This window comes from Manis javanica, chromosome 4, assembly GCF_040802235.1.
Source record: "Manis javanica isolate MJ-LG chromosome 4, MJ_LKY, whole genome shotgun sequence".
Classification (NCBI taxonomy): Eukaryota; Metazoa; Chordata; class Mammalia; order Pholidota; family Manidae; genus Manis; species Manis javanica.
In genome coordinates, this window is record NC_133159.1 from 74443257 (window position 1) to 74515345 (window position 72089).

The following is a 72089-nucleotide window of genomic DNA, read 5'->3' on the forward strand; positions in this document are numbered from 1 at the left end:
AGTGTGCTTATGGTGATCCTATTTTACTTCCCAAGTAGCATCATAATACCATAGCAGAAAATCCAGAGGTTACTGTATTTCAGATTGTCTTTGTGACTGATTTGGCATTAAGGTCAATTGTCATTCTCAACAATCTTCAGATACAACTCAAGTTTCCCAACCTCATCAATGGTTCAAATTCCGAACCTGCCATGTCTTGGAACATTCCCAAACCTATCACACTTTCACGAGTGATTTATCCTACTGATAAGTTCTCCCTGGCTAGAACAATCCACAATGGAGTAATTTGGGAACAAGCTGCTTGTTCTAATTATTTGAAATACGTTTTTGCTTCATAGCAATGGAGCAGGAACAGTGGAGGTTCCTGTGACTAACCTAAACTCAGAATCATGCGTGGATACTCCCACCCCCAGCCCTGGCACAACTGGAACACAGCCCAGCAACTCCCGAAACAAGCTCTTTCAGAGACACAATATACATTTTGATTTTGTTTTTCAGCGCATGTTCGCAATTTTCACTTTCAATAGGAATATTTTTAGAGATCATTGAAAGCAAAATGTCTTCAAAATGTCTTCAAAATTTCTCTGAGTTTCTTTCCAAATGTCATGATTTTTGGAAAAGACCACACCAAGTGGTAAAGAGATGGACAAGACTGCAAACACTTCTAAAATCTCTTTGGAGATATTCCATGTACCACATTATATATGAACTGAGAAATGAAACATCTGTGACTAATACGAAATTGAGTCTGTCTTAAATTATAATTAACAGCAATGAGAAAATGTTGCCTGTTCACTTCTTCAGAGAATCAAGTCATCTTTTTACCATTAAAAAGATTGAGCCAATGATTACTATTTGTATAATTGCTTTGCCCAATGCTTTTCCAAATTGCAGCTCAATACTCACAACAGAATAAGAACAATGAGGGCTCTTACACAGTTTAATAAGGCCTTCAAAACTTAGTTTTCAGCTCTCCATAATATTGAATCTGTAAGACCTCTTTTTGGCCCCATATCAAATATTCATACTGTCTTTTTCTTTGTACCAAACACAAATTGATAGAACTTAAGCTTCTAGCTTTAGAAAATATATGGTACTAATTTTTCTCCTGATAAAATAACCAGGAGAATGTAACAAAGGAGAAGACAATAAATTAAATTTCTTTGGGGACCCATGCTGAGGGCTCTAGGCTTTGCTCATGGAGGAGGAAATGAGCCCCTAGTGCATCAGTGTTTTATCACAGACATGGGCACCTGAGTCCCAAGGCTTCCCCAGCCTCTTCCCATTCCCATTGCTCTGATACAGACCCTTTACTTGAAACAGTATAGTCTACATCTACCCTGCTAGCATTCCTCACAGCTCGGGACCCATCACCCCTCCTTGCTAATTTTCTAGTTGCAATGCATTTGTCAAGCTAACTCCAGTCTCACTTTCCATTCTGAAGTTTTTTTGGCAATAGACAATCATGCTTTACAGCAAACTCTCTGTCCTCTGAATTCCTACTGTAGCCCCACTGAAGTGTGTGGGTGCCATATCTCAACAATGCAAGAAAAGGCTACTCGAAGGTAATGTGTTACCCTATTCTTCATTAATAAGAAGCAGCAGTTCCTTGCACCTGTGAAAACACTTTGGAAAATCATAAAAACTACTTTTCAAATTTCCATCCCTTTACATGTTCCTTTCCATCTGAGTTTTATGATAATTCTTTGAGATAAACCAGGACAGTCTCTTAATATTCACAGTTTACAGATATGTAAAGTGAGACTTAGATAAACTCAGTGCCAAGCCAATGGCATCCTAGCTGAGACTATGAACTAGGTCTAGTGTTCTTTGCTACCAGCAGTTCCAAGTTTTACACATAAGAATGCCATGAAAATATCTAAAAACTCATGGACCCCAAAACGACTATATTTGCACTTAACTGATTGTCTATCTGACCTCTGGTGTTTACCTTCCAACTCTTTGGGCCCCTCTGACACCCAGTCAAGCCTGCCATGCCTCGAACAACCTCCATTCCCCTACTCTTCCCAGCTGTGGTCCCCCTGACTAGCCTTCTCCCCCTGCCACCTGGGACCCCTATAACATAAATCTTAGTTTCACTCAAAGAAACCACCCTCTTTAGTCTTATCAACACTCTACTACATCTTGGAATTTCAGACTATTGAGTTGCTTATCCCTGCAAAGTTAGATTCCTCTATACAGTCTCAAAAATCTAATCCTTTGTATATTGAGCATCAAAATACAGCAATATATTATAAACTGGGGTCCTCAAATAGTTTAATATTTCCAAAGAACACAGATAACCATGAGAAAACTTTAGTTCAAGTTGTTATTAAGATACATATAAGAAATTAATGCTTTGACATATCTGTCTGCTCTCTGACAGCCATGTGTAGTTCTCTTTCTTTTATCTTATTGTCTCTGCTTTCATTAAGATCTCATTTGATCTGAGCTTTGAAATATGGGAAGGATATTCATAGGTGTAAAATGGGGCAAGAACATTCCATGTTTTACATGTATCAAGGCAGATAAACATGGACAGAAAGGTGCTCTAGTTTAAGAATTAGGGTCTGGAGTCAGGGAGATTGGGTTCTAATTCTAATTCTAACACTGACTAGTTGTGTGACCTTAAGCAAGCTGGTTAATGTCTCTGAATCCAAGTTTCTACTCTATGTAATAGACATAATGCAGTCAACTATTTTATTATTTTGAATATTAAGTGAGATGAACATCTAAAGGATTTAGCACAATACCTAGTACATTTTTAATACCTAAAATATGTTGAACAGTGAGTAGAGAGATGTGACCAGAGTATAGGTAAACAGCATCAACTGAAGGAGTGGGGTACTGTACTCAGTGCCTTACATAGACCATCTCACTTGAATCTAAGGCTCAGAGAGGTTAGGTATCATGATCAATGTCACACATCTAAGTTGCAAAGCATTTCAGCCTCCTGAACCTACACCCTTAATAATGCTTCCCTGCTACTCTCCATAGCTATTACTGATCGGGAAAACTTTGAAAACCAGACCAAGAAATCCCTACTTCATTCTCTAAGCATTAGAGCCCACTGCATGACTTTTGGTGGGAAACAATGTCTAAGTCTCCCAGAAAGGCGTCTGGCATTCACATGAATGATTGGGTGAGGAAGACAGTCAGGAAGCTATTGCACCAGCCTGAGCAAGAAGTGGGGAAGTCCTGGCTAAAGCAGTAGGAGCTGAGTGTGGAAAGAAACACAGGGGATATGACTGAGGAAGCCCTGAGTGACATGCAGCTTCCTCATGATGGTGCAACACAGCATGAGAAAGATACAGAAAAAGTGGGGAACTGATTTATTTGTCCAGAACAGCACCTCACCTTCTTCTTTCAGAAGCTCTTTTAAATCCTACCTTTACAAGGGGTCTCTGCAAACTGTTGAGATGGACACTACTGAAGTAAGTAGAATAAGGAAAAGACCTCTGTCTCTAATAAATGAGCATGCTTGAAGTTTTTACCAGTTGGTGTAGCACCAGAAAGTAAAATTCCTTAAAAGTTAGTACTGGAGCTCATTAGTCCTACCCACTACTCACGAATGCTTAAAAGCAGAGTAAGAGTGAAATGGTCTGCCCTCCTTGCCCTTCAAGCATGCAATAATGTGTGTAACAGTGCTTTGAATATGAGAAGATGCTATAACATGACGGCCAGTGATGTGACATTTCTGACGCACATAAGATGGCAAAACAGAGCCCTGTGCCAGTCTCTGTGGTCCAACTAATGGGCCAGCTGATTATTATCCAAATCAGGTTTACCTGATTTCAACTCTTTTCCCATTACTGCTCCCCTAAGATATTTATTCTTTCCAATATATTAGATTTAAAATATCAACTCTGGTGCCAAGTATTAAGATATTCACATTAAAATCACTGGCTTAAAGTTTAATTGTATTGATCTGATTTTCAGAGGCAGCACTCACAAAAAAATTAGCTACGCTATGCTGCAATGCAACATTGATTCAAATTGGTATTGAACATAAAACCTACCCTGCGATACCACATCCGTAAACGCACAGAGGCAAAGACAAGCATAATCCAGGCTGAGTCTCACCTCCTCCCTGCTGATTCTGTCTCTCTTCCAAAATCTCCGCATTAGTCCCTTAAGGGGCCCTGACACAATGTGTGTGTGTAGGGGGTGCAGGGGGGCTGGAGGAGGGTGTTCATAGACTGAGAAACTAAGGAATCATTCTGGACAGGAAAGCACCATTGACTTCTCACAGATTGTCAGAGACAGGCAGAAATAACAGGAAGTTTGCAAGCCTAAGACATAAAACAAACATGTATATGCATATATATTCAGGTTCAGTTGGTGGCATTAGCTTAGCTGACTAACAAGCATGTTACTTATCTGTATCTCAAAATTTAATGACCAAAAAATCAGATAATAATCTGACCCACCCTCATCTGCAAAATGGACAAAACTAAGTTTGGGAGCCACAAACAGCAGTATTCAAACCCCAGGATCCCTCTATGACTGACTGTAAAAGGCTGGACAAATCACACTCTGAGCCCATATTTCTTCCTGAAATCGAGAGAAGTAATTCTTACCTCATCAGAGTTTTAGCAAGGATTAAATGAGATAATGTGGCAAGCATAATTTGTACAGAAGATATTCGATAAGTGTTCTTTTCCTTCCTTCCTGTTTTAAAGGGTTGTTATGGGAATCCAATTATAGTAAGAATGAATATACTTGAACAAATTTTAAAGATCTATGCAAGTGTAAAGCATTATTATTATGATTACGATCCTTCAATTCAATTTTCTCCTCTTATCCAGACACTGATGTTCTTTAAAAAAAAAAAAAAAAGATGTTTTGTGGATAAAAAACAAGCTGAACAAGCTGAGAGGAACAGAGTTTAAAAATGAATGCAGAGAGTGGAAAGCTAATGTGTCTTCATTCATTTCCAGCTTTGTGGTACTTGGTAAGTCAGCAAATAAAACCAATCAGTTCCAATTAGCTTTCCTGGAAGTGAGGAGCCAAAAATAAAAGAGCAAGTTATATATGTATTTTTTTAAACCTTCTCAGTGCTGAAACAGCCACTGAAGTCTATATATTAAAAAAATAATATGCAATGGCACTGCTAACCAAATGCTAATTGCTACCTGAAACAACACTCGTAAGACACTCCACGGACTGGGAAAGAGCAAGATCTCAGGGTTTCTGTGGATATAGCTCACAGTTTACTCATCCAATTGCTATTTCCAAGGAGTGCTGCCTAGTAGTAACAAAAAGTAGTGGACTTCCAAGGGATGTACACTAAACTCGGCAATAATGGAACCTCCAAAAATAGCAATAAAAAGCAGAGACTTCAATCTACTACTTCAATCTAATGGTGTGAAGCTGTCAGTCAGTTAGCGTGGCTGACACAGCAGCAGCTACCAGAAAAAGCCTCAATAATGCCACTGGTGGAATGACTGGTGGAATGACTATTCTTATAAAGACACACACGTAAAGGGAATACCCACAACTGGACATGACCCTGGGAATTTAGCAAGGTGAACTGGAGGTCAGGACACTCTCCATTTGACTTCAGAAGAGACATTTCAAGACTCAAGTTGCAAGACACAATTAGTCCATTCCTTGTTTTTAAAAAAAATACTATGTTACTCTTCCTCCATATGCCTTTAAAAATAGAATTTTTCAGGATGGTCCTCACAGAAGCTTATTTATACAGGCAGAGCCTTCAGACTGCTGCTCACTCTTGTGGACTCCATTCTTCCTTTGGAACATGAAAGGAACTAACATGTGCCTAGCTTTAAGAAGAAAAAAATGTAAAATGGTCATTTTCCACTTAAAACACAAACATTTCTCCTGTTTACCAGCTTCCTTCCCCAATTTCTTCTCTTTATCCACAAATGCTATTTTATTCACTGAGGGTCCTGTGTGTTAAAATCAAAACATATGGAATAGGTTGCTTTCTTAAATGTCTTCACTTGTCGGATAGGAAATACCTTGCATATATTATTCAACGTGACAATCCCTCATCTAAATGTTATAGCTCTGTTGATTTGGGACTATTAATGTTATAACCAATAAATGAGACAATATCAGCAGAAAGGGGAACAAAACAGCATTGGTGAGCTCTACTCCAGTACTGTACATTAAAATTCTCTTCACCATGGAGCTTTTTCATCTTTTGAAATTTGGGAAAGGGTAAGATACATGCTAATTTTTTTTAAGTTCACACCATCTAGCAAAACCATCCAAACCATTTTGGTGTGCAGAGATTTTATTTCTAATCTTTCTGTGCAAAATGCTTTGTTAACTCCTGATGACAACTTTTATGCATAATGCATAAAATAAACTTTGCCAAAATCTAAGACACTTTTAAAAGCATGTAAACCCCTTTAAAAGCAAAATGACACATTACAGGGCATGTCGTTGCAATACACTGGGAAGAGCACACAGCACGGTTGACGGGAAGCATGCTCCATATCGTTAACTTCCAAATGTCTAATATGTGTAGTTACCTTGCTTTACTTGCATTCAAAATTACATGCTATTTCTTATGAGATTCTTCATATATTGATGCCCTAGTTTAAGTACTACATAAATTCAGCTATGTCTTCAACACTTCCGGGAATCTTCACACTTTAAAAAGATCAGATACTTATTTCATGTAACCAAGAAAATCTTGTCACTGACCAAAAAACAATTTTAAAATGTTTGTGTATGTGTGTGTGTATGTGTGAATTAGTATGTCTACACATGTATCTATCATTTGACAAATCAGATAGGTAACCCCAGTTCAAATATTCTGGCTGATTTTGCTTATTTAAAACCAGAAAAATAGAGACCAGGAAGGAATAAGACTTAGCATTCAAAAATAGGTACTATAAACCCTGTCATGCAAGGGGTAAATAAAATAAATAAATAAAAATCAGAATAATAACAATGTGTCATTAGCCAGTGTCACTAAAATGATTTGTTTTATTCCTCTAATCTTCACCATATCTACACTAACTATAATAAATGAATAATTGCTCTGAAAACAGAGCAATTCATTGAAAACTGCACCAAGTATAAAACCAAGAAATCATAACACAAAATACAAGGTTTCATCACTGTTTAGGAACTTGTCTCTGTCAATATTTTTAAGATTCAGTGTAAATGATACTGTTTACTATCACATAATAGACCATCATGAATTATGTTAGATGTTCTATGAATATTAATGGCCTTAAGTTACAGGACATGTCATCAACACACATCCAGTTGTAAAATTCCGATGGAGTTTGGCTTCTTCCTGAAAGAAAATGGTTGGATCTAAATGAACTTTATCTTGAAAGCCAAGTTCCAACGGACAGGCCCTATTCAAAAGGCACGTGCCAATTTAACAAAGAGTGGGCATCCCCCTGAATGTGGAAGGCGTGGCATCTAGCTCCTAGGCAGATTGTTTTTCAAAGTTCCCCTCTGGACATTCATTTACCATTGTGTGTACAAAACAATTCAAATCCTAAGAGGGGAGTGGATATTAGAATGCACAAGCAAACATTGCATTGTTGATGTCAAACAGTGTTGTCCTGGGAGAGCACACATTTATGTGGGCATCCCACAATAGACAAAATAATTTTAAGAATTGGTTGAATGAAAGCAAGGACACAAAGATGAGCTGTTAATTATTTGGGCTGGTAAAAAATGCCCTTTCTGGAAAATCCTTGAAAACCTGTAACACCTGCATTTGCATGAAACTTGTATTATATGAATATTGTTTTATTGAAAATAAAGCACTTCAGGCTCAGTTCAATAATAACAGCTTACAGGAGAGTAATTGAAGTTATCCAATTCTCTTCCAGTTGAAAATGACCTACAGTATATACACACAGAGACACACACACAAAAAATCTGTCATGCAATTTTACTGAGACTGAAGTAAAAAGGAACTGGGATTAGGCAGTGTGTGAGCATTTAGAGCACACTAAATGATGATATGGTCTGGGAAAATTATCCCTTTTTCTTCACATTCTTTTTCCAAATTCTCATCTTGTTCCACCCCCTGCTGAGCTCCTATTGACTTCAAAGAGAGGTCCATAGGGGTCCAAAGCAAGATGAGAATTTGGCCCCACATGCTTAATTTTTGTGCTCTCTTATTCATAACATACACAATAAGCACTGGATTTGAAAAGGTTCTAACAGAGGCTCATAATGGCTCCCGAACAATCACGTATCTTCTTGGTATACTAAATGCTATCACCAGTTGTGCCAGTGGAAACACTGAAAACTCTGAAGAAAAGACCATGCCAAGTCTTCGTTATTATCCTCATTTGTTATTATTACTCTAACTAATAATAACAATATTTATGTAGTATTAGAATCACAATCTCATCACTGTAACTTTTATAAGACCACAGGCAGATATGAATCTTTGTAATAAAGAAGATGTACAGCAAACTGTGAAATCTTCTCCCAGGAAATCTCACCATCTCAAGGTAGCAGACATCATGTGGACCAGCACACCACAGCACTAACACAAAATTTCTGTGGACAATGATGAAGAAATAATAGGGGGGATAAAGTCACTCTTTAGACTGCTGGTAAGGAAGACAATTTACTGTCTTCCAGGACTGCAAATGACATGGAAGGTATCAAAAGAGAAGTTGAGAAGAGAAAAAGCTTTGGTGGGGTTGGGGAATGTACCAGGAAACCCCTCCAGCTTTGTGAAAAGAATAATATATCGGGGTCAATATGGAGGTAACGATGTCAGCAAATGACCTGATGGAATCTGACCATTTTGGGAAGCAAGAGAAATGCTGCACCATAATACTACTTTCTTGTTCACAAATGAAAACATTTAGTCACATATAGACAAATAAGAAGCAGGAAAATATAAATCAATCTCCCTAGTACACATTTTGGTCTATCATTATTTCACTATCTGAAATTTTACCTAACTGTTCAGTTAATCTAATACTGCCTCTTATTTTTCACTGTCCTATCCTTAAAGGATAATTTACCTTCTCAAACACTGATGCCTTACTATCTATACTAAAGATGAACAAAAGCATGGAATTGCTGAACAGCTCACTGACAACTATAATTTTTAGATATTAATAATTTCAATATTTCTTGATATCCAGGATCCTTAGACCAGCGAATATCTCACCCCAAGGGAAGTGCATTTATAACTTGAATGGGCAGCAAAAGTGCTCTCCCCCCTTTGTAAGTAAGGACTGCAGTTTACAGGAGGCAGTTGACAAAATTTAAACATCGCAAGTTTGTAAAGTCCTTTGTGATTTGTTTACAAAGCAGTTCCACATATTTCATTTCGTTTGTCCCTCGCAACAATACCACAAGTCAGCTGAAGAGAAGAAAGTGGACTCCTGATTACCAGGGCAGCCTCTAGCAGACCTTTCTGCCCGAGCAGTTAGGGCACTTAACTGAGAATTAGACATATTGCTTCTTTGGCCTCTGAATTTACTTTCCTAGGTATGTTGCATTATCCCCAGCACGTGACCTTTTTCTCAGCTTTTAGCATGCTATTATCACATATATATATGCAAAATGGAAAAAATAATAGTAACTCAGAGACACTATATAACAGGTGTTGGGGTAGTAGTGTATATACCCGGCTTTCACTTTTTTGAGATGAGCGTTATGTCAACACAATGTTATCGGTTGCTCTAGCTATGAGGCTCAATAATGCATGGCTCTGAGGACTGAACAGAGAAAGCAAGACTTGCTTGATACCCTCCTGTTTCTCCTTCCTTGATTCACTGTTTAAAATCAAATCCATGGACTTGTTCTGTGGGTCCCCAGGGCCTTACTAAATAAACAGTGCAGAGTAAGTAATCGATTAATAATTCTAAAATGAATGACTCTATCAATGCATGCATTGTATGCAGAAACACACTTTTAGAATAATTTTTTGAGCATTTGCCTTTAAGAGGTTACTCTTAACCTGGAGCCAACTTAAATTTAAAATTTTTGGCTCCATGATTAGTTTTTCTGATTGGCCCAATACTGTACACATTGAAAGGTGGGCCCAACAAGGAGAATTTAAGGCCTAGGCATAGAATTATAACCCAGGCTTTTTCCTAGTCTACTAGGAAAGAAGTCATATCCTAGAAAGGCCTTCCTATTTGTCTTTCTGTGTTTGAAATATCCACAGCACAACACAACACAGGCAAAAATCACACATAAATGGTTGAAGCCCATGGCATGCAACTGTCTCACATTCTCAGAGACTTACGTAGTGGAAGATGATTCTTTTAACGAAGATAATTTTATTTTTCACTAGATATCTATCAAAGGAAAGATTACAACACAGCAGCTGGAACGCTGGAACCTACATAATGTATTGCACAATTTAATCATGTTGGATAAAATACTCTTTCTATGGATATCAATTATACTAATGACTCTTATATAATATTCTCATGTGCCTACGGGATATGTATTGTCACCTCTCTTTTGTCATAAAAATAGTAGCTCTGGATCCACACTGAAGTAGTTGCTTTCATTTTTATATAATGAATGAGTAACGCTGTAAAAAAAGACATTTTATCCCATATTAGTTTAACAGAGTGAAGAGATTTCATGTATGACAGTGCTAAATATACTCTTAAGCTGCTAATAAAGCCAAAGCCTGCAGGGAAAAATTCTAATGATGAGCAATGCCAGAAGTTTATATTTCTGAAACTAAAGCAAAAATGTTCCACTTAGGTATAATTTCTAAATTTCTTAAAAAGGAACAAGGATTTCTAATAATTTCATTTCCAATAAATCTCCCTAGTCAATTTGGAATCATTTTATTTGCAATAAATCTCCTCAGTCAGCCTAAAAGATAAGCACACATTTTTTTTTCTTTGTCTCATATTGCAATGTTATGGAGAAAGCTTCTTTGAATGTGTCTTTAAAATTAATAATGACAACAGAAGGTATGATTCATAGCCACACTAAAGGGGATTCCTTTTTGTCAACAGAACATAAATTTCTGCTAGAATGGTTGAAGATTATTCACCTAAAATAAATAAATGAACGCTTGACCAAATTCCTCAGGTTGTGTTCCAGAAATGTCTCAGCTGAGGGTCTATCAGTGTTCCCATTCTTCAGAGTACCTGCTAGCAATGCTAGAGTTAAGGCTCTTTGAGAATTTCCATTATAAACTTATAGTTTCCAGATTTAACAAATCAGTCATAAAAATGTGCTCAAAGCTGAAACTTGGCAAAGCAATTTAAAGAAAAGAGAGAACTTCTGCCCGGTCATTTTTAAGTTACACAATCATAAAAAGATATGGCTAGGAAGGGGTCTCAGATGCATTCCTCCTACAAATAGTTTCGAAGGCATGTGATTTTAATTATATAGAAAATTGGTCAAGTGATTGATTCACAGTACAGTCTGAATATTTGGGGTGATTTGAAGAAAAAGGTAAAATAATGAAGTTATTTAAATTCCACCTAGAAGCTTTTAGATGTGCATTTTGAATGTCATATTCTCATCAGTTCACCAGAATTGTTGAAAAAAAGCACTGGATCATCACTTGTTTCTCCTTTTGTTCAACTAAATGTGGTATCCATCAGAAAAGATCTTGGAAAATTCTAATTTACTTACTGACATTCGCAAGGTATGTGTACATTTAATTGCTCTGTAACAAAATGGAGTTACCAGTATTAATAAACATTTTCTGGTTTCTCCAATTTCCAATTTATCTTTACAAAAATTGCTCCTAAATTTTGTGAGCTTAACTAATTTAAATATGTCCTTAGATCCATTTGAACACTACACATTGAATACATACTGAGTGTTTCTCAGACTCTATTAATACAACCGAATAGAATATTTGTTAGTTGGCACTGTCCCTCTCCAAGTGTGATGGTCCTTGAAGGCACTGGCCATTTTGCCTCAGCAGTCCAAACTGTGATACACATGGGACTAAGAATTTTGTTAGGTAAGAGTCTTTGTAACTTAATTTCTTCCCTTTCCCCAAAACTGGAGATATTAATTCCTTGGCATTTACACATTTAATTTTTGGCTATTCAAGACTTATTCTGAAGGTACATAAAGTAGCTTTTTTTAAAGTTTTGCTCACATCCATTGTGAGATTGTTACGTTGGAAGGTTAACTTAGCTAGTGAGGGAGCCTCACCTGCTGCTCAGAAGCTTTATCCTTAGTTTTCTTTTTTCATCACTTTTATGTACCCAATAATAATATCTTTCATTGTGAAAAAATCCCTTAAAATAAAGGAAACTGGTTTTGAAAGTGACATAAACAAAAAAATAATAATTATTAGTCATAAAATCAGGCAGTATAACATAGCATCTTTGTAATGATACTGCCTAGATTCAAATCCCAGATTGACTCATTTTCTATTTGTGTGACTCTGGGTACACTATTTATTTCTTCTAAAGCTCAATTTTCTGATTTGAGAAAAGGGTTGAAAATAATAATAATGCTTCCTCATAAGGTTTCTTTGAGAATTAAGTGAATTTCAGCACTTACCAAAGTGTCCGATATAAGCACCCAATAAACTATTAATATTATTGTTACCATCACCACCTTCATCGTATCATGATTATGATCATCTTCATCATCAAGGAGAAATCATAAAATTTTGAAAAGTTTGAGAAGTTCTAGAAATTTGATATCAACACTACATTGCAGCCTTCTATATTCCAGTCATGCCTCACTCCCCGGGCTGCTGGAGAAAGCTGCATGAAGTCATGCCCTTGCTTCTCTTTAGCACTGTTCAGTCCCAGAAACCCTTTCTTTCCCTCTCCTGAAGAAGAATTCATTCTTTAGGAATCACTTCTTCTGCAAAGGTTTTTCTGGTTTCATCTTCCAGAGAAAAGTTAAACATCCTCCCAAACCCATATGCTTTCATTGCATTTTTCCCATTATTTTCTTTAGTATTTATGGAATTCTATTACATTTCATTACGCCCTTTTCTTGTCTGCAGAAGTGACATATAATGATATATTCAGTCATTAATAAATGACTAAATTTTAAATAAAGGATAAAGTTGAACTAAATGAGATTTAACATCCTTTCATAGTTAATATTTTACATATCTTTAATGATGCTGTTATTTTTAAATTGGAAACTATTTTGGTAGCCCATGGCAAATCTCTTAATTTTGATCCATGCTTACTGATTAAAAGCAGTTATCTTTAAAGAAATATTTGTAGTACTAAAAGCAGGGAGGGGATCCAGATAAAGAAATTCTTGAGCTCTTTAATGCTTATTCTTATTCCATGATTACATTTTTTGCTTAAATTAAAAATCTCATACATTTCTCGTAGGAACTTAAATTGGCAAGTTTGCAATATATATCAAAGGTTCTCTAAGTGCTTATGGTCTATGACCCAGCATTTAACATCGAAAAATAATAAACAAGGAAAAATGAAGGTATAAAAACAATTATATCATTAATGTATTATACTAATGTATTATATAATGTATAATGTAATGTACTATATATTATTTTATTTTTATACTATAATAGCCAAATAAAATTGAAAACTAAAGCTCAATGATAAGAAAATGAAAACTAGTTAAATAAACTAGAGCACCTCCATACAATTAGGTTACATTTTTGAATAATTAAGGGCATGAAAAACTAATCCTAACTATTAGTGGGAAGAAGTATCAAAAATTTATTATATTTACATATAATCCCAAATGCATACATACATATATATATACACATACATAAATACACATATAAATACATATATACCTCCATACATGTGAGAGTAAAAGAGAGAACATTAACATAATCTCCAAATAATGAAAAGTAGGTACAATTATGATTTTCCTGTTTGAGTATTATTTATTTATTTTTCTTCTTTCTATATTTTCCAACTCAAAAAAAAATGAATATATATTCCTTATGCATCATATTTTTTAGACGCAGTTTGATTGGCACCAGCACAATCTAAACTACCTTCACCTATCAGAATCCTCTCTCTATTGAAGCCTAGTTGTATTGCTAGCAAACCGTGCACTATAAACTTTGTTTCAAATAAAGGCATGCTTCACACAAAGCACATAAGTTATGCAGCATAACTTATAAAAGTTCTTATGAAAAATTAACAAGCTTTAACCAAATAGCTCAGTAAAAAAAGTCATGTAAAGAAGGGGGTAAATCTAAGAAACAAAAAGTACACTTTTGGATAAAGTTGATACATGAAAGTGATGAACAGTTAACAGAATGTGCCAATGAGAGGGGGACGTGTGTGGGAGAGATGCCCTAATATATCATATGCACATATTCATATCTAAGTAGAAAATGCAAAATATATCCCATCTGTTTTCACCCTCTTTTCACCCTTTTCAGTTCTTCAAACAGCTGGTTGCGCAGCAGTGTATTTGCTCGGCAAGCTCTCGTTATAGGAGGAGAATGGCTTCCTTCATTGCCACGAAGGACCAGCAATGGCTAACGGGGCCATCCAAGATGACAGCCACTGTCACAGCATAATGAGTGGTCCTGGCTTGTTAATGCAGTCTTCAGTTTATCGTTCCTGCCAGGCACATTTTGTCTATCTGTATCATAAAATATTAAAGTGCCAAGACACTTGTGACAAATTCCTGTCTTGAACAAGGTGGTAGAAAGCAAGTGACTTGCACAGACTGACCTCATTGCTGTCATAACTACATACACGCTAGGTGAGTAGTTTGATGTTATTTGGTTATCATCACCCAACTGCATGATTGAACAGCAAATAGAGATTTTGAATATTTTTATTTCATTTATATAAATAATGTCTTCTTTCTGATTCAAATTAGAAAGCCTGTATCTCAATGATCCTAGGATGTTCTGGGCTTATGGCCTTAGTGTTCATGGATCAGTGGAATATTCCTCCCACAAGCAATATTCAAGGATAATATCTTGCAATAGGCAGAACACTATAAGATAATAAGACCTAAATTTGGATGTCCCCTTTGCTTCTTCATTTGTGAGGTCCTGGACAAGTCATTGATCCAACTCACCATCAAATTTAGTATCTACATAAACTAAAAAGAAGAACACTAGAAATTCATGCTTCCAAACAAGCCGTTCTTAACAAGATACAATTTGCCACAACCCCACTCCACCCACCCACCAGGGCACATTTGGCAATGTCTGGAGACACTTTTGGTTATGACAACCAAAATTGGCTGGGAGAAGGAGCTATTAGCATCTAGTGGGTAGAAGCCAGGGATGCTGTTAAATATCACATAATGTCTAGGACAGCCCCCATGACAAAGAATTATCTGGCCCCAAATTCAACAGTACAACTTTGAAAAATCCAGCTCTACCCTCTAATTGCACCATATCACAAGAGAGAAATTTCAAATGACTGATAGATCATAATTTTAAACATTTACTTTTTTAGGCTGTTGAAGTTTGAACATTTATAGCTGAATTCTAGACCTGTTCAGGTGATCATTGGTGGAATTCATCTTCTAAAAGATGGAAAATATTTAGAAAAGTCTAGAACATCATCTCTAATTTCAACTGTCACAATTGCTCAATGTGAGATTATTCATGTAAAATTAGCCTTCTATACTTTAGGCTGCAGTCACATTTTCTGTTATCTCAGTAGGGCAGTTAAAAAATCTGTTTTCACACTACAAAATGTCTCAGCATCATGAATATGATACAGCTTGGAAATTAATGTGGACTTATCTATAGTTCAGTCAATTTACACAGTTAACCATTTAATTGGTAGTTTTCCCAAACTCTGAGCTTGTTGTTTCCTGTTATTTTTTTTTTCTATCACTAAGTTTGTCAATGGCCTCATATTATTGCAGTAATATGAGGATTTGATAATAACATTCTTGTTGGAATTTCATCCCAATATAAAATGATCATTAATTAAATTCAAAGACTAGAGAAAGTTCACAGTTAAGAGCCTTCTTTAAAAATCAACTTAAAGCCAGAATTTTATGAGATTAAAGAGAGCCACATATAAAATATTATGGTTGTTAATTTGTTTTCCTTTCTTTAACAGGAGAGCAATGGAAAAAATCTGTTAGTTGCTTGCCTACAGTGTAGTTCGATATGTTCTTTGAAAAAGAGATGGAAAGAAAAATCTGCCTTACCTTTTTTCTTTAAAATCACAACAATTTTGAAATAATTCTTGTCACATGGATCCTCGAGAAGTATGGATTCATGATGGGAGTTTTTACCACTCACCTTGAAGATTTCAGCAGACACACTGTTGATATTAAAGACCTTGTTTTCCGTTGGTTTCCGGTGTTGCCACACCCTATCACTGTGGTAACAGGAGGGTAAGTTTGCCTCACATTGGAAGTTCTAAGATGAGTTGCAAACACCTGCCTCAAAAAGAGACTTAGCTAAATAGGTCATCTGAAATTCCTTCAATAAGCAAAAAATGATTTTCCCATTTTTTAGTTCAGTGGGTCCCCATAGAAGGCTGTGGAAGAACCCAATGAACTTGAATATCATAAGAATCAGAGAATTGTTGGATGAATGTACACATATTTGACCATCCTGCCATTTGTTCTTTTTGTCACAGGCATTCCTTTGAAACTGCATAGATACTTCCATTTCTTTCACTTACAGTTGATGCAATTTTAGCAAGCTCTAAAAGCCTTCACTAACAGTCAATCAACTCTTAAAGTGCCTCCTCGTCATTCTTGTCAAATCAGCCTTAATGTTTCTTGGCAGAAAACCCAATTGTTTCAGTATTGGTGGACTTAAAGACACCCGAACTTAATGCTGAAGAAGATTCTCCATTTTCCAAAAGAAAGACTAGCATGTATGCTTTAACTTGATTTGAGTGCTCAACCTTTAGTCTTTTGACAATATAAATTTTGCAATGACAGCCTGATAGCATAGACAGAGAACACTGGCCTTGAGGATCAAAAGATCTGCCTTAGAATCACAGCTCCACCATTTAACGGTAGTAAGTGTTCGAGTGTATTACTTGACATCACTGAGTCTCAGTTACCCTTATGGGATAACAACACCTAACCTGTAGCACTATTGTTGGCATAAATAGAAAAAAGTGTCATGAAAGTACTTTGTATGTTGCCAACCACTATGCAATTGTCAGTTATAATTTCTGCCTTTGAGAATACATCAAATGAATACACTGAGCAAACTAATCTAAGGGTAGATCTGGTAGAACTCACATTATTGTGATCCTATGGATTAACATCATAACAGTACAACCTTTCCCCAGATTTCTAACAACCCATTTACATAAACTGTGGAGGTTACAAGAATAGTTCCTACTACCCAAGGTTATTGCTTATTTTTCCCTTAATATAAAATGTATAGGAAGAGAAATAACTTCATGAGTTCCTGTTTTTATGCATGTGTAGAAGAGAAAAGAGTTTATAAACTATGGGTCCATAGTTTATAAATAAGTTCATACATAGTTTACAACTATGAAGGAACCCTTACCAAGAGAGACATCAATGCGAGGAAAGTGATTCCCAGTATTCATAAGTAGAGCTCAGATACATATTCTTGTAGGAACAGTGTTAGGTGTTATAGATGTTATACTTCTGGTTTCTAAATATGTTCACAAGAAGCCTTCATACATAGACAGCCTCTGAACCCAACCATTACATATGGTATTCTTTCTATAGGAAGATGTGTTTAAATACAAACAAATAGATTTAAATAAATAGTTAAGAGTTTACCCGGCTGAAAGGGATTGCTTGTATAATCAATTAAATAAAATCATATTGCAATTTTCCAAGGATAGATCGGGGACTTGCCTGCTAGTGAACTGGTAACAGTGAACTGCCGCTCCAAGTGCTCTATTGAGAATCCTGGTAGAGTGGTCTTGGTTGGCTTTGGCATATATTGTCTTTATTGGGTGTTTTTCTATTACCTTACATTGTGTTTATATAATAAGATAGTGTTTTGATACAATGCTCCACTTGTTTGAATAAAAGAAGGAGGCCAATGAAATTGGCCTTTTCCTCCTTCATTGCCAAAGACTCCACTCAAACCTTAATGCTCTTTACAACCTGACATAAATATTACTAAAGAAATAACTTAAAAGTTACTAATAAATTAATGGCTATGGTCCAGATCTTACCATCTCAGCTATTCCACCAATGCCAATCAATAGCTGTCACTGAATCAGTTGTATACAGATAAGCAATAACTCTGAGTACCAATATTAATTGTGTTGTGGAAGGGTCTGCTTATCTTAGCTCTGTAGACCCAACCTAATTCTGTTTTTCCAAAAATCACAAATGCTGCCATAACTTCTAGTGTATATTTTGAAGCTTCCTAAATATACTATGTAGTTTGCTAAATATGCAATGATGCCTTTGCACCTTCTGTTCATTCTGCCTGGGACCTTCCCCCTTTGCCTCTCGGGGGAAATCACTGTTTTCTTCTGAGGATGTGTTCAATTCAAGTTAATGTACATGGTCTCCCCGACTTCCTGCTTTCCTCTCCCAGCCCACACACAATCTACTTGCTCCATGTGCTGCTCTTCCATAGCACTTTGCACTTACCACCTTATACATGCTTGTTTACTGACTGTTTTCTGAGAGCAGGAAGTAGATTATTCATCTATACTAACTACAGAGTAAACTGTGAATCAAGTAAATACTCAATAATTCTTTTCTGATGTAAGTGGCATTGAGAGCCAAACATTTTGCTTGTGATAGTTTAGCCTCCTGACAGTTTAAGAAGTTTCACAGGGTATTCATTAATCTGATCTATTTGAGAAGGAGTGGTGATTTCTGTGTAGCCATTGTGTAGACAGGAGACTATGGACCCTACAATATTCATATCATTCTGCCATCTTTGGAAAGTGATACCTTGAGTCTTTCATTGGAATCATTAAACCACAATTCTACTCTCATATTCTAGATGCTTACCTGAGAGTCATATGGAAGTCTGGTTCCCCAAGAATAGGTCAGCAGCAGACTTGAGTTTGGTTGGACTGTCAGTAGTTCTACTCACTATCTGTGTAAATCTGAGAAAGTTACTTAACCTCTCAAGACCTCGGGTTTCACATCAGTAACCTGTTTCAAAGGCACTTTGTAAGTAAGACAGTAGTTTTAGAACCCCCTAGAGGGTGCTTACTTATAATGGGAATCATTAAATGTTAGTTCTATCTGCCTACTTTCCCTCTCAGCTCCTATGCTCCTTCAATAGCTGAATTTGATGTGACCATGTTGGTAGGAATCTTAATGGCCACTATTCCACCAGGGAAGAAAAGGTAAATATAAAAGTGAAGATTTCTAAAAACGTTGATCAAGTCGCCAGCATTCAAAAAGGATTTATAATTCCAAATACCTTATTCATCCATTTATTCATTCAGGAACACTCACTGAATACCTGACATGCACCAGGACTTTTCTAGGCTCTAAGTCTGTAGCAGTTAATAAGATTGAGCAGTTAAGATTTCTTACCTTTATAGGGTTTTCAGCCTAGCAGTCTTCAACTAGTGGCCTTCAACTACGAAGAAATCAAATGCTTGAAGTTATGTAGAAAGCTGGGGAAACAGTTTGTATTTTCTAAACATGAAACTTTTTATAGTTTCTTAACAAAAAGAATGTTTATGTTGGGTTGCTCCCCAATAACATATTTTTTAAGGTTATCACAGTGTCTTGCACAGGGTGGCTGCTCAAGAAACATTTATTGAAATAATGAAGTTTTAAAAGACCTTTAATTAGTTTAGTTTTAAAATACCAATCAAGACATAACAAACCCAAAAAGGCCTTAGAAATAGTCATTGAATGTTGACTGAGGAGCAAAGAATGTGAGTTCTATGCTTCATGCCAGCTCTCCCACCTCCACTGGGAAAAACAAGCAGGTTGGCTATCTAAATAAATAAAAATTTTTCACAGCTGATGATTTTTGGTATTTAATTACAAGATGAGAAGGAAATGCTTTTCTTACCAGGGAGGAAAATGAATTGGTCTCACCCACTGGAATGATTTAGAAAACATATTATACTGAGAATAAGTTACACAAGAAAAAAGGGAAAAACATCCACCCACTGGTACATGAGCACGCTGAACATTCATTCCATTGAGTTTGCTGTCAACTTCCTCCTTTTACTACTCTGGAGAGACCTGGGTGCCTTCCATTTTGTTCTGTTGTAGCTAGGGTGGCCAGTGGTATTTCACTGAGTCCCTCCACACTTAGGATGTATCTATTTCTACAGGGAGTAAGGTTCCCACTGCATCAGATGTTGAGGTATACCCTTGCTCCCGTACCCACATGGCATTGTTCATACTCACTGAGGCAAGACTAACTTCATGCTCTGCACTGGAACAATGGTAAAACTGGGGAGTTAGATGTGTACTTAGGATTTCTTAGTTGTTTGATCACATCAATGAAAGGATATGCAATCAATCTCCCCCTAAGACAGTGAGTGGTATTGGCCATAACTCATTACTCCGTCAAGGATTTGGCATTTCAATCGATGGGAAATGATGTGTGATCATTCTAATTTATTATACATCATTTCCCATCAATCGACGAGTTGAAGCCTTGACATAATAAGTACTTACAGACACTGTCAATCATCCCTGGTCCAAATACCTACCATTGCTGCCTTTTGGGATATTCTCAAATAGTCATGAAAATGGAATGTGCCCCCAAATCACAAATGCAATGATTTCAGTCAGCAGAAGACTTTAAGAGGACCTCTTTCTGGGGGATTCCATCAACAATTGCTTAGACACTGGACCATCCACCAAGCTGAAGGGGATGAAATTGATGAATATTCTGCTTACCCAAGATTTTCCTCCCAACTTGCCCAAGTGAGATTCAAAGGATGATGGTGTTGCTAGAATCATACAGGTACATATCTGTGTTTGAAAAATGTTGATCTTCTATCTCATCTCAAAACAATGTAGTATTTCCTGAGTGCTTTTTGGAATTATGTCAAAGCACATTGATTTTCCTACCTTTTGTCACTGTGGGGAATAACATCACAGGAGAGCAGATAGCCAAATAGTTCAAGATAGCAGAGTTCATGAATTACCAGTATTTTTAAATAAGGTCCCTCAGCTGTTATTACTGCCTATACCAAAGTGATGGACGAGAACTGTCTAGTTTGATTAGCTCTATTTGTTTGAAGTTTGATTCCCATGAAAATAAAGTAAGAAAAAATTCTCAAGTGCTTGTACTAAATCAACAGTGTGCAAAGTCATATTTTGGACATCATACAATATATGTGGTTTTCATGATTACTCCAAAAACTGCCTACTGCTTCACATGAGCATTTTTGGAAATTTAGAAAATATGTCAATGACATTTTCAATTTCTACTTGGCAATATTTTTCAAGGACAAAACTATATTCCCCTGAGAATTTGCATATATAGCAGGAGAACTTTTATTTTCACCAGCAACAAAAGGAGCATTTTCTGAAGAAAAGAGGGTGATGTACTCTATAACTGACATACATATCAACATTTTTATGAGGACAGAGGAAAAATGCCACATTTTGGCTGGAAAAAGTTACTTTCTTTGCGTGTGAGTATCTCCTTTTTAAATATCTGGGAAAATAGCAAGTGAAGTCAAGCTGCAGAGGACTTTTCATTCTTAATGAACTTAAAAAAAAAGAAAGAAAAGAATAAATTCTACATGATTTTTTTCACCACAACATTTGTGGCATCAGCTTTTTTTAAATCCAGCTGTGGACGTCTGATCGTTGTGGAGGAAGCCGAGCACAGTGCTTTGCATGCAGTGTGTGAGTCTGATCTGGAAGTCAATTCAGGGACTCTGTAAATCATCTCCAAGAAAGTTTGCTCCTAACCTGTTCAAGGGCACAATACCCAAGAGATTAGAAATGACAAACTAATATAACGAATTTTAATAGACTCTTTCTCAATGGATTTCAAAGCATTCATCACTCATTCAATCCTTACAATTTGCTTGAGCTGATTGATAACTTTCTAAACTTTGGGGGGAACGTCCTCCTTACTCCTGCCAGCACCAGCATCTCCTCTTTGCTTCCTCATCAGCAATCAGTGGGTCGTGGCAGAACCAGGGCTTACTGGGGAGCCAGCGGCTCCTTTAGCTCTACATATGCCCTGGGGCTTATCCAGGCTAATGGAGTATCACTGCTCTTAATGCACTTTCTGCCTCTACCCCCTGTGACGGAGCTCCAGTAAATACCAAGTTTGGGGCAGGAGTCTTCATTGTCATTGAAGCTGCCACAAGGAGCTGCCAACATCCTAGGGAGGAGCTAAGAGATACAATATTTGTATGAAAATGTGCCCTGACCACAGAAGGCTAGAAGACAATCCAAGGATGCAGGAGAATGCGTGTCAGCTACTCATTCTATCTTACTCTACATCAGTAGGGTAAGCTCTCACTATGCTAAGGCCTTTACACATATGAGCTTATTTAGATCTTTAAACGACCCTAAGAAATTAGTACTATTATTGTTCCTATTTTTAAATGAGTAAACAGAAGTGGGGGAGTACATAGACAAATAATTTGCCTCTAATCACATGCATGGAAAAGAGCTGACATTTTAACCTGAGTCTTATTAATAAGCCTGTCATCCTACCTGCTATCCTGTGCAGCCTTTAAGAATGGAAGGTTGTTATTCAACTCAAAGACAAAGAGGAAAGCAGGTTAAGGAGGACTTTATTATGTGAGGAAAGCAGAACAGGAAAGAACTAATATGAGGAGGGAATATGACAAGCATCAAGATAAGCTTCCAAATACGGTACAGGTGCATGAAAGTATAAACCACAAAATCATAAGGGTATCCTTATGATAACTAGGACATCTCTTTTTTAATAAATATTTATTTCTGGAGAAGAAAGGATGTAAGTACTCAAAAACTCATTTTCAGAGAAAAAAATAATATAAAAAAAGAGACAGTTTTTTAAAAAATCTGATGGAAAATCAATCATAGTCCATACCATTCTGTAAGCAATGAGGCCCTTGCTTCAGAACCTTCACTAACAAAAGAAACAATGCCTAGAGTGAGTGATCACATGTGAGGGTTGAGTTTGATACGATTTGAAAAGCTTGAGTAATAAACTCCTGGAAAATGGGGTTTGGTAATGAGCAAGCCTTTAACTATATAGACATGTTGCCAGGTACCACTTTAATAAACTACTACAAATGATCGATGCAAAGGTGTTTCCAACAGCTGTTTATGCAATGTGGCTGGAAGAATTCTTCCATAAAGAAGCTGTTAGTGGGAAAATTGGCTATGCATGGTTGTGATGTCAAATCCATCCATAACAAACTTTTTCCTGTCAATCAACAATCTTGCCATAAATTAATCCATTTATAACAAGCTTTTTTTTGAATTGACAGCTTCAATGTGAATAATAAAAGGACTCTTTAAGGAAAGTGAACTCAGAATGGCTTTTGCAACTCTTTAACATATGCAGAGAAGTGGCAAAGCCTTGTGACTTTTAATTTATATTGAAAAAAGTTAGTAGCTGCTCCCAACAGCAAGTTGCTTTCTGAAGGAAGCTGAATACAGCAAAGCTAGGGAGCCCTCTTAGGTCTGGCTGAGACCTGCTCATATCCAATGACGGAAATGAAGGCTGGCACACTTCCCTTTGCTGTCCTGGACACAGAAGGATCACATGCAGAGGTAACTGTAGTTGTTATGTAAACACACTCTTCTTTGCTTTCTACCCACTGGGGTGTTGCCACACTGGACCCTCTGCAGTGAGTGTGTCTCTATGATGGCTAGCAGCACACAAGTACATCAGGCAGACCCTTAGATCCTGCTGTCATGTTCTGTCTAACCTTCTACCCATGTTGTTCTCAAGCTAAATTACTCTGGTTTCTGACGTTGTTTCCCAACAAGTTCAATTCACAGAAGTCACACTGTTATGAAGGATGCCTACCTGACATCAGGTGGGTGCTTCTTGTGTCTGCGATGAAACAATACATAAGACACAAGTTGTGTTCTTAAAGATGATTAGAGATAAAATGCCATAATGCCTTAAAGAATCCCTAATCCAAAATTTCTGCCAATTTTTTTTTTACCTTCATTTAGTACAAAGGCCCCAACTATCATCACTAGAGGCAGAGAAGTTGGCTATTTTTTATGGCTAAATTCAATACGCTGTTTCTTCTGGCTAAATACCATCTATTTCCAGAACCACCAGTCCCTTTCTCCAAAACCCTTTTAGAACATATAATATTCCTGCTGCCTTCATTCCTCTCTTTACCTTTCTACTTAGTCAATCTGATCAAACAGTAGATATGAATAAATTACTATAAGCAGGAATGAAAGCTAAAATTTATTTAACACACCAATAAGATTCTTGCAATGTATTAGGAGTGTTTGTTTGCTTTTGATTTTGTTTTCCTGCACTGGATGAGAACCCCACTCTAAATTCTCTACAATTTATCTCATTAAGTTTGCCCTTGAACACAGAAGTCCCATCCTGGACTCTAAATAATGCACTCTTCTTTAGAGATGCCCTGCTCCTCTTCTTTAGGGAAAGTTATTCTGAAATTCCTCTCTCCTCCCTCTGCCCCACTGGCATGCTTGTTGAACTGCACACTTGCTTTCCTGCCAATTGTGCCCCTATGCCCGGTGTACCAGCCAGATCCACACACAGCCACAGATAACCAGAGCCAGGTCTACTGTGACCCTGGTGCCCTACCTTTTCCACTGGTTTTGGCTTCTTCATTTACCCCACGCCTTCCTTTTGTCCACATTTGCAGGTGGAACTCTAAATATGCTCTCCAAACTCAAGTTCATTCAAGTGGACCTCACATGCCTCTGTAGAGTGAGTTCTCAATTCCACCATTAGGGTCATTGATGAAAATAACTAAGCCTGATCATAGCATAGAATCTAATATATATCAGGGATTTTCAAGATACAGAGTATAAAATATTGCATTTTAAAAGACAGTGTAACTCATTCTGGATGCGTTTATTTTCTCCTTTGGTCTATCACAATGTGTTTTTTAGTTTTTGATACATTTTTTTCATTGAAGTATAGTGGATATACATTGTTTGGTTTCAAGTATACAACATAGTGATCCAACAGTTATACATTATTAAATGTTCACCCCAACTAGTGCAGTTACTTTCTGTCACCATAGAAATATGTTACAGAACTAGTGACTATATTCTCTCTGCTGTACTTTCATCCCTATGACTAATTTATATTATGATTGAGACTTTCTACCTCTTTTATCCCCTTCACCTAGTTCACTGACCCCAACTCCTCACCCATGGTAAAACACCAGCCACTTCTTAGTGTCTATGAGTCTACTGCTATTTTGTCCATTTTCTTTTGTTTTATTTTTAGATTCCACATATAAGTGATATCATATGGTATTTGCCTTTCTGCAACAGGCTTATTTCATTTAGCATAATACCTTCTAGGTCCATCCATGTTGTCATAAATGGCAGAATTTCTTTATTATTGCTGAATAATATCCATTGCATATATGTACCACATCATCTATATACATTCATCTATTGATGGACCCTTTGGTTGTTTCCATCTCTTGGCTATTGTAAATAATACAGCAATAAACAGAGGTGCATATATCTTTTCAAATCACAGATTTTGTTTTCTTTGGGTAATTCCTAGAAATAGAATTACTGGGTCATATGTTATTTCTATCTAATTTTTTTGCAGAACCTCCATACTGCCGTCCATAGCGGCTATACCAATTTATATTCCCACCAACAGTATAGAAGGGTCTCCTTTTCTCCACATCCTCAGCAGCACTTGTTATTTCTTGTCTTTTGGATAGTGACCATTCTGACTGGTGTGAGGTGATCTCTTATCACAATGTGTTTTATATAGAGCAGATGCTCATGTATTTGTTCAGTGAGTGTATGAATGGATAAAGAAATAAATAATAACTGCAGTGGAAACAAGTTCTTGATGGCAGGAAATCATTCCTATACCTCATCACGTGTACATTTAAGTTTAAATTTACTCAGATTAAGTTTCAGCATAATGTAGACAAATATTTCCATTTAAATATCTCTATCTACCTGAAAAAATTCTTCTAAGGTTCTTCTTCAATATTCTCTTCTTTTGCAACTCTAGCCCCACAGTGATACCAATGGCCATAATCCTCCTATCTCCAAAGAGACAGTTACAGCCCTCCCATTCAAAGCAGATATAGCAAAGCTGTATTTATCTTTAATTACTGCATTTGTCAAAAATGCAGGGAGTATGCTACATACTTAGTGTTGAAAATTTAATAACATGCTCATCCTCGGTATCTGTTACTTTTCTGAGGTTATCACCTAAACAAGTGGATTGGTGTCAACCTGCTTGAGATTAAATGTAACCTTCCTCCCTTTCTTCCTTCTTTCCTTCAATATTCACTGAGCTCTTATCATGTGTAGGCACAAGGAGGCCATATTATCCTGCTTAAAGCCTGGTGTTCTAGCTACAATATTCCAGTTAGACCCTAACAGCAGGATACATGTGAGATAGCAAATTACTAGCAAGATTTGTTTTGCATTTCTTTACAGTTATTTATTCAGGGCCAGGCTTATACCTGTTAGGGTTTAATCAGTGCAAAAATACCTAAAAACAGACAAAATCCTACCATCATAGGGGCAGATAGATGCAAGCAACCCCTCCAAATTCTTCATTTTATTTTACTGAGTATGAACTGATTCAGACAGTAGAAAAGAAAAAGAAAAGGGCAAAACTAGCATGACTGAAAGAGAAATGAAGGCCAGGAAGTCAGGGAGATGGGCTATGTTGAAGTCAGAGGTTTCTTCAGAGCCTCCTACTTTCTGTCTTCTTTGCCATCTTTTATTTTGGATGCTTCATTGCCACCCATCTACTTCTCTACAGGAAGCCTAAGAAACTAAGTTTACCATTTGTAGGTATTATTAAAAGGGAGACAGCAGGCATGAAATGGAGTCACTTGTGCTAAACCCCACATCACCAAACCAAGATTTAATACCTAACCTAACTGCAGTTTTAAAACCCCAGGAATGTGAACTTTAACCATTCAACATGGAACTACCTGGTCAGCACTAGAGAGATAATTTGATCCCTTCCATTCCCCTTAGGAAGGCAACCTTGTCTAAAACAATACATTCTTTGCTAATAATTCCCTTTTTCTGCCTCCCATCTGCCTTTAAAAACCCTTCCTTTTCAATACCTTGGAGGAGTTCCTTTCTACTTGCTGGGATGCTGCCTGATTGATGAGTTGCTGAATAAAGTCAATTAGATCTTCAAATTTACTCAGTTGAATTTCTATTCTTTAACAATATCTAAGACTTCCCTCCAAATCCCTAAAAAATGGAAAGCTTGTTGCCTAGATGGATAAATCAATTGTTATCCTTAAAAACCCATGTATAATGAAGAATAACAGCTGTAATCCTGGGTAATTATGCAGCTCCACTGCTCTCAAGGTTCACTTCAGCATTGTCACCAGTCCCTCAGCAGGAGCCAGTGTCTCCTTCTGCCTGACTGAATTGTTTCTTCACTTAACATATCCTATTCAATCAAACAAGGATGGGCTAGCAAAATCTGACACCAAATTTCCTGAATTTATTATTTGGAGAACAATGCTTTTCTTTCTTAAAAGAGACATCTAGAGAAAACTGATAAGAGCCAAAAGCTTAGGTGAACATTTTTGCTTTGGCTCCCTATTTTTAAATTAGGAGCATCGCAAATGGAGATCTTAGGATAAAGTTACTGTAAATAAGATCTTTGTCTCTAAATGAGACTAGTTCCTCAAAACTCCTTTTTCTTTTTGACTTGAACTGTTCAGCCCCACTTTCAGTGAAATTCAATCATATTCATTAGCATTTCTAAAGATGTAAGCTACTCAAAACAGCTGCATTGTCTTTCCTTTCAAACGAAAATGCAGCTTTTCCTTCCAAAGGGAGAAATCTCCCTTTAGTTACAGATTCTTTCTGCTCAGCACCCATAATTTTCAGTGTTGGAGCCAACCCCTGTGAAACAGGAAGTGCAATCCCATTTGATCTCACTTGAAAGAAAATGTAAATACTTGGTAAGGACAGAAACAGTGGCTCAAAGAAAAATACAAAGAAAAAAAAAAAAACAACTGTGGAAGCAGAAAAAAAAATTGCAAGTGAGACAAAGTAATAATCATTTAAATGGACTAACTCTTTGTCCCTGGAACTAACATTCTCATTATCCGGGTATTTAATGCACTCCCTATGGAAAGCAGGCCACTGTCTCCATCAGTCTTCCTTCTTTTTCACTGGCTATTTCAGCAATAGAGAGGGAAGCATATCTTCTTTTTAAGATCTTTGGTCTATATAAACATTCTATATGCTACAAATCACAAAACTACCTCCTTTTTTTTTTTAACGTGAGTATTGACAGCAATATCATTGCATGAAAGAGCCCAGGATTTACAAGTTAATCTTTTCTCACTCACTTAGAAAACCATCGTTGTGGTGCCCAGTTAAAAATTCTGCCTGTACTTTCATTTGTAAACTCAATTTTATGAAGTGATAGCCTAGAGAATATGCTGTTATTCACAAAGGAAATGATGTACTAACCCATCTTGAGAAGGGCAAGCCCTGGATCTGTTTTTCAGAAAAGAGTTGTCCAGCTGTCTCCCTTGTGATAGTGCCATCAGGCCAGACTAGAAGGCTTTGTGGGACCATGGGTTGGAGGAACCACTGGTTTCAAGTCTTAACACAGGGAACTAAGGAGGCACAAAGACCAGGCATGTGATGTGGGAATGCTAGAAATATGGAAATTAGTCATTTATAATCACAACTGAGTGAAAGACAATGCAAAACCGAAATCAATTTTCTGTTTCCAGAAGATATCAAATTGAATTAAAACATTCTAAATCATCAAAAGCTGGCCATAAGAACTTCTGAAAGTGAAGCACCTCATTGGTGGACTCTACTAACAGCAGCTGGGTCTGGTTCTGTGGCAGGTAGGGATCCAGTCAGTCAGGGCACTTGCTACTAATGGTTGCTTTTTTTAAAAAAGTGTTTCACATGTGACCTGCTCAAATTACTGCACCTGTGAAATTAGTAAATCCCTAAACAGGTGTGTCAGGACCACTTTCTATGTTTAAATCTGGCACACCAATTCCCTTATAGAAACCACTGCTGACCTGGGCTGAATAAGCCTTTAACAAGAAAGAAAAGCTGAATCTGGGACTAAAAATGATAATCAGACCTATTCTAAAATTTTGTGAAACATAAATCCTTCCTAAAGGAAATTCTAAATTCAGGCTTTGGGCACAGTAAGTCAGAAATGTCAAACTACAAGTGACAAGTACTTACAGAAGTGCTTCTTCAGAGGCTCTGTCAGTTCCTGCAAAAACAGGTTGGTTAACTCTCTAGCATTCTTGAGATGAACCTGAAAATTGTGCCTAGTTACCCATGTGTTACAGGGTAACATTTATAAAGAAATGCATAGGATCCACAAGAGGAATTCTGGCAAATGCATGATGTCTATTGTTCTGTGAGGCACTCTCCCAGCTGGAGGAAAACGACAGTGTTTGTCAGCCCAAAGACAGCAAATAGCTGACACTGATATTCTCAGGGGTGCATGTAGACTCCTGGCGGAAACTAGTCCAGCCAAACCTTCCTGCGCACTGGGCACAGTGGATGTAGAGAGCCAAGCTGAAAATGCATGGCCCTAGAAGGTTCCATCCCATTCTGTACTGAGCTGTCCAAGTGTGGGGTAAATGGAAGTTTTCACCCAGAGTTTCCAGAATTTCCCACCTGACCTTAGTCTATTTACATACCAATGGATGCTTCAGAGCCTCCAGTAGATTGGGGTAAGCGGTGGAGAGAAAACAGATATTCTCTCTTCCCCTCCATTCCTGGTACAAATGGCCTGGCGTTGGCCAGTCACCCGGGATCCGCCCATGGAGTTCCTCCCAGAAGGGGCAGGCAGGAGAAGAAGGTGCACAGGTGGCGGCCGGAGGGGACGGACTGTGTGGAGCCTGGCTAGTGAGCCCAAGCAAGCAGTGAGGATCAACACCCCTTAACCCTGCCTGTCCTTCCCCTTGTCTCACTTTGGTTTCACCAGATTCATAGGGAAATTGTCCCAGGAGGGGAACCCCCTTAATCCTGGAGCTACACCAAGATTCTCCAGTTTTGCTCTCTTGACATATCTACCTAGTATGTGTGAACCTTTCTTTAGAGTTGGCTTTTTTTTTAAGACAGTAGGGTTCAAGAGCACTGATGGAAGGGAAGAACAGATGTGTGGGTCTGTGTCTTCACCCTGAAAATAAATATAACAACAATAATAATACTAGCTGTCATTTACTGTCATAAAGCTCTCACTTTATGCCAGGGACAATCTTTATATATATCAACCCTATAGTATACTACAACCCTAAGTACTTCATCTTTATATATATCCATCTCTTTAAATTCTACAACCCTATGAGAGGATAATAACCCCACTTATAGGTAAGAAAATTGAGAGGCAGAGAAGCAAAGTAGATGGAATCTTGCTCTTGGCATATATCTGTCAATGGTATAGCAGGACAAGTACTCAAGTCTGTCCATCACCAATCCCACCCGCTAAACTAGGATACTAAACTCTCCTTCATAATGGTTAAAATATCTTCTGGTCCTAGTTGAGCATGTGTTCTGTGTGTTTTTGTAGTACGGTAGAGAGAATTATCCAATCACTTGCCCATTTCTGCATGACCTTATGACTTACATTACTCAGTTTCCACCAATAGGATAGCACAAGTCACCAGAACTTTCAGCAATGAAAAAGATGTTCTAAAAAGCTGCACTGCCTAATATGGTAGCCACCAGGCACATATAGCTACAGAGCACTTGAAATGTGGCCAATGTAACTGAAAAACTGAATTTTTAACTTCACCTAATTATAATTAACTTAAATAACCACATATGGCCAGTAACTATCATATTACACAGCTCATCTTTAGAGTGAAAAACATGATGCTCATTGAACTGAAACTATTTAATTTACTGCTTCAACCAATATTTTTTTGAGAGCCTGCTATACACCAGACTTAGTAACAAGACATTATACAGAATATGGCAAACAAAATAGACACCAGTTTCTGACCAAAAGGGAGAAGAAGATAAAAAGTAAAAAGCAAAAAAACAGGTTGGAGAAAAGCAGGAGAGAGAGTGATATCAGAGAAACTCATAGAAGAGAAAAGCAGGAGAGAGAGGGGTATCAGAGAAACTCATAGAAGAGAAAGCTTCTCGAAAGGGGCTGGGTCCCTGCCCTACTGTGCAGGCTGCTGCTAAGACAAGATAAAAACAGAAAAACATGAGTTGGATCTGTCATTACCAAGAATTTTTATTAACTAACAAGAGTAATGTCAGTGAATGAAAGAGATCAGAAGCCATTCTGGAATGGCTAGAGTAAATAGGAAGTCAGACAATGAAATAAAGATAACCTGTGCAGACAGCACTCTTAACAAACATTGCTAAAAAGGGGAGTACAGAAAAGGGGTAGTCAGAAGGGACCTGCACAACCTACATTCCTTGTAAACTGCCTGTTTGTAGGCCAAGGAGAATATCCTAATAGAGAAGGACCAACTGACACAGCAAGAAAGGGTGGTGGGAACTGATAATGTTCCTGAGAAGTCAGGAAGGGAATAAGATCCAGATGCCAGGGAGGAGACTCATCTGGGCTGGAAGGACACGTCCCCAGCGGAGAGGAGGGGAAGGAAGAGGGGCACAAGTTAGAGAAGGCCTGCTGATTCTCTCACTTGACCCGGCTGGGCCAAGCTGCCCTGGAGCTTAGATAAGCAAGGAGTCCCATTCAAAGAAATGTCAGTCCAGTACTCAAACATGATTGGAAAGCAGTTAAACATTTTATTTCAATCTCTCGAGAAATCCCCAAAAGACAGTGCATTAGGGACACACAGTCAGAACAAAACTTCCTAAAACGTTTTCACTCCTCTATTCTCCATCACTGTCTCTCTCTGTCCCTCCTGTTCCCACTTCTATGTTTTCCTGCCATTCCATAGTCTCAAGAAAATTTCTTACTAAAAATATAAATGTAGTGAGGTGAAATGATGTCTAGTTCTAGCTCTAAAATTTTACGATTCTATAAATGATAAACCTGATAGTTAAACTCCACCTTTTCACTTGTGAGAGGCTGGGCAAGCTTGGAGGAATTCTGAAGGTTACTAAAGGTTTTTTATGAAGTTACTAAGATGCCATAGCACACTAATGTGGAAAAGTCCAAAATTGCAAGGGAGGTCGTACCGGGAAAAAGAGATTTCAGAGAAAGCAGAAGGAGGAGGACCACAGAGAAACAAGAGAATCAGGGCCAGTACTGCCAAGCCCTGAGGAGAAATGAGAGATGTACGGAGAGGCCTGACATCTGTTCTTCTGTTCCAAGCAGCTTTTGTTTCCAAATTCACCTCCTATCCCTTCCTTGCCTCAGCCAGGCCCTATTTCCCTTTTCTCTGAAATGATGTATATAGCAAAAAAAACCTCACCCAACAGTGGAAACACTCTTACACCATACCCCAAATAAGATTGTGCATTTGGACACATAGGATGATAATACAACCAGGGCTTATTAGTCTTTTTTGGTTTTTGGTTTTTGTTTTTCATTCCAGAGGAAGCAAGGGAGGAGATAGAGTAACTTACCTCTGAAGCTGTTTGTTTGAAAATAATATGCAGAAAGGGAAAAACAATCCTCAACTAACAACTGTCTTCCTTGCCATCTGCTTAATCTAAACATTAGCATATCACGTATCTGGGTGAACTCAAATCGCCCTGGAAATGGAGCACTCTGTTCCACTTTTTCAGACCCTTAATGGAGGAGTCAAGTGAGAATTCTCTATGGGATTATATGAGCTTTATGGGCTTCCAGCATATGCATTTAGGGCCACATTTTCAGTCCAGCCTGAACTCATCACACTAGGACTGGAGGCAAAATTGTGCCTGGCTTAATTAGCACAAGTACTAATCAAGTACTAATGAAATTTGCCCACAAGCCATTCTTCAGACTAGGGCACAAGTAGTGCACAAAATTTCTGTATATATCACTTAGCACGTCAGCACAAAAGAGGGGGAAGAAATGAACAATTCCTCCCTAAAATTTGCTCCAGGCTAACCACAGGCAAACATCAACTCTACCCAGAAGGAATACCCTGGTTTCATCAGTGTAAACTCCGTAAATCCTAAATCTGCAAACTGCATCCCAATTTGCCACATTAGGTTGCAAATTTATAAAAATATAGAGAATGTTATCAATGAGGACACTTCATTCTCACAGATTTATGAGTATTTAAGACCTGAATTTAGAAATGAATGTGATCTGTAACGTACCTTAAAATATATAGGCAGTCTTCCAAGCTAAAACATCAGTTCTTAAGAGGTGGCAATAATGTTGGAAAACAGACCTATTTGTTTAAACTCAGAATAATGACAAAAAGGAGGCCCAATTTTATCTCTTCTATCAGTGATGCACCCTTAGTCTTCTTACTGTGTTTTAAATCTGCTATTAAGATCTGTCCAAGCATAAGAGCTTATTTACAACACAAATATTAATTACACTGAGGAAGATGCCTTCAATCTATCAATTAAATCATACTAATCGGAGATGCAGTAAGCACATTGAAGTAAGTATTTACATAATCAAGCTTTGCAGATAGGAAACATTTTTGCTCTGGGTATCTCAAAGTATTTTGCCAAAAATAAAATTCTGGGTCATCCCATTTTGGGGGACACAGGAGAAACAGTGATTAATTCTCAGAGCAAAGTCCCATTAAAAGCCAGGCAAAACAATTACGAAGGGGCTCCAGGAGGCCTAAATGCTGCTATCTCTTCTGCCCTGTAAACTACACTCCTCCTCAAAGGGCTGTTACATTTCTTGTGGGGAAAGGATCTCACCTTTAAGAAGCTAAAACTTACCACTTGAACAGGTGCAAGGGCCAGATGACTAGTTGTTCGCTTTATGGACTATCGACAAACATCACTTAAAAAAATAATGATCATTGGTGAGTGCTAAAAGCAACCAATTCACACAATGCCTTCATAAAATGAAATTCAGGAAAGAGGGAAGAAAATGATCCAGAATTGAGGTAGCTCAGGTGCAACTTGTCTGTCACCTGTGGTCCCTTGCCTTGAAACACTCCCATGCAGCTTCCTGACTTAAGGACAACAGATTAATTTTGGCATTGACTTCTGCCCTTTCAACAATGCTGCTGTCTGGAATATTATGTCATACTCGCTTCTCCATTCGTAAACAGAGCTAACGTATCTCTATAACCGTGGATGGGGAAAACAGAAATTTCTTGTCATTAGTAAGTTTTATTTTTCTTAATTAAATAAAGGTTTGTGAACTACAAAGACTGTGCCGATTTAACATGCTGTAAAACAACAAGAAAAATTCATGCAGACCCACAGACATTAAACAAAATTCAAGCCTGACATTCTTCAAAGGAAACAAGGGCCCCATCTGCTGATGTTTAAATGTACTACAGTAGCAAACAGATTAAAAGGAGCATGTGAAAAAAGCTTTTCTTGAACTAAAACTCAACTAAAGAGGCTGAAGTTGCAGAATCTGAGAAGTCACCTTTAGAAGTTGAAACACCTGCCCCTCTTACCCTCTTCTGTATTGGAGCATATCTGTTTGAAGTCATCCTGAGCAGATATATCATTATTTATTTTTATTTTTATTTTTGTTTTTGTTTTTATTTTTAATTTAATTTTAATTTTTATTTTTAATCCTCAGGAAAGGAACCCCAACATACAGCCTTCCCCCTGGCTTCAACCCCTCTACTGAAAGACCTTTTGTTGGAGCAAGTTCTTGTTCTTCCTCCAGCTGGAAGTTCTTGTTTTGCTGTAACTTTGAACAGGTGAGAGTCTTAACAATGGGTTTTGGAGCTGCCCCTGTTGATGATAAAGTAACTTCATAGTCACTTCGTACCTTATTTCTAACCTGAGATAATTCTGGGTTCTTTCTCTGAAGTTTATTTTGTTTAATGACCATTGCAGCAACTAAGTGAGTAGTAAAGCCTGAGGGAAAGATTGCAGATGGACTAGAATAGTGCAATTTGGAGTTTAGTTGCAGGTGTATCAAATATTTCCTATCTGACCTTTTTCTACCTAGTTTTCCTCATCTTAAAAATAGGGTGTAAGATTGCATAAATTTTAAGTTCCTCTCCCCCTAGCTCTAAAATTCATCGTATTATCCAGAAAGGTAGAGGGGCTGTCATATAAATCTTTATGTCAACATAGCATATTGCATATATTAGGTGCTCCATAAAAATTTGTTGCATAGACACATTTTCTGCCAAAAAGTGCTTGTCCTGTAATTATCTTCTTTACTTAATTCTCTCACTCTAAGTTTGTTATGCCCCATGTATCATTGGAATTTAAGAATTCTTAAAGCATAAGAATGCTGCAGCCCAGTTTGAAAAAGACATATGCACCCCTATGTTTATCGCAGCACTATTTACAATAGCCAAGAAATGGAAGCAACCTAAGTGTCCATCAGTAGATGAATGAATAAAGAAGCCATGGTACATATACACAATGGAATATTATTCAGCCATGAGAAGAAAGCAAATCCTTCCATTTGCAGCAACATGGATGGAGCTAGTGGGTATTATGCTCAGTGAAAGAAGCCAGGCAGAGAAAGACAAGTATCAAATTATTTCACTCATCTGTGGAGTGTAAGAACAAAGGAAAAACTGAAGGAACAAAACAGCAGTAGAATCACAGAGCCCAAGAATGGACTAACAGTTACCAAAGGGAAAGGAACTGGGGAGGATGGGTGGGAAGGGAGGGATAAGGGTGGGGAAAAGCAAGGGAGCCTTATGATTAGCATGTATAATGTGGGGGGGGTGGGGCATGGGGAGAGCTGTACAACACAGAGAAGACAAGTAGTGACTCTATAGCATCTTACTACGTAGATGGACAGTGACTGTAATGGGGTATGTGGGGGGGACTTGATAACAGGGAGAGTCTAGTAATCATAATGTTGTTCAAATAATTGTAAATTAACAATATCAAAATATAAAATAAAAATAAAAATAAAAATAATTCTTAAAGCAGATAATTATTAGGGGCAAGCCAGGTTCCTTTCCCCCTTTGTTTAGGAAATTACCTCAATAATTAAGAACAATCCTCTCTCCTCCAGCATGATCAGCTCTGATGGAACCATAAATCAAGATTGTCTGACCTCCCTTAGCTGAGCTGTGAGCACATGAACCAAAGTTGGTCAGCTCTCAAAAGTGACCTTGGCTGTCAGGCAGAATAAAACAAGCAAGTAAAAATAACGGGGTTGCTTCATTCGGGCAGCATGCTCCAAAATAACTGTCAACTGGTCCCTGATGTGAAGCATGAAAACTTAGCTGTATCAGTGTCAGGATCTAGCTTCCCATCACAAGAGCAAGAGGGACCAGTCTTGATGCCAGTACTGTGAAAACTATAATGAAAAGAAAGGAAGAAACCACATCCTTGAAGATATTGTAAGAGGCCTGGAACCTGACGTTTCAGTTATATACGGCAGTATATTCTCTTTCTTGTTTAAGTCATTCTGATTTGGATTTTCTGCTACAACTAAAATCATCCACAAAAATGTCCAGAGTCTGTTTCTGTTGGTAAGAAACAAAGAACATTAACACATACAACAAATACAATTTTAATTAGGAATCTGACTTCCCAGGAAGATGAATCACTGCTTGTTCTTATATGCTGTATTTCTGTTTAGATATTGCAATATTATGCTTGATTTAGATATTTCTATATCATATTTGCTTTTTTAAATTATTGAATAGTGTTCAATCTGTACTCCACCATGATCCATCTTTTTCTGCTTTCTCATCTAAATTAAATCAGTCATTTATTCTATTCAATTGGTACTTTGTCTTTGTTTTTCCTTTGTTTACTAAACTCAGTGCTTCCCACTTACCTTGTTTTTCCTAAGTAATTCTCCAATTTGTCAAAGTCATTTGCAGATAGTAAGCAAATTTTGCCTTGTAAATTATTAACTAGAATATTTTACATAGTAGGTATTTGTTCAAAGAATGAGTGAAGTATTTTATGTCCCAAACTACACTTCCCTGTTAGTTTAATGAATACTTTCCTACTATGACATCAGGGCCAAAAGCAATGAATTTGACTCGAGTCCCATCAGGATCTTTGGTTGGGAGCATGTGATTAAAGGGACACCAGGTGGTGTGGTCATCTGTGATTGGATGACTGAATCTACATCCCTTTTTGAATGAACCCTTGGTTTTCCTTTCACATTCCCCTCCCTATTCAACTTTCAACTATACTTTCAGTCGTATGAAGAAAAGGTAGATGGACCACCTCCTTGATTAAAATACCATTTATCTCCCTTTTATTCTGAGTCATTTACTTCATCTGCACTAGTTCCCAGGCACCCACAATAGAACAGCTCCTCTGTCAGCGCAGCTCTCTCCCAGTACCCATCTCCAGAGCTGGTCACCTTTGTTTCTTTCCCATCTCAGATAGGGCCCCACTATCCACCAGCTTGGTCAAACTGAAACAAGGACGTTTCCCTCTCCCACACCTATCCTACCGTAATGAGTTACCAAGTATAGTTGATTCTATGCAAGTAATATGTCCTGAATATTACTTTCCAGTCTTACCTGCATTTTCCAGTTGAAATTCTTCTAATCTCTTACCTGAACTCTACTCCTACCTTGTATCCATGCTCCAGTCCTGCCATGTTCACCTGCATCTCCCATTTGCTCCCAGGATCATGTATCAGAAGTGTGAAGGTGGCCTTGTCATTGCTCTGCATAAGACAACAGTTTCCCGTTAGCTGGGATGGATCTAGCAAATAGAAAGGAGCTCCAAAGAGCTGTACAGGGTGGAAGGCTTTTATAGATAAAGACTGTATTGTTTCAGGCTTAGTCACCTGCCTTTGGGGAAAGCACAGTGTTCTTTCACAGAGATCACCTCAGTACATACCTTCACTATGCATTCTAACCTGGATGCTCGTGCTTCTTACCTCCCACCACTCTTGTGCTTAAATATTCAAGTTCCAGGAAGATTAAACCATAGGTGGTTTTTCCCTGAAACACACTTCTTTCTGCCCCTATTCCTTACTTTCTCTGCCTAATACAGCTTCCCATTCCTTCTTCACCTAGCTAACTGTGCCTAACTCTTATAAACACTGCTTAGATCGTTAATCATATTCCTTAAGGAGTATGCTCTAACTAGCCCCAGACTTGGCCAAGTGGTCCAAATCTATAACCCTCAAGAATTCTATGCACTATCACATCCTAGCACTTACAAGGCTAAATTTAAAGGAGACACTATCAACACAGCATCTGTTTGATGCCTACTTCTGTAGTTTTGATGGACGGTCCTCAGACCTGTTTTTACCATATGACCTTACCCTCTTGTCACAATCAATTGAATTAGGGGGAGACATAGAATGTCAAAGGGCAGCCATGGTTGCTTGGGAAAACAGGGGCAAAGCCAATTCTATCATGTTTCTAAGTACTTCAAATTGAGGAGTACAGAGTAAAAATTAGAAGCAAGGACAAAAAAATTCTGAAAGCCTATCATGAAACTCTGTTGTATAAAGAAAAATCATGACTGGTCCATCACAAGAAAGTGTTTTAAAAGACCAGAAATCACAAGTAAGAAGAAGGTAAGAGACAGAGAATGGAGAGAGCATTCTGAATTCCTGCTATGAAACTACTGAAATCTCAGAGCCTCCTGGAGGCAGAACTACCTTCAACTCTTGCTCTTCCTGAAGTCAAAAGGCTCAGATTTTGCTGTGTGCTTATATTCTTATAATACTGTCTAAAACACATTAGAAAGTATGAGCTAAGTCCTAGTTCTAATATGTAAAGGAGTCCACTTAAAACAGCACTCAATTTTCCTCTTTCCTCATTGGTCTTTACCACTGAACTATAAGATTTCTAAGGCTGAAGAACAGATATATGGTATCTGGAACATAGCAGACACTAAATAGAATAGATATTGAAATCCATGAGTGAGAAGCCAAATAGGAGAGTGCCAAGGGGGGGCAGGTGATGGGGACCTGCTGCCAATAAGCTTCAGTTAACAGTTAAGGGAATTTATATAAAACAATAAAAGAGTATAATTGTCTCATCAATTACTTAAAGATGCTTCATTCTTAACTGATAATTATGCAAGGGATGTTCTTCCACACTACTCTCTATCTTGTAAAATATGGAACCTGAAATGTAATGTTGTGTACAGTTCTTGATTACACCTTTACAGATTAGTTTAAACAAGATCTTAATGACCACCCACTATGTGCTTAGCCCATTGCTCATCCCACAAGAGGTACAAAACAAAAATGCAGAATTCCTGTTCTTAAGGACCTTATTTTCAGCATCTGCTCTTTACAAAGCTTCATTATCACCCTGCTCCCTGATCTTTACCAACTGTTTTGAAACCGATTTAATTACCCTATACTTTGCTCATAATAAAAGCTTCCTAAAAAAAGGAGTATTTTTTAAATGCCACAAGTTCAAGCTCCTTGCCCCAGTTAATCTAGTAAAGACACAATGAAATATTATCAACAGTAGACTTCATTTTTTTGACTGCTTCAGCCACAATACAGAGATTATGAAAATTCTAAATGCCTTGCAACTTAAGGCATATAAACTCTATTTTTCAAACTATATGAATAACTGGAAGAAGCAGCTCAGAGTAAAGGCAAGTGGGGAATTGTAGAATAAAACTTTCATAAAGTCTCTGAGATGTCTAGTGAGGAAGTCTCAGGGCTGACTGTTGGGATGATTTAAAACCTTAAACATCATTTTGTTGACACATAATTCTTTTATATTTTTTCAGTGTATAAATTGTGAGCTCCTCTAAAGGAAACACAGTTTTTCACAGTGAAAACAAAGAAAAAGGCCTCTAACTCTTATTACATTTTAAGCACTAGATAAGTTTGCGAGCGGGTAACTGAGTTTATGAAATCATGTAAGTCAGCACTCCGTGACTTGGTATGGCAGGAAGCATTTCCTAAGCAGACTTTCTATTGACACACTTCTAACCATTTTCACATTTAATAGTTTTCCTTCTGGTTGTTAATGTGCCTCAAAAATATGGAAATGTGAAAACCAATAGATTCCATGGCTACAAATTGGATAGTAACTAATGCAGACAGGGGTTGTTTTCTCCTTTTGGGACCCTGAAAATTTTGAACAACAGCCAATGGGTATTGCTCCTTTGCAGAAAGCCGCTATTCAAATAGTATTTCTACTAAATACAGTATCAGGATAGAGGTGAGACTTTTTTCTTTATTAGATTGGGGGGGAAATGGTGCTCACTATGTATTTCTTGAATGTTTACTAAATAAATGAAATATGAAAAAAGCAGGAGGGAATGGATAGGAAGGTGTGGTGGGAGTTGGAGCCAAAAGGATTTTTTTTCAGATTTTTCCAGAATTTCTTATAATCAAACCCCACCTAGGTTGGCTACCAGCATGGTGTTTTGTACTGCAGGAAAGGGACAATTAATCTTTCCTAAGATCTGATAATACTGTTTTGAGAAATTAGGGACTACAACCATTCATTTATTCATTGATTCAGTAAATATTTGCCAAGCATCCCCCATGTCCCAGGCACAATTCTAGGCACTGGGTATACAGCAGTGAAGGAAACAAAGTTTCTGCCCTCAGGGAGCTTACATTCTAGTGGGAGAGACAGACAATAAACAAAGAAACAAATGGCTGCATATCTTCCTATCTGTTAGCCATAAATGCTCTGAAGAAAAAAAAAGCAGGGGAGGGGACAGAGTGTGATGGGAGCTATAATTTTAGATAGAATGAACAAGGCGACCAAAGATCAGGATGAAGCGAGAAGGGCCACGTGAGTATCTGGGTGAACAGCAGGTGCAGACGATCTGAGCAGGGGACACGTGCAAGAGGAGGGAGATGGGAAAACAGCAGGAGGCCAGAATGAGTAGGACATTGTACACCATGGTAGTATCTTTGTATTTCATGCTAAGTATGCTGAGAAGCCATTGTAACAGATATTCAGACTTGTCCTTTTGTAGCTAGAATTTAAAGACTTGAGAATGAATAGTCTAGCGTTCAAATGCATTAAACAGAACTCACACAACCTCGATCTCACAATTTTTCAATCAGTTCTCCAAATGCAATTCTAAACTCTGCGCTTGGGGGAAGGTAGACATTTTTCTTTAACCATAGCAATCAATCGAAGGTTTATCAATGATGGGCCTTTAAAAAAATGACAATCTCCTATCAGTAATAGGTGTTTTCAGTATCCAATTAAAGGTGAACATCAGGGACATGCCATTAACCATCCCAGTTCACAGAATTCCAAGGCAGAACTAGGCTTTGCTGAAACTTGGCCTATACCAGGTCAACTCATATTGAGAATTTAGGGTAGACATAATACCTAACTCAGAAAAATTTTTCAGACCTAGTTCAAGAAAGTATAAATCTCATGATAAATCATTCTTGAAAATAATATTGCATTGCTTTTGAATATATCCTAACTTCAAATAAAGCTTTTCTAAGTATAAGTACTCCTCTAGTAACTCATTAATAATGAATAACACTCATGTGTATACCAACAATTGCAATGTGCTAAAGCTCTCAAACTGAGATGCTGGTGCCTTTAAAATGGCAACAGTTCTTGTGTTAGAGCATGCTAACAGCTATTTAAAAACATGGCAGAAGCCTAATGCAGTGCTATGTACTTCCTGCCCTCAGGGCAATCCAGGTCCGCACGAGGGCCTTGACCTCACGCAGTCCTCCAGCAACAAGGCTCCTCAGTCCTTGTCACTCGGCCCTCCTCTTGGTCCTCGGAGTCCTCTGCATTCAACCAGTGGGTGGAACAGTGCAAACGTATGTAAGATTTTCACTCCATTTTCATGCCAAAACCCACTTCCTTGAAATTCCTCCAATTTCCCTGGTCATTCCTTCTTGGTTTCCTTTACTGATTTCTTTCCTTCTCATTAGCTTCTTAGTGCCAAGGAAAGGAGGGAGTGGCAGCTAGTATGAGTCCTGGAGCCTCCTCTCTTCTGTTTTTTCTCTCTTCTCTCTCAATACAGCCCAGGATCATGGCTTTAATAACATCTTAATGTTGAACTTTCCAAAATACACATCTCTATTTGGACTTCTCTCTCCAGTCCCCAGACTTATATATCTACATGCCTATTCAACATTTCCACTCAGACGTCTAATGCACATACTAAATTCAACACATCCTGATTGAACTCATGAGCTTCCAAAGTCTACTCCACTTGCAGCCTTGTCTGTATCAATTGATAATAACTACCTTCCATTTTCTCCAGCAAAACTCTTGCAGTCATCTTTGATTCCTTGCTTTGTCTTACATTTCTGCTGGCTCTACCTTCAAAATATACCCAGATTCCTAATGACATCTCCTCCACTGCTATCACCTGGTCCCAGCAACCATCATTCCTTGGCTATATTACTAAAATGGTTTCCAACAGGTTTCCTTGATTCTAGTCTTGACCTATATTCTTAACACAGTAGCCAGAGTGACTCTTTTTTTGTTGTTGTTATCATTAATCTACAATTACATGAAGATACGTTTACTAGGGTCCCCCCTTCACCAAGTCCCCCACACAAACCCCATTACAGTCACTGTCCATCAGTGTATAAGATGCTGTAGAATCAACACTTGTCTTCTCTGTGTTGCACAGCCCTCCCCATGCCCCCCCTATATTATACATGCTAATCATAATGCCCCCTTTCTTTTTTCCTGCCCTTATTCCTCCCTTCCCACCCATCCTCCCCAGTCCCTTTCCCTTTGGTAACTGTTAGTCCATTCTTGGGTTCTGTGAGTCTGCTGCTGTTTTGTTCCTTCAGTTTTTCTTTCTTCTTATACTCCACATGAGTGAAATCATTTGGTACTTGTCTTTCTCTGCCTGGTTTATTTCACTGAGCACAATACCCTCTAGCTCCAACCATGTTGTTGCAAATGGTAGGATTTATTTTCTTCTTATGGCTGAATAATATTCCATTGTGTATATGTACCATGGCTTCTTTATCCATTCATCTACTGATGGACACTTAGGTTGCTTCCATTTCTTGGCTATTGTAAATAGTGCTGCGATAAACATAGGGGTGCATATGTCTTTTTCAAACTGGGCTGCTGCATTCTTAGGGTAAATTCCTAGAAGTGAAATTCCTGGGTCAAATGGTTTTTCTATTATGAGCTTTTTAAGGAACCTCCATACTGCTTTCCACAATGGTTGAACTAATTTACCCACTGAAGTCACCACAATACCCACAAGGCCCAGTGCTTTCTGGCCTCCTGCTAGCAGTCTCCCTCATCTCCACTACTCTCCCATCTCCTCATTCTGTTTCCTACTCTGTTTTCATATTCTTAGGACATGCCAGGCACATTCCAGCCTTAGTAACTTCAGCCAGGTGACTAATCCCTTCATTTCTTCAAGTCTTTGCTTAAATTGTACTTTCTCAATAAAAGCAAACTTGCCCTTGCTATTTAATACTGAATCCTGCCAATCTCCCTCCTCACCACAGTACTTCTAACCCACATTACTCATCTATATCTTTTTTTTACATGGCACATATAATCTAATGTGCTATAAAATTATTATGTTTATTATTTATTTCTGTCTCCTCATCTAGGATTTAAGCTATTCAAGGGCAGAGACCTTTGTCTTGTTCAAAGATGATTTCCACTTACTGAGATCAATGCCTGGTACATAGTATTGTTTAATAAATATTTTTAATGATTAAATGAAGTGCAAACATAATAGAAGCAAGAGGAAAACTGCTTAAAATTTGTCTGGTATTCCTGGTACCTGATCCTCTGCTCTTGTTAGCTTCTTTTTCTGCCTTAGTCATATTCATGGAGTTTAGATTCTAGTTCCCATTTGAAGCAGCTCTCAGGGGCTATCTACTGTACCAACAACAACATAGCATATACGTGAGATGTGCAGGCTAAGTAGACAAGCTTGAACTCAATTCCTAGTTCCATCATTTGAGGCATGTTATTTCCACTTCTTAGCACTCAGTTACTTTGACTATAAAATACCAATAATGATTGTACCTATTTCACAATGAATGTAACATTTCGTGTGATGCTTTGTGAGAATGGTGGGATAATATAATTGTGATGACCAGTACTATGTTTTCAGTTTTGCATTTGATAACTATTAGCTAATATTAGCTAATGCCTTTAAATGGATATTCTTAAATATGCTGATCTGTTGACCAGCCCCACTACATGCTTCTACCTGACCAGAACAAGCATTAACACCAGATCCCACAGACCATACCTCTCTCAAAGTCTCACACAATGGACTAGGTCCTAGGATATTCAAGAAAACAGCTTGCATTTTTATGAGGATTCCAAGTATATAAAGAATTTAATTTATATTATGTTGAATGATGTGAAATTACTGGTATTGTTAGTAAAAAGAAAAAAGATAAATTGTCAAATATTGATAATTTCATATCATTCAACCCAACTTTTTTCAATTTGTTTGAAAATTTTCAATTCTTTTTCAATGTGGCAAGCAGGGGTTAGCTGAGCCTGGTTATAGTTGTGAAGTTGCAAATTGAGGTAGAAATAATAGTGGAATCATAGAGATACAACCTATAACCTCAGGAAATATGGAATATTTTCCCCTTTTCTTTTTTTCACTCCTTTTTATAGCTTTAATCTTGCTCTTTTTTAAGAAGTTTAACTTAAGTTTAACTTAACTTTTCATCTTTCCAAGTCCTGCTAACCCTTCCATAAGTATTTAGCCTCTCCATTATCTTTGGGTTCTCCAGAGAAGGAGATATCTATCTATACCTTTACCTATATCTATATCTTTATCTATATATCTATATCTATATCTATATCTATGTTATGTGTATATCTATATTCATGTCTGTATCTACATCTATCTATGCATATCTTTATCTGTAGAGCGACTTTAAGGAATTAGCTCATAAAATTGTAGGGGCTGACAGGTCTAAAATATATAGGGCAAAATAACTGGCTGTAAATTCAGGTGGCAGTTGATGTTGAAGTCTTAAATTTAAATTCCACAAGGCAGGCCAGGCTGGCTGGAAACTCAAGAGTGGTTTCTATGCTGCTGTATTGATAACAAAATGTTATGGGTTGAATTGTGTCCCCTAAAAAAGTAATATAGTGAGGTCCTAAACCCTAGTGCCCAGAATGTGACTTCTTTGGAAATAGGATCACTATAGATCTAATTAGTTAAGATGAGGTCATAGTAGAGTAGGGAGAGACTCTACACCAATATGATTGGTGTCTTTATTTTAAAAATGCCATGTAAAAAGACACACACACAGGGAGAACACCACGCAAAATTTGGAATTATGCTATCACAATCTAAAGAAGCACCAAAACCTAGGAGAAACCTGCAACAAATCTTTCCCTAAATCTTTCAGAGAGAACGTGGCCAACCTCAGGCTCTGACTTCTAACCTCCAGACTATGAGAAAATAAATTTCTATCATTTAAGTAACTCAGCTCGTAGTACCTTGTTGTAGGAGCCCTAACAAACAAATATACCCCCCAAACCAGAGCTATCTGGGATTCCTCCCACTCTCAGTCTTCTAGATTTAATGAGTCATCATGTCCTGTGATCCTACCATTCACAACATCGTTCAATTCTGGCATCTTCTCTCCCATTATTGTTGTCCCTTATTATCTGTCACCTTGTATATTATAGCATCCTTCTAAGAGGATCTCCTTGGCACTGGGTATACAGCAGTGAAGGAAACAAAGTTTCTGCCCTCAGGGAGCTTACATTCTAGTGGGAGAGACAGACAATAAACAAAGAAACAAATGGCTGCATATCTTCCTATCTGTTAGCCATAAATGCTCTGAAGAAAAAAAAAGCAGGGGAGGGGGACAGCCTCTTCTTTCTCTAGACCATTCTCCAAACTATTTCCAAAGACTAAAGAAATATAAGTCTAATCGTGTCTCACATCTGATTGGAAACCTCCACTGACCCTCCTTTACCTGATGCTCATGCTTGACTCCTCAGCATGGCAACTTTTCACAATCTGGACCCACCTTTCTTTCCAGCTTTACCTTTTTCTTTGCCCCTTCCCTCCTTTTAACCATGCCAAAATCTTCATCTTTTAAAATTTTTAATCTTTCATGCCATTGACCATGCTGACTGATCTCCTCACTCTGATGGAACCTAGATCCCCTCTTCTTGGATTAAATGCCTTTTCCAGATGTCTGCATTACCATTGCCCAATACAATGCTTCTCTTCCCATCCCAAGTTTAAGTCAGTCTGGTTGTAAAAGACAGAAGAGAGGTTCAGTGTTATCCCATAATTCCTAAAGGTATGTTCATGGAGAGAGGAAGAAGATTGGGCTCAGAGGAGGGTAGGCACAAACAGATTTAAAAGTAGAATTGGAGATGGTGGAACAGAGCGAGAGGGACTTCAAGATTGATTTCTCTTGCAGAGCCAGCTTCACAGTTTCTTGAGTCAACTCTGCTTTTCTTTTAGTGTAGAATTCCTTGGAGATGTACCTCAAGACCCCTTTATAGGCCTCATGTGTAGGAATTACAGAAAGGCAGGAACCCAAATGCATTGGCTTGTTTATTACAGTAAATACCTAAGGGAGTCAGTGCTATATGGAATAAAAGCTGTGGCATACAGTCATTAGATTTGCTAAGACTACATCTTGTCAAATTTTACTACCAGATGCTTAGGAAAGAGAGAAAATTATGATTCCAACTGGTCAGTGGTCAGAAGGTAATATTCAAAACATCCAACCACATGGATAAACAAGAAAATAATTAGAAATCAAATGTTAGAGAATTCTGCAGTGAGCATGAATATAATCCACAGGATAAACAACACTTGGTTGACATTTGACTGAATAAATTAAAACCCAAAGTAATTTGAATAAAAATTCAAGACATGTATCAGAGAAGTTCAGGACAGGATACAAAACATGGAATCTTGCTCTTGCTATATGAGCTCCATTTGAGCTCTATTGCAGTTTATGGGTAGGCTTGGAAAAGAAGGTCAAAGGCCTCTTTTCTTTGTAGTACTATCATACAGTACTATGGAATGAACTTCACTGCAGCAAGGCCGTAACTTGATCCTTGAGAAATCCATTAAGCTGAAACACATACATTCAAGATAGTGTATGGCTGAAATTACCACACTTAGACCAAATAAAAAGTCAATCCAAACCATCAACCTTGTCTCATGTTTCCACATCAGAGACATTCTACTAAGCTTTCATTACTCTCCGTAAAAGAACGACAATCACTAGGTACCCAGTTAAGGTTCCTGATTTCTGCCTGTCACATGCACATGTGCTCATGTATGCGCACACATGTTCATACATGCACACACACCCTAATTTTTCTGGATAGTAAGGATTCTAGTATCATGAGGTATATAGAATTGACTCTACAGTTGATTTTATTATCCTACAGCAAACTTTCTTCAACTGAAATGGTTCCATGAAACTTTCAGAGTTTGAATTTTTTTTACTTCCAGTTTACAGAGGAAAAAATCATAGTCATCCACAAATCTGATTCTCCGCATTGAAAATATTTACTGCACCTCACCAAAAAAAGTAAAATTTTGCTCACAAAAGACTTAAAAAATACCTGAGTTGATGGTCCTACCACTAGGGTAACCACAAGTATCAGGTGTTCAGCTTGCCCTAATCACCTCATTTCAGACAAGCTGACACCAAAGGCTTGTGGTCATTCCAGTGATCTATGAGGGTGCTGCACTTGGTATCAAGAGGAGAAAATAAACTGCTGCACTTGGTATTTAGAGAAAAAAATCACAGATACTCAGAATTCTGACTGGAGAGAATACAGGATAAAAGGTTCTTTCTTGTGAGGATGCAGCAACTCAATGACTGTAGAGCAAAGCCATTGCCTAATACGTCAAACCCATCAAGAAAAATAATTATGTCCATATCAATTATTGGTCTATTAAAAATAAAGAGCTGGTGGAAGGACACTGTCCAAAGGTGATTGTCTAGTGCCTTAAAAATAAATGTCGTATCTCTGCCTTGGCATTTTCTGTACCATCAAAAGGCCATTATCCCATGACAGTTCCATTCCACAGACATTAACATTAGATACCAATTCTTTCTAAAGGCCCTTTACAATGCTTTGTCTCATTTGGTGGGTTTGCCAAATGTTCTTCACATTTCATTAATAAATTGAGCCACACAAATCCCTTAGGACTCTAAGGGAAATTAAGTTTCATTCTTTTTTCTTCTTCTACTCTAATTAATACTATTAAGAATGAAAAGATGCTATCAATAGATCAATCAAGTCTAGTAAACTAGGCAGCACAGTCTAAATGGAATAACATTAAGTGGAAAAACTGTATTAATAAATATACCTAGAACAAATATATACCAGCAGTTATGCTAAGAGCTTTACATGTATTTTATTTATGCACGCAGTAATCCCACCAGACAGGTATTATCTGTCCATGTTACAGTGGTGGGAACTAAGGCCTGGGGAGTTACTAAGTTCTGAAGTCAGAATCCCAGTCTGCTTGACTTCAAAGCCTGGACTAGTAAACAAACTTTGTGCTTTATTGCATTTTAGGTGGTAAGTTCTAGGACTGTTTTAAACACTAACCTCGGGCAAATCACATAGGCACTCTATGTTTCAGTTTCCTTCTGATGAAAATGAGAATAGACTGATCAGTCTCACAATTCCTCCTTGAGTGATCTTAACCTCTTTACGTGGTTGACAAAACTAGAAGTCATTATCTTTAGGCTGTGATTAAATGTTGTGGCAAAAATAAAACTATGTCATAAGAAGGAGGAGTAATCTCACTAAAATCTTACCAGATCATGTTATTTTCTAGTGCCTATTTTTTCAGTTCCTCCAGGTGCACGTCAGTTTATCATTTAAAAGAACACAAATAGACTCCCATCCTCTGTAAAGAGTCACAGGGAGGTCTGTTCCTGCAAAGCACTAGGGTCATGTGTGGAAATGATTGCAAAAGCCTTGCTTCCCAAGCTCATTAAGTATTCTACATGTTCATAATTTACTCCTTCACTTAATTTCACTTTTTTTTATAGAAAAATGCAGCTTAATTCCATGAGTTTATGGGCCATTGTCTATGATAACCTCTGGACCGTTCATTCAGATTAGAGAATGTTGTAACTAAGTAGTTATAAATCCCAGAGGGCCTCCACCTACGATTTTGTCAATAGCCCCCAACCAAGAAGAAAATCATCTGCTGGTTCACCTCTTCCTTGACTCCACAGCTCAGTCAAGGGCCCTAGGGCCAAGGAAAGATTGCCAGGGAGTTTATGTTGGACAGAGAAAGAACCTTTCCTTAAAACTTTACAGCCCAATACAAATCAGCTTTCCTAGTTTACAGATAACAATGACAGACTAAGGAAGATTCAGAAACAACAGTACTTAGGAGCTGGAAGGAACCATGAGAACCTATTTGGCACAATTCACTGCCCTCTGGCAAGTGGGTGTCAAAACCTTTCAAGACAACCGAGGGAATCTGACCTTTGAAAAATGTGGTGTTTTGAAGAGTTGTCCAACCATGGAGAGTGGGGAGAAAAAGAGAAAACTTCATTGAGAAGCCCAGAGGAGGACCAAGCTCTCCTTCTGTCCTCTCTGCTTCTCTCCAGGTCACAGCCAGGGACAGCAAAATGGTGCTTTCTCGGGTGGAGGTAGATGACTCATGCCACATTCTCCATCGCCCAATGTGCTCCATCATTGCCTCTTACAAGAGTAAGCACAGCCTCCGTGGATGTTCAGTGCAGACTTTTTTGCCATTTAGTTTAAATATAATATTAATGTAATTCCTTTTTTCTTTAAAAAATGTGTAATAGTAAAATAGTTGGTCATCTTTTCAGGATGATCGTATTATCTTGGACCCACCTGTCTTTTTGTAGAAATATTTAAAACACGTATTTTCCATTTTGATGTCCACAGGAAATTATGTCTTGATTCTGAGGACCTGCTTTGCAGGCAGCACTAGGAATTCATGTTCTGCTAAGTTTGAGGAATTGCATATAACCTATACATCGTGTGTTTTGAATATAAGGAATGACGGAACAGAGGAGAAGGGGGCCCTTTTTAAACAAGACCAGTGAAGAATGAAGGTAATCTTCCTCAGTGTGAAAAGTTAACCCCAAATAAAAGTGAATAGGAAAAGTCTTGGATTGAATAATAGATCCTCCCATGGATGGGGGGAAAAGAAAGAAAAGAAGGAGGAGAAAAAGTAGGGAGAGAAGAAGAAACTATTGATTTGCTTATATTTTAATTCCAAGCCCCTTTCCCTAGCTACTTCTTCAGGTAAAGTTTTGGGCAAATTATTTTTGGCATATGCCCATAAAACTTCAGTGAAAGAAAACTAAATTGTCAAATCACATTAAAGCTCTGATCTGACAATTAAAGACAAAGATATTCAAAGTGAAGGTTGCTTCTCAATCCTTTAATCATCCGTTGTGTCCTGACATTCTAGGGGTCTCAGAAGAGTGCATGACAAATAGCATTCCATATGTGCAGTTAAAACTATCCGCAACAAGGGTAAGTGACAACTGAAGCACCCTGGCTCTAAGTGATTAATGTCAACACACTGCAGCCACCTCTTCAATGACCTACATGATGAATAAAGTCATACACAAAAATGCATGAGCTGGTTCATTTGTGCCACCCAGAGATGCTGCACTGATCCTCCAACCTCCCAGGGAAGCTGCTCACAGTTCACTCATTCTACAAGTGTATCTGGAGATTTGGGCCACAGTTGTTGCTTATATGCCTGTGAATTCTTCAAACCAGAATACTGCACATTTCCCTTCCCTGCCTCATCTGCCTTACCAGGATGCTAATACAAATTAACAGTTTTTAAAAACTGAAGAGAAAAATGAGCCTCCCAAAGCACCAAATACTATTCCCCAAAACTGGATATGAGTGAGTTTTGTGCTTCTAGATCTGTGCCCTTCCAAACGCAGAGATACTTGGGAAGGACACTTCAGAGGCAGCTGTTGGCATGACATTATATTGTGCTTGGTTTCCCGTAAGACACACACAAATCCTCAAATATACATCATTTTTATCAAACCTGCTCTCATGCATATGGCAGACAGCTGAGTAACCAGGCATGATAACACACTGAATAAGCTCTGAGAACATCTTGGTAGAAACAATAAAAGAAAATTGGAAATTACCCATCACTATACGTAAAAATAACTGAATTACGGTGCTTATGAATGGATTCATACCTTCACAATCAGAGTAATGCATAGATATTTTGTGGTCAAAAACAACATTTTGTGCTCCTGCTGGAACTCTATAAGTACAGTGTGCATATAATGCACCAATTCTACTGAGTTTTGTTTTAAATATTGGATTCTGAAAGGGTAAATCCTTTCCTAGATATATATTGGGAGTTTATGTGTGTGTGCACTACTGGAACTTCTACAGTGTTCCAAAGTACCATGATAAAAATTTTTAAGATTTAAATGCATCCCCAATTGGTATAAGAAATTATTCCAAACAAGTTAAAATATATTCAATCCCTTACAGGAAAGCATTTTAAAAGAAAGTTGTGCTTTATTTAATGAAAGCAATGTTTTGTTACAAAGGGAATCATTTTTATGCTTCAACAACCAAATATTTTCTGCTATATGCACAATGTGACATGAATGTAGAATTTGGGACAGTTATTCAGAGTCAGGATCCTAATATTCAGCATTGCTCTGTATCCTCTTATCATACCACACTCTTTCTTAATCATACTATATGTAGTTGCTCATATAAATTCTGTAACTGAAAAAGGGAAGGAGGAAATCTAACAGAAAATTTCTTGCCATATGGAGAAAATTGAAACATTACCCTTGTTTCTTTGCCAGCATGGATCCATTTTGACAAGCTGGAAATGATTTATGGGGAAAAAAATGTATTTACACTGGCAGAGATGTTATTAATTGCCATACAATGTTCACATTTTTGCATTGCTTCGTATGTGATTATTTACAAGGCTTAAATATACAGTCCAAATACGTGGCTTTTTTTTTCATGCTGATTATTATATGACAGACAAATTTACAATACATGATGCATGCTATAAATTTCTTCTAAGCCTTCACAGACAATGCCACAGCAAAGACAGGACAAAACAGCAAACCCACAAATAGCCTTCGGAGAAAGCAGGTCATTGCATGTGTACTTACACACTCAGGCATACACATATGGATGCAAATGATTTAAAGGATTAGGTGCAGTCCATGGGAGTTGATGAATAATATAACAGTCTTAACACATAAAAATATTACCTTTATTATTTTTCAGAGTAACTGTTGCAACATGAAACTAGTACTAAAAAAAGGCCCCAAAATGTTTGAAAATGAAAATATTAAAGCAATATATAATTTCTAAGTTAGAGAATTTTGCATCATGAAAGACTACTCCATTGCAGAAGTTTGGAAGGGTATTTTTTATGTATTTCATTTCAAATGGCTTAAAAATAATATCTTTAGAGGGGAATTTTTCCCTCGTATACATACATATGTGGTTAAAGGAAAAAGAAAAGTTAGGCTATTTTGTGAGAATAAAAGTAACTGCAATAACGATACAGCAATTTATCACAGGCACTGACCACTAGCTGTCTACCTGTTTATTGCTCTTAAAATACTGTCACTTTTTTTACACTAATATAGATGGATATAGTTATTACTACTTCCAATTCCAGATTTTAATCTCACATTAGAAAGATGTTCTCATATAACAGCTACTTTGTCTAGGAATCATTTATAATACATTTGTGTCCATTGAGGACATTTTAAGATACCCTTATTTCTAGTTGTGGAAATTAATTTCGAAGGTCTCAATTTCAAGCAGTCATATCAGTGTGCTTATAAGCATTCATACATAGCTGTCCCTTAGGTTTAATGTTTTAGTAGCACAGTCTCTCTGCAATTAGTTTTATGCTCCTTAAATGTAAATCAGATGTAAGTCTCTATAAACACTCACCCTCTATAGTGTTTTGCAGAGTGTTCCCATTGTATTAGGTTACTCTAGGAGGCAAATAATTCTAAATATGAAACAAAACAGTGTACATGAGCCAAAAGTGTAATTTAGCTGTTTATGATTTATCCAACTCCATTTTTGCTTGGGAAAATGGATTCAATGTGTCTATTCGAAATTAGTTCATAAATAGGAGCCTATTGTGGATGATTAATGAGTGTGGTCCTGCTTACATAAGATTAATTCTGTCCGAGGTCACTCTATCCTACTGGGAATTTGGGCATTTGCCCAGTGACCCTTTGTGGGTGGTCTTCACTTTTCCGAAATGAGACACCCAATAGGAAGCAAGATCACCCAGCCCCCGAGCATCACAATAAAGCTGCTTTTCTCACTGCATCCTTCCTAGCCTTTTTTGTGCATTTCGATCTCAAAGGGGATAAGTAGAGGGGTGGTTTCACAGGAGTGTTAACTGGATACGCCTGCATATATAATCACTGGCTCAGAAAGCTCTTACTGAGCAGCTAGTTTATATCCAGCACTCTGCTAAGCATCACGGGGCGGCAGGAATCATAATACAGATCTAATCGGTTGTTGTTGTTTTAATGAGGCCTATTGCAGATGATGCAGCAGACTGGCATCTTTTTATTTAGATTTTTGGACATACCTCAACTTAAATTAAGAGATTTAAGAAGTTATTTTTAAATATGCAGTGTTTTTAATATGTATGATGCTTAATAGATGATTTAACAAGCAAGGATATGATGCCGAAAAAGTGAGAAAGGACAGCTAAAATATTTATTTTCTTTTTTCTATCGTCAGAAAGAACACAGTTTTCAGACAGGTATCATTAAAGGGACAGGTAATGTAGCCAGAGTACAGAAGCCTGAAACTTAGCATAACCACCCACCAGCTGATTGAGTTACTGAGCACATTCCCTCATCTCCCTTTGCTTCACCTTCCTCATGAGTAAGAGGGGGTTGATGATGAGGATGAGGAAGATGGGGATGAGGATGATATCTCAAAGTCTTGTTGCAATGGTTAAGCTGGTTAATAAATACAAAACATTTAGAGCACTGTCCAACATACAGCAAGTACTCATTAATATGTGTCACTTTTTTTATCCAGACTGCATCTGCTTTACGGTAAGATCCTTTTAACCAAGAGGGATTTCAGGGACAGTAAGAGCACTAAGCAAGCAATTATCTGTATTATAAGTATATGTTTGTTTTCATAACTCAATTGTGAAGTCCCTGACAGTAGGAACTACCTGCATCCTTCTCTATTTACCCAGTTACTAATGAAGTGCTGGCACTTAGTAGGTGCTTTACAATTACCTGTTGGACTGAATTGAATTGGCTAAACTTTTGAATACTTTTGAAGTTGAGAGTAATCACTCAAATGTTCTTCCAATTCCTGAGCCAAAGGAGTCTTAAAGCCTAACCACCTAAGATTGAATACACACATAATTCTCAGGAAGGAAAAACTTTCTTTCGTTGTTAAATGGCTCCCGCAGTGACAGAAGGAGCAGTGGAACTCATGCAGAGCAAGGACACAGAAACGGTTATGTGAGGAGTGATGCTAAAACAGAAAACACAACAAGCATTGAGAAGTAGTAAGTCTCAGCATCAGGAACCAAGGGAAGGGATTGGCTTGGGCATTCCGCTAGCATACAGTCATACGATAGGGAGACCTGAAGTGGACACTTGTCAGATATGTGTCTATTAGCCTTCCATGTTTGACAGCCATTGCAAAAAAGGAAGGGATCCTGATGAAGAGAGACAGGTAATTCCTTTCTCTCCTCCCAGATGCTGGGCTGTAGGCATGTGACCCAGACTTGACATGGGGACGCAGGAGCCAAGAGTGGCTCCTGGTAGTCATTGTGGGTGGACTGTCCGGAGATACAGGGGCAAGTAGCCACTGGAAGTAGCTCTAATAATAGCTTCCCAAGTTGACTCATTCTGTGGCATTTTCTATAGAACTTGCTGCCAAGTATCCTTTGGCTCCTGCCTATTTTTTGAGCCTGGTTCTGAAGATTCCTGGCTATTCTATGAAATCCCTGATATCCTTCCAATACATTTCTTTTTCGCTTTCCCTTGTTTGCAACCAAGAACCCTGATTAGTACAAGAACAGGGCCAACTATGTGATTGTCACCCAGACTCATGATTATTCCAAGTCTGGCATCCTGCGATACTTCCTGGCTATGTGACCTTGAGCATGCTACTTGTTCCCAGATCCTGGAATTAGTGACAGCAACTATCTCAGAGGGTTGTAATGGGACTAAATTTGATAGTAAATGTGAAGTACTTAGAAGAGTGCACAGAACATAGTGCCCAACATAGGTTGCCTATTCTCATTGGCTATGATTAATGAAGCAAGGGAACAAAGGAGAATCCAAGCCCTCATGGCAGTAATTTTATCTTGCTTAACTTGTGTGTCTCACTACCATGTAAATAAAGGCTTATTGTGAATGATTAATGAATGCGGTCCTGCTTACATAAGATTAATTCTGTCCAAGGTCACTCTATGCTACTGGGAATTTGGGCATTTGCCCAGTGACCCCTTGTGGGTGGTCTTCACTTTTCCGAAATGGGACACCCAATAGGAAGCAAGATCACCCAGCCGCAAAGCATCACACTGAAGCTTCTTCTCTCACTGCATCCTTCTTAGCATCTCCAAATCAGTGGAAATCATTCAACCCTATTTTAATAGTTCCTCTATAATTGCCTGATGTACCTCATATAAAAGAAAGATTTTTAAGGAACATTTTCTAAACACATGCATCTTTTTCCCCATGTTTGATGTTACACAGCTTCACAGAAATGGAAATAGATGTTGACGTTTCTTAAATCTGTTCTGTCATGCTTTTGTATCTCATAGTTAGACAGCAGACTCAATGAGGAAAGAAACTAGTCTTATGTTTCCTATGTATCCTCACAATGTCAAGCACATAATAGGTGTTAAATACACACTCACTGATTGATAGTGCAGAATTTAATTTGATTACTAGAGCCTTCTGGGCCACTAAGTAGTATCGTTTGCATCCATCCAACCGGAACTGCCTCTGACCTCACCCTGGTTCCTGTTAGCTAGGACCAGTGACACAAACCACAAAGTCACCCAGAGAGACGAAGGTGTGGATCATAATGATCTGCCTGACCTTGTACTGATCCAAGTCAACTTTCTCCTCTACATCCCTTACGCTTCCTAACACTGTCAACACAGACTAAAATGACTTTTCCAGGACAAAGCCAGCCAGGGATCATGATAGTTTTCCTAAGCAGTTTCCCATTCAAAGCTCCACTTATCCCAGTTTCCAGCCAGCTGTGAGATTGGCTCTTCTGAGCCCCTCAAGAAACCCTGGAATGAAGAGCCTCAGTATCATTTTTTCTCCTTTGGGAGAATACTGTCACTGATTCCTTTCAGCATACACTTTATTATCATCCAACTTCCCAAAGGCACTTGAGAATATGTGATTAAGGGAATTCCCTACTGTCATATATACAATAAATCTAACTGGCTTTATTATCTAGCAAGGCTTTTTTTTTTCTCTCCTTCAATTTAATGTTTCCTGGCTAGAGATGAAGGTGCTCACCAAATATCCATAATTTGATCTCGCTTTTTTCATGTTGAATTGAGGGTACACAGGTCAAGGGCCAAACTGCTAGCACACTGGCTATTCTCAGACCTGGTTTGGATGAAAAGACTCTGTATATTTTGAATATTCTAGTATCATATATGTAACTGGAATTAAGGATTCTTAAACCTTCTAAACAGAGCTTAGATTTGAGGGCAGTTGTGGCATAAAAAACCTTCCCCTTATTCCTATTTAATCCTTCAATTCCTGTACCCATTTGTAAGTGGGCTGAGAACATCTAAAAACCCTTCTTCCAAGTTCCCCTGCTTTTTCCTCCTTGCTTTCCCTCTTAGTTTGATTGCTATAACAAACTGCCATGGACTGGGTGACTTACAGACATCAGACATTTATTTCTGAGAGTTCTGAGGGCTGGAAGTCTTAAGACCAGGGTACCAGCATGCTCAAGTTCTGGTGAAAGCCCTCCTCCAAGTTGCAGAATGCCATCTTGCTATAATGTCACATGCTGGGCAGCAAAGAGAGGAAGCAAGTTCTCTCCTGACTTGGGCACTAATTATAAGGACACTAATCTCCTAACCTTATCCAATCCTAATTACTTCCCAATGGCTCCAGCTCCTAATACCATCTCATGGGAGCAGGGGAGGAAGGATTTCAATATATGAACCTGGGGGAACACAAACATTCATACCACCACACCTTCTCTTCGTTCTCTTACCAATTCACCCACAGCCTTCAAAGGTGGGGGATGAAGAAAATGGTCAGGTCCAAGAACATTCCAGGGCCTTCATGTCTGACCCCTGAGACTTGAATAAGAGGATAAGCATGGTGAAAATTAGTGCTTTCAGGCCCAGAGACAATTTTTCTGGTAGTGATTTGCCAGTTTGAGTCAGCTATTAATATTACCCCTGTGTTCCTACACCACCACATGCACTCTTCCATCACGGGTACACCTTCCATTGCAATTCTGTCTCCTTGCTTATTCTCCCATACAAATGAGTGCTCATTATCAATTTTCATGTCCTCGCTGCCTAGGATGGGACCTGATGTGTAATGATTAAGACAGATGACAAAAACTACCATGAATTCCTCCCATCTGTGTGTGCACCACCCTCCTCTTCACAAGGGTACTTTTCTGTTCCTACCACGAAGAGGTATAATTATTCCTCTATCCCCTTAATCCAGGTTGACCTACAACTTGTCCTTTGAGGCAGATTTACAGTGTTCCAGTTCCAAGCCAAGGCCTCCAGAGGGCATGAAGCTTCTGCCTTCACTGTCTTTAGGTGATGTGTCACCTGTGAAGAACCCTGGACTAGCCTTTTTGAGGATGAGAGGATGCACAGAGCAAAGATGAGCCATTCTTGCTGAGGCCCCCTTTCACCAATTACCTGACAATGAGAACCAACTGCTAGACATGTGGGCAAGGCCATTGGAGACCACCCGGCCCTGCTTGACTGCCGTTATGACAGCAGCCGCATGAGTGACTCCAGATGAGACCATAGATGAACCACCCAGCTGAGCCCAGGCATACTGCAGACTCACAGAACCATGAGTAAATAAAATTATTGTTGTTGTTTTAAGCCATTGATTTTGTGGGTGTTTTATTATACAAAAATAGACAAATGGTTCTGTAAGTATTCAATATAAGTTTGTTAGATGAATGAATCAATAGATTAAGAAAAGAATGAGGAACCTCAGTTTACAGTTGCAATCCCTTGTCCTTTTGACCAGTTTTTCATGATCACATGGACCTAAAGTGGCTACTTTCCTACATCATACCATCCCCTAGGAATTCTAATAGAATCTTACATAGAGTCATTATATTTGCTTTCTAGTCCAAAATCTGTCACTTTTCAAGCTAGGTAGCTTTAGAGCAGTCATAACTCTGAAAAAGTAAACTTCCTGGTTTATCTGGGGTAATCCCAGTTTACTGCTCCTTTCACTGCTAAGCATCACAGTTTGGACAAGAAAGTATATGGTCACTTTATCTCTGAGTGTTGGCTCATTATAAATGAGAATAATATTAGACAGGAATAATAAATAAGAGTTGTATTCAGTACTGAAGAAAATAACACCTGTGTAAGTAAAAAGTACTGTGCAATAGTAAGACATTATTTATTAATAGTGTGATAAATACCCTTTGAAAGAATGATGGTTTGGAAAGTCAATTAAAACTCAGCTACTCCCAAAAAGATTTCCTCCCACCTGCTATGAAATAATAACTGTAACCATACATTGAGCACTTACTAGGCTTCAGGCACTGAAGTATGCCAGTTATTTTTACATAAATACCCCTTCTCTTCACTGATGAATATAAATTCACAGTAACCAGTTCAATTTCTCTCCTAACTGGTTTCCAGCTTTTGTGTAAAAAAAAAAATCAAGGAATATCTGATTTAAAGGCACCAAAGATTGTATAGTGGCTAAGAAATTCCTTAGACACCCTCTTGACAGTTAGAAAACAGTTTTATCTAGATTTCACATAACCATGATAGAAAATGTATCACCCACCTCAGTAAAATACTCTTAGACACGCATTACCTCATTAATCTACAATCCTTATTATTATCCCTATTTTACAAACAAGGAAAGTTGAGGCCTATAAAAGTTAAATAGCTTGCCCAGAGTCACTTAGTGAGCAAATGGCAGATTCAACCCAAGACCAACGTAGCTCCAGAGCTCTGCTTGTAAGTTCTTTTCTACAAATCCCACAAAGATTACTTTTTGTGGTAGATGACAAATGCAGGATCACTACAAAAAAATTTTAAATATTATTAGCGCTGAGAGAATCAGATTGAAGACTAGCACATTCAAGCCCCACGGTTTTAAGGTGTAAGTTGGTAAATAATAGGGGAATGCTGGGTGAGGGACAAGGAGACCAGTAGGCAAAGTATCAGGTGGTGGGGAAGAAGTGGGGCAGAAGAAGGGGGTGTGCAGAGGTGGCGCAAGTCAGGAAAACAGTGGGGAAGAATGGACATCATGTAGCTGGGCCAAGGAGAAGGCCCAAGTCTGTGGGACTTTGCAGGTGGCTACCAGTTCAGAACAAGATCTAAAAATGGGAGGCAAGGAAGCCTCAAAAATTGACTTACTTTCTTATGCTGACAAGGCTTAGCCCAACCATCTCCATTTTCATCTGAAAGAAGCTGTGTTTTAGGTCTAATTCACAAGCAAAAACACTAATGTCCTGCCATTACCCATTGATGGGTGCTTTATACTTGTGTTACTGTTGCTTAATAAATAAATTAGAACATAGCTAAACTTGTTCAACAGCCAGTCATTAGTGCAGTTAGATCTACTGTTCAGAAAACTGAAGGGCTATTGACTCTGCTCAGCTTAATGAAGGAAAATGAGTCACAGGAGATCTAGGCAGGAATGACTCATAGCTACCAGCAGCCTTCTCTCCATTGTAAATGACTCTCCATCACTTGTAGTGAGCAAGAAGCTAAAAGAATGTTGCTATTTCTTTCCTGAATGGTTAGCTCCCAGAGTTCAGACAGACTGAAACTGTGGAAAGCAGAAAATCAACATTTCTATGGTGACAGACCAATTACATAAAAAGCTAGCAGGCCGTCAGATTTCTCATTAGCCTTTAAGAAATTAAGTTTGGCACTGTAGTGAGAGCAGTCAGGAGACCATCTCATAGGAGACTCTCCTAATAACAAAGGTCTTTCTGATGCAGTGATGATCAGAAGGGAGAACTCTTCTCAAAAATCAGCCCAACATATACACGAGCTCTACTCTAACATAATGTTACTACAGAGTTCTCAAGTAGTTTCTTGACTTGTCATGAGAACTGTTTCTTTTTTTTTCCATGCCTCAGTCTTAGAGGAGAGATGCTGGTGGTACAGCTATATATGATATTAATAGGGACAGTGAGAAAATCTGTCATTCCTCAGACACAGAGGCAATAATCAGTCATTGACATCGATAGGTTGCTCAGCAGTAGGACTCTGCAAGCTGAAGCTATAGGAAGAAGTATCTTATGAAGAAGGATGGAGGCCCCCAGAGGTATAGCATGATCTATAAATTGTATAAAATTCTTGATTTAAGGAAATTTTTTAAAATTATGCTTGGAAATACTCACACCCCAGATTGTTCTCAGAGTGTGGATATTTATAGGCTTGGAAATGGAATTAAAGTAAGTTTCCTTAGGCAATACCACATTTCTATTACTCTTGGATTCCCCCGATCTCAGTGTTACTGAGACCATCTTGGGAAATGTTTGGAACTCAGATTAGAATTCAATGTTCAAAGAATGATACACAGCCAAATTGTAGATAAATACAGCAAAACTATATAAAACTTTTCCTGAAGAGAGAAACTTCTGTAACATACCTCATACTTCAGAACTGTGTAGCCGATACAGTGATGAGCTAAACGGAAATGGCCTTTGTGCTCAAGATGCTTATGGTGTAGTAGGGGATACCAGCAAGTGTACAAGTATTTATTACACACTACAGTGAGAATTATGATAGGAACTGCACAAAGTCATGGGGGAGTGCATAGGAAGAGCCCTTAACCCGGATGTCTATAATCAGCTGAAGCTTCCCTTACATCAAGGTTCTCCAGAGAAACAGAACCATCAAGATGTGTATATATATGCCCTGAGAGAGAGAGAAAAACAAAGAGTGATTTTAAGGAACTGGCTTGGTGAGTCTAAAATCTGATGGGGTAGGCCAACAGGTTGGAGACTTAGTGAAAAGTTTCAGTTCAAATCCAAAGGCATCTTCTGGCAGAATCAATTCTCACTCAGGGGAGATTAGTCTTTGTTCTATAAAAGCCTTCAGCTGACTGAATGAAGGCCACCTACATTGTGGAAGGCAGTTTGCTTTACTCAGAGTCCACTAATTGAATCTCATTCTAAAAACACCTTTATAGAAACATCCAGAATAATGTTTGACCAAATTTCTAAACTACATGGCCTGGAGAAGCTGACATATAAAACTATTTATTTATAGAATAATTTAATTTATATCTATTAGTATTTGTCCCCCCACTAGACCCATTAAGCAGTCACTTCCCATAACTCCCTCCCCCCAATCTCCTGGCAACTACTAATCTGCTGTGTATCTCTATGGGTTTATATATTTTGGATAGTTTTTATAAATGAATTATACGATAATGACCTGTTATGCCTGGCTTCTTTCACTTAGCATGATGTCAAAGTTCATCCATGTTGAAGCATGTGTTAGTAATTCATTACTTTTTCTGACTAAATACTATTCCATTCTAGCCATATTAATACCATGTTTTGTTTAGCCATACACCAGTTGATGGGCATTTAGGTTGTCTCCACCTTTCAGCTATTGTAAATAAGACACTCATGTCAAGGTATTTATGTGAGAACCCATTTTCAACTCCTTTGGAATGGAATGGCCAGGTAATATAGTAAAGCTGTATTTGACCTTTAGAGGAACTGTGAAACTGTTTTGCACTAGAGTTGAACCATTTTACTTTCCTACCATCAGTAATGAGCTTTCTATTATTTTTATAACCTCATAAACACTTGTTGTTTTCCTTTTTTTTTTTTTATTATGAGCATCCCAGCAGATATGAAATATTTCATTATTTTGATTTTCATTTCCCTAATGACTAATGGCATTGAGCATCTTTTCATATGCTTGCTAGCCATTTTTATATCTTCTTTGGAGAAATGTCTATTCAAGTTTTTTGTCCATTTTTTAATAGGGTTCATTGTCTTTTTGTTGTTGGGATATAAGAGTTCTTCAAATATTCTGAATGCTGGACCCTTTTCATATATATAGTTATAAATATTTCTCCCTTTCTGTCACAACTGTTTTTTTCCCAGTTATATCCCCATGACCTAACACAACAGCTGGCAAAAAGTACATGTAGAATGCATGAAGAGGGAGGCTTGGAGATGTGAAGAATCTGCAGAGAAGATTTAAAATAACAAACTCGAAGTTATTATCAAGTTCTAATCATAAACACTGGGTTTATCTGAAAGCCACAGTATAGGAGCTCAGCTTTATAGACCACACATAGGTCTAATTTACCAGAGTGTTTTGTTTGACTAAATGTTTTTATTGATAACATTTTGATAATATAGAAGTAAATAGTGATATTTGAGCATTATAATACATTAAGAATGGAGCTTTCAGTAGAGTTGTTAAGGATCATGACATAATGGTACAATTTTTGTTGGCATGACAAAATGCATGGTAGTAATATTGCCTTGTGCTTGTTCATAGAATGCTTTTTTATCTTCAATGTGCTTTTCAATGATTAATTAATACCCATGATGCTATTTTTAGATCTTTTACTATATCCTTTGACTTATTTTTAGATCTATTACTCATACTGGCATAAAATGGTGAAGGCAGGAAACATACATACAAATGGAATAGCTCCTTCTCTATGGTAGTGGGATATAAACTTGATTTTATCACTAGTGAACATCTACTCTTAATCTTTTCATTCCTAAGAGCTGTTCCCTCTAGATTCAAACTACTGAGGTCAACTATAAAGAAAAGTGAAAAAGGGACAGAGAACCAAAAGTTCTCTTCGTTTTCTCTTTATCCAAACTCCATTTTAGGGAGATACGTGGATTTAAGAAAGATTTTTTAATATGATGAAGGGAGAAAAAGGTAATGAGGAGCAGTAATTAAGGGGAAAGGAACAACATGAAAGACATCTATAAGAGAAAAGCAAACAAACAAATAAGCAATTAAATAGGCTTACGGTTGTAAGAGAGGTTCTTGCTTTTTAGAGTAAAAGCAAAAGCTTTGTGTTAGGGACTGAATTACGTTCATTGCAGTTCTAATGCCCAGGACTTCAGAATGTGATTGCATTTGGAAACAGGGCCTTTAAAGAGGTAATTAAGGTAAAATTAGGTTATATGAGTGGCTCTAATCCAGTATATCTGGTGTCCTTATAAAAAGAGGAGATTGGGACATAGATAGGTACAAAGGGAAGACCACGTGGACACCCAGAGAGAAGACAGCCCTCTACCAGCCAAGGGGAGAGGCCCTCTGCAGAAACCATCCCTGCTGACACTTTGACTGGGGACTTCTTGCCTCTAGAACTGTAAGGGATAAATTCTCTTAAGTCTGGTGCTTTGTAATGGCAGCCCAGCAAACCAATGCACTCTTCATATATTGTCCAACTTGGTTATTATGAGAATCCTTTCCAAAGAAATTCTAGTTGCATCTGTAACAAGTCCTCTAAATAAAAATTTTTTCCAGGTTGTCTGATATATTCAACCACTGATTTTTCTAACTATACTGAATCTTTAAATTAGATCCATGCTGGGGTTTTCATGGAAAGAATAAATCAAGCATTGGATTAGTTTAAGTCACTGGATTTTCAGTAATAATTTTAACTAATACTCAAGTGTCTAAAAAATAATAGTGTTTTTCCTTTGTCTTGTTCCAGTATGTGGGGGTTCTTCTGTCTGTGAGAGGCAGAGGGTCACAGCTGTCTTTAACAGCATTTCTGTACAGTCTTAAAAAGATGCATATGTATGTTGTCTTAGGATTTTCTAAATACTAATAATCCACTATCCCTTTTGACCTTTACAACCACACTGAGATAAATCAAGGCAGATGATATGTCCATTTTATTTTTTTAACTGATGAGAAAACTGAAACTCGCAAGGAGAAGTTACTTCTCCAAGGTCACACAGCTAGTGCAATCACTGCAGAAGAGACTCTGCGAGACGCTGACGAGACCAACTCCCTTTTCCTCCTAGACCAAGCATTGACAAACTGTGACTCACTGGCCAACACAAGCCTGCCACCTGTTCCTGTAAGTAAGGTTTTGGTGAGAAGCAGCCACACTCCCCATTTGCATACCATTAGGGGCTGCTGTGTTTTACATGGCAGAGTTTGAGTGGCTGACAGAGAAACTATATGGCCCACAAAGCCTAAAATATTTGCTATCCAACCCTTTACAGAAAAAGTGTGCTGATCCCTGTCCTAGGCATTAACTAAACTAGATTTTCCTAAAACTTCTTTTGCAATCCAGTTCTTTTTTCCTTCCTGAGGGCTAAATGCAGAGAATCTAATGAGGATTCCAAGGTTATAGGGAAAGACACAGCCCCTAGGTGGAAGAGACAGCAGAGTGGCACAGAGCAGATCCCCATGCAGTACAGCACTGGTCTGGGACCTGCCTGAGACTCAAACCTTAATAGCATCCAGCCACCAAGTTTTAAGGGTTTCACAGCAATTGATTTATCATTTCTAAGAGAACAGCAGAACTTGTTTGCTTGTTTTTTAATTTAAATCCAGAACTGCCCCTCTTCTTGAACCATCAAAGGAGTCAGAAATGAAAAGGAAGAGTGAGCCAAGAACAAGGCCAAAGCTCCGACAGCGTGCCCCCGACTCCCACACAGAGCTGCCTTAGAGCAGAGGTGGCTGATGGGTCTCAGCTTGTGGGCCTATTCTGACAGGGGACAGTGGCTTATCCCACTTCCTCCAGGCTCCAAAGAAGCAGTGGCATGCTAATTAGAAAGGCCTACCTTGGACTCAGGAGTGTAGAGAGCTGAGAGAATAAGGGATTTTGCCATGCAAATCTCTGAGAGACACCTGAATGACAAGAAGGCACTTTCTACCTTTAAGAATGTGAAAGGGACAGCTTTCACTCTGTGCCACACAGTCACATATGCTTCTAGTAATTAACACAACTACAAGCATATCCTAAACAGCAACTCCAAATAATTTTGTATGGGGGCAGGGAGAGGAAAGGGGAGTGTTTAACTCAGAGAACTAAAAAATTAAAATTTAAGAAGACCACACAAACTGAATTTTACCACTTAAGATATACTAGGTTTCATATCTGAAATGTGGCTACATCTGTCTTTCATAGAAAATAACAAAGTACATTTCAAGCCACATGGTTCACCCAAGCCTCTTATTTGCCACATAAACAGAGGCTTCTCTCAATCATCTTCCCCCATGAAGAGGAATTATGTTTATTTATTACTACCATCATTATTGTTTACTTTCCTAAACTTTCCTGCATTTAGTTGGCAGAGCTTGGGAGATTCTTACAAAAAAAAAAATCCATTTGATCTGGAACAAGATACAATTAAGAAAAAGAAAAACAAATGATCTCTGTCTTCTGAAACTTGGAGTTATTGTGCAAACAAACCACGTATCTCAAAACTCTACTCTACTCGAGTCCTCTGTTTTTTCTAGCTTCCTCCCCCAATGAATGCAGAAATCCTCAAGTATGTGGCCTTTTCTAAAGTTTCATTATGTATCTTTCATCAGTGTTTACTTGTAAGGCAATTACAGTAAATAGAGAAATGAGGTAGCAAGGTAGTATTTTCACCTGACCCTCTTTTCCCTTATTTTGGTAACACCCTTGTAGGTCATTCTCCCCTTGCTGGAAAACTGTCCATCCTTTTTTCCAGTGTGTTATTTTTATGTATTTGCCAGGTTGCTCACAGGCACTGCAGTACCAGTGAAAGGTTTGTGAACCATTCGGTAAGTGGTTCCTGCTCGAATGAATTACCCAGCTTTCATGAACAGCCATGCAGAAGCAAAGCAGGCAGAAAAATAATGAATACATTTGTACCATGGCACTCTCCCCGGGTATGAGCATCTCACAACCATACAATTTCCCCATGAGGAAAGACAAGATTGCACTGTCATTAGAATAGGTAATCATTAGATTTATCTTTGATATAATTTGTAGCATCTTAAAGTATTCTATGTAGCCTCATTACTGCCAGGAGTCCTCTTTAACTGAGATGATAAGTAAATAAAGTAGAAATTACACACCAACAAGAACCTGGAATATGTTGTTTTAGTGTATGTCTGAGAACTCCCTTCAGCAAAGCTAATCTACACAGCAGTTACCATTATTTCTACCTCAATGAGCATCTCCTAATTGCTGTGTTATTGCTTGTGAAGAAAATATATTATTAAAGTCCACAACTCATGACTTGTATATCTACCCATGACAAAACTTTCATTTCATCAGCTCTTAATCAGTTTCAAATAGAATGATCAGCAGAAGGGTTTTTTTTTATCTCTCTCTTGAATATCTGTTCATTACCATTTCCTAATGTCAATGTATCCTTCTAACAGTAGAGATGCATTCATAATTTATTCAGAGACCTGAAGATTTTATTAAACCAAATCTGTTTAATTCTCCATGAATTGGCTCAAGATGATTTTGGTGGCTTTTTGTAATGAGCAACAATTAGAAACTCCAAGGACTCAGAACCCCCTTTTAGTTGTTAATGTTTTATGCTCTTCTTTTTGTGTGCTGCCAGATAATGATCCACAGAGTATTAAAAGTTTGTATAAATATTATCTTTACAAAAGCAATATTGCTCAGTAGAGGATGAGATTTCTATAGGCTTCTTTCCGTATGTGTTATGTGGTTGTTAGAAGTTTTAGGTGATATTTGTAGCTAAAATACTGGACTCTGGGTTAGGCATTTAAAATTCCAAGACCCAAATTCTTCCTTTCTTATTGTACGCTCTACAGTAGGTCAGTCATCCCAGCTGGCTTTCAGTCAAGGTGAAATCAAAACAGCCTAATGGTCTCTGAATGAATCTGAGCAGAGTAATAAATTTGAAAAATAGAATGGATTTCATTATTCAATAACCAATTATATTTTCCTTAATGATTCAAAACAATATGGATCAAGGGCTATATATAAGTATCAATCAGCAATGTGGACCATAGCATATATTCTTGCAGGAGTAGTAAATTAGAATGTTGTTGCTCACTTGTGGCAGGGATTCAGAAGAATGATAAAACAGTCAGTAAATTTCTACCAAAATACATAATTCTAATAAATACGTGATTTTTCTAGGACCCTTGAGATCATCATAATAATATGGGTCAGAACTCAGATAAGTGTAAAATACTGGCAAGAGTTGAAAAGCAGAGGTAAATTTCTATTTGATTAAAAGCTCTGCTTTGGGAAGGACACACATGAGGTGGTAAAACACAAGGCGCATTCACCTGGAGGAGCTGTATTGGCTGAATCAGCCAAGCACAGTTATCCCAGTCAGTGATCCAGGCTTGCCCTAAAGGCTTGAGTGGATGGATCCTTTCTATTATCCTTAAGATTCAATGTCAGCATGGTTTGAGAATAAGCTCCTCCCACCACCATCTATGACATTCCCACATTTTAACCTGGTCAAACCTCTAGCTATACATGTCAAATTTGCTTTATCCTAAAATTTCAGGCTTTAAGAAAGACCAACTTGCTGAAAAGATCACCCCAGATCAGAAAGTGAGGGAGGAAGATCTTATAGTTTCATTTACCATCAGCTTTTTGCAAATGTCAGACCAAGAAACAAACACAGAGCTCTGCCACTGAATTTTCCAAAGACAGAGTATTAAAGATATTATTTATGTTAGGAGGCATATAGTTAACAAGATGAGATCTGTAATCAGATCAGCAACATTCAAATTCTGGCTCCCCCATGTACCACTTGGATAGCCTCTTGCAATATTTTGCTTTAGTTTCCTTATCTGTAATGGCCATAATCATAGTTCCTACCTTCTAGGCTTCTTGGGGAAATGAAATGAGTATTGGATGTGAAACCCTTAAAACAGCTAGTAAGAAGTGCTCAATAAATGTTAGTTACTATTCACTCAATGGACAATACTTATCAGGTGACCACTGTTTCAGACACTGTGTAGGGACTGGAGATTCAACAGTCAGCAAAACTAACCAAAATGGCTGCCTTCCTGAGATCCATTTTAGACAATAGACAAATAAGTAAAATATAAGTATTCATATGATAATATATCATGGTTTAAGTGCCATAGAAAAATTAATTAAGTTCCTGTAAGGAATATAAGGAATGCTGACGTTGTAATCCTAAATGTAGAAGGAAGAGGCCTCACTAAGAAGGTACCGTCTTAGTACAGACCTAAAGAAGATAAAGGAGTGGGCCAAAAAAATATCTGTATCTGGAGAGAGAAACGTTTGTGCAGAGGGAACAGCAGGTGCATGCCATGGTGCAGAGCATGCCTGATGTGTCCTAGAAACAACATGATAAATATTAGTTATTAGTAATTTGGATATATTTGCATTCGTAAGCTTCTTTAAGAGTAGAAGCCCTATCTATGACTTCTTAACATCTGTCTTGAGGGTTGGTTCAGTATGGGGTGGAGAGTAAAAGGGTGCTTCTTATAATAAACTGCTGATTCTCTACATCCAAATGATAACACTTATAAAAAAAAACAGTATCATCTCAGATCCACAGAATCTCTGTGGTTGGATCCTTGGACTCTGCACCCAGGCTTTACTGATAAACACATGCTAGTCTAACTGATTCCTTTCTATTTCTATACAGATCCATGAGTCTGCATTATTCCAGCCCTGCTTTCAACTGTCCTATAGATGGATGAACTTGGAATCTACTTTGGAGAGAGATGCGGCATTTGATAAAAGCCAGAAAGCATGCTGGCATACATTTACATTGGATAAAGCAACAATTCCAGTTAGCTACAGTATGAAATGCTTCATTTATTTGCATGGGAAATCAACCATATAAAGCATAATAACTTCTTTTAAAAGTTCATTGCTAGTCCCATACTAGCTTCTCCCAGCAGGGATGGCTGGCAGCTCTTCTTACAAGAAGTGGAAAGCCATAGTCTGTCAAAGCATCAAGCGTTAATGAAATAAACAAAAACTTTCCTTACCTGAGGCAGGTGCCAAAGCCTGCTACTCTAAGTGCCCCCACTGGACACAATTTAGTCTTCTTTTCAAATGCTAAAAACAAGTAAGTCCTCCTAAATGCAACTAAAGCTAGGCTACACATTGAATCTATTAATACTGATGGAGTTATTTTTCCAAGGATCTTAAGAGTGTTCCTGAGAATATCACATAATGTGGTAATTATTATTTTATGCTAATATATGAGAAGGAATGTTAAAAACATTCTTGAGCCTCCTAATCTTATTTTAATAATCTTGAATCAATACTGAGTATTTCTCCAAAGAACAAAGTAGTTACTGTATCATTATAGTACAGTATGATTTAATTTAAATTATTAAATATACTGTTTTAATAAGATGTATTTCCATATTAAAAATACTTTATATCACCTTCTGTTCCAAAGCGCCCCTTCCCCACCCCAGAATAAAAGCCTAATTCCTAGCCCATGCTAAGGATTTTACTATTTCTTTTGATTTGAGGGCTGTATTGGAGAGGTTTTGTTCTGTTTTGTTATTCAAGCCATTCTACTCACAGATATCTCCAGTTCTTACCATCAGGAAATCTACATTGGGGGCAAATAAACTTCTATGGCAGGATGAAAAAAAGTACTAATAATTGTATGTCAGGACAAGAGGCTTAGCCCAGGACTGTCCCCAGCAAACCAGGAGGAATAGTTGTCCTATCTGTCATCTTATCTACAGGCATCCCTTTAGGCCTAAAAAAAACAAACATAAAGGTTTGTAGACTCAGGAATTTTCTTAACAACATTGTTCATAAAGCCTAGGAAAGACCAATTAATATGCATCTCAGGCCCACATTAGGGCCCATAAATACCTCCACATAACTTAGATTATCAGTAACCTAGCAGAGAGTGTGAAAGGCTAGCAATCTTTGAGAAAAAGAGGAAAGTCTAGAATATGGGATAGGACACCATCTGCTAGGGCAACGTGGTAGAAGAAAACCAGCAACTGGTGAGCCTGAAGTCATTAGGCTCCTAAGACTAATGGAGGGTGTTTAGGAAAATGCTTAGAAACAACGACCCATGATGAAGAGAGAAAATACTTAACACAGGCCTTACCTACTGTTTTCTTCCCTGACACAGAAGAATTCAGGGGGCTTTGCACAATATTCAATGCCCTGAGGTTCTCCAACTAGCCCTTCACCTATCCCCATCTTCTCTCCCTACCCAGTTTCTCATTCCCTCTTAGATTCCCAAACCCTAAGCAGTTGGGGCAGACATAAGACATACCCCTCAAGCCCAGGTATGGCAAATACCCATAAGAGACCATTAAGCCCAATGTACTTGTGATTGTTAACTCTGGCCCAAATCAAGATCATGCCAACTTCTGTGGTCCATGCCACCTAATGGTAGGAATTGAAAATTACACTGCGTTGTGGGAATGGATCATAATTTAGCTAACAAATTCTGTTAAACACACAGTTACTTCCACTTTTATTAACATTGTAAGAAACTGTGCAATGAAAATGTTACTAAAATATACAATATAAGCTTCATAGGAATATAAGCTGCATAAAAGCCTGTTTTTGCTCATCTAACACAAAGCCTAACACTTAGTAGATGCATACTAATGAGTTGATGATTGGCTAACTGATAGAGGGAAAGGCCTTCAAGAAACACCACAATCCAACAAATTATAAATGTACAGAAGCAGGGAAAATTAACTTTGCTTATGAAGAATTTGAAAAAGATACAGAGAAGAATTAATATTTGAGCTGGACCTCAAAGGATAATTAAAAATTTGATAGAATGGGAAAACATGGAGGCAAACATTTTAGACAGAAAGAACATCAGGAAATAAGAATAAAAATGTAAACAATAGAGTATAAATAAAGAATAAAGAGAGAATAAAGTACATTGGCTTTTTAAAGAACTATGAGTCAGTATAGTATACATTAGGGAGTAAGGATGTAACTCAAGAAGAGTAATAGACTAAGTCTAAGTTTCGGAAGATCTTGTAAACATGCTAAGAAATTTGTACTTACTCTTATAAGAAATGGATATGGGAAAAGGAGGAAGATACTTTAAAATCAGCAATTATACTTTTAAACATTTCTCCTTAAGATAAAACAGACAAGTATATAAGACATTTGTTCAGGAATGGTTGTCAGAATTTATTACAATATTTGAAATTCTAAGTAACATAAATGACCATTAAAGTGGTTTCAAAGTTAAACAAATGATGCTTCATCCATAAAATGTAACCACTAAAAATGACGATGAAGATCTTTATTTATTAATATGAAAAAATATCCACACTATATTCAAGAGGGAAAGAGGACTACAAAATATGCAGAGCATGATCTCACTTTTGTTTTTTTCTGTTTTGTTTTAGGCGATACATGCATAGAAAAGAATCTGGAGGATATATACCAAAATGTTAACATTGCTCATTTCTGAATAGCATGATTACAGAAAATTTTTGCTTCCTTATTATTTATGCAGATATATGTATGTATTTAATAGATATGTGTATATATGTATGCTATATGTATATATATTATCTATTTTTTATAATATACATGTATTATTTTTCTGATCAAAGCAGTATTTTTTTAAAGAAGTTAATTTTACCGGTAAGTTTACTTATCCAGTAAGATTTACTTCCTCTTGTTCTCTGTCTCTGTGATTCTGACTCTGTCTCTCTGTTAGGTCATAAATACCTAAATCTATCTTTCAGGGTCATCTTCACACGGCCTAGGAACACTTGAAGTCAATTTACTTTATTATCCCTAAATGCCTGAATAGTACTGCAAGAATTAGCAACCAAATACTATTCAACTTGTGTAATAATGATCATGATTATGGAATTACAGGCCCAAATGAAACCTGGTAGGAATACTGAGCGAAGAAAAATAATTAAATGAAGGCATAACTGAGTTGAATGATCATGTTGGGAAAGGGACCTTCACAATCCAACAACGGTTGTATAAAACTCCCGTAATTGTACTGCAGACAGAAAATGGGAGATCAGATTTGTCAGACAGTATTAACCATCACCTCTTTGGGGGACCAGTTAGAGTTTATACC